We start from the raw sequence: 72089 nt of genomic DNA, 5'->3' as shown, positions 1-72089 counted from the left end.
TTCCAGGAGCTCAGGTCCATGACACTGAATGGCGCGAACTTTTAATGGCACAATGGCACACCTCCAAATCCCCAAAGTGGCGTGAACTCTCAGCCAATAAAGAAGTAAGAGCCCACTCCCCCCTGCTCCTTCTCATCCCCGTTGAGCTCATAAATATCAACACCCTCTCCCTCTCCCTCTCCCCATCACCCTCCCCCTCTCTTCCCCCTTCTCTCTCTCTTCTTCCCCCATCCCCCATCTCTTCTGCAACAGGCCTCTACAGTTCTGCTTGTTGAGTTTATGGAACTTTTCCGCCATTCCTACACAGATGATAAATCAAATCTTTTGAAAATGCTCTCTAGTTCTTGAAGAAAAATGAAACGAAATATGGGAAAATAGTCATTGATAATGTTGAAAGTGGAGTTTTGAGATGAAACAAAATTTCTCACTTTGCCAATTGCATCTGGGTGCTTGTCTCACAAATTTTGAAGAATAAAATCTATTTATTTAAGCAAGTAGAAATAGAACTCCCACCATGTGGGATGGGGAATGATACCAGATAAACTCATTTTTGTGTGCCATCTTAAAAGTTTACAGATGTTTTTCAGCAGACATGGAAAAAATTATTTAAAATAGGTTTTAGAATAGGCATCCTGACTACCATATGGGTTCATTTTCATCTTTTCCGTGACCCATCTTTCCTTTTGCAACTTCACCAAGGGACAAAGGACTTTGTTAAAGGTGTTCCCAAAAGTGGGCATTAAGGTTTTTTACATTTGAAATAGGCCTTAATGGTGCTCATTAACATAACTTCCAGTTAGCCTCCAGCTGTGTTAGAATGAGGTTCATTATCCTGATTACACTGTCATTTTACTATCCCTTCTATTTTATACTAATTAATTTTATATTAATTCACTATAAAAAAAGAACCCTAGATTTGAATATGTGAACAGAGAGCTAGAAAACTAGAGGTTTATTCTCAGACTTAGGAAGAGCTAAGCTGAAGTTCTGGGATTTATATTGTTGTTCTGAATTTGTGATACTGCTTCCCCTATGTTTAAAAAGCTCAGGAGTCACGAGGAGCATTGAGTTAAAATCCAGCATCAGCAACTTAATGAGGCCCTAAGAAACGCAAAGGGACACTGTCTCCATATAAAAATATTTAAAAAGGGCTGGGAATGTGATTCAGTGGCTGAACACCCCTGGGTTGAATTCCTGGTACCAAAAAGAAAACAAAACACACACACACACACACACACACAAAAAAAAAAAAAAAAAAAAAAAAAAAACCCTCCATAACAAGCTCTAAAAGTACAATCTCTCTTGTGCATGGAAACAACAAATGAAGTTGGGGTTCTCTTCAGATAATTATTCCAGTCTTCACCACACAATGTGGGAACATGCTGGACTCATGGCACATGGATGCCCACAAAGGGCTTTAGAGACAAGCTGAAAACACCATACAATTATCCAACAAAATGCCCAGGTTTTTAACTGCTGATCTAAGCTTCAATAAACTAGTAAGGGGGGGGGGATGGAGGTTGATCTGCCACAGAGACCCTCTGAGGAGTCCTGTGAGGATGGTCTTAGGCCTGAGCCTACACAACACTATATTTTAAAAATTCTAGTTTCAAACCTGCAGTCTCACCAGGCACACACACCAAGCACTCCAGTATGGCCTCTAACAAGTTATTTCCCCTCAACCTGATAAATAGAGTGAAGCCCCTGGCAGGGTCTCCCAGCCTGATAAGAGAGAAAGGCAAAAATATCAGGGTGGAGACCACCAGACAAGATGTTTCTGACCCCAGGGTAAATGATAAGGAGAAACCTGGTGGTAGCTGAAGAAGATTGCAAGGGGGGTCAAAAAGCCCAAAATTTTATGTAAATAATAGAGCTAATGAACAGGGATTCAGCCAGCCAAAACAAGGATGCACTTGAGCTGGAAAGCCTGATGAGGACCTGACACCCCATTAGTTGTCTTCATTTTCTGATCCTCTGCATAATACTCACCACTCTCCAACTGTATGCCCTTGTCTGGACCCTGGTGAGAGCTGCAACTTCTTCCTATCATCCTCTCCTCAACCAGTCATCTGCTCCACACCAGGACAGCCCTGCCTTGGTTTTTGTCCTGATCACCCTGGTCTGAGTGAGTGTGCATATGCTGGACATAAAGCCTAAGGCTTGAGACTTTTGAACTTAACATGCAGAGGGAATGTCTTTAATTAGCCTGTCATGATTAAGTGTGCTTTGCAGTGCTTAGAATTAATTTATAATTGTTAGCTGTGAATGGATTATGTCTATTGCAGTACCTAGCATTAAGAATTGTTGTTTTCTTGATTAAGAACCTATAGAGTGAAATTATATTGAGTAATTGAGTGAATAAAGCATTGAAAGGGGCAGAAGTGCATGGAAATTCTTTATTTCTCTCCTGTACTGCATATATCACAATTGTTGTGAAGGACCTCAAGGCCCCAGGCCCAACATTAGGAAATCTAACCCCTGGGCCCTGAAGCTGCAAGATGCTCCCTTATACAACCCCCATGTCAAGACCCCTCCAGCAGCACGTAGCATTTCAAGTCCTGCACAATGCTACCACAAGATGTTCCATATAGATAACCCTAACGGTCAAACTTGAGGATGCAGGTTTAAAAACAGGAACTAAAAGGATAGGATGCAGGTTTAAAATAGGAATTAAAAAGACAGGATGCCATTCTATGGTTTTCCTGAGAACAATAAGTTGAAAAACAAGTTTACCCCCTAGGTGACCCACTGACTGGATTCAGAAGGTCCAACAGGAAGACTGTCGCTGTGCTATGCTAAGAACTAACCCACTTATTCCCTATAAAAGATCTGTGCCCCAAAGCCCGGTGTGCCGGTTCACCCAAGCTCCGGCTGAGGTTTCGCTGAGCACCCGCAGGCGCCTGTGTAGCAATAAATCGCCTCTTGCTTTTGCAGCCAGTGTCTCGTGTGCTTTTCCTTGGACAGGGAGTCGGAGGGTCTTTCAGTTGCCCCCTCACAACAAGTCCCTAGCCACAATTTTCATTTTCCACCATTGCCACTCTTGCCAGCTTCAAACAACCTACTTATCCAGTCTCAAGATAACAAGGCACACTTATCATTTTCTTGCTTTCAGGGTTTTCAGAGTTCTCCCTGTGATTTGTTTTCAGCTTCTTTTTAGCACAGAAATTTGGGCTCTTGATCCATGACAGAAAGCCTAAAAATGATTAAAAGAATGGCACCTAAGAGACTCACTGGAAAAGTCTTCAGGCACTGCCTCCAACCTAAGCCAAGTGGGCCCAGAATCAAGTCCAAAATGCAAGCTGGTCCATTTTCATTGTTAAAAGACTAAGGATCAGGGCTGGGGATATGAATAAAAGAAATTAAAATACTTTATATAAGATATCTGCTGTTTTCCAGATATTCACTGTACCACATATGATTAAAACCTGACATTCTCCCTCCAGTGGGTATATTGTTTTCTATAACTGTATAAGAAGTCACTCTAAAACTTACTAGTTCACATTTGGACTGAACTGCATTCATCTGCAATATTTTTGCTGCATATGTTTAGCTGTTAAGATTACTGAACTTCAGAGGGTGATCTGGCTGCCAAAAGAAAAAGCACCCTGAATCTTCTTCACATGATATCTCAGAATCTAATAAATTAAGGTGAGCTTGTTCTCATTGAGGAGACAGTGTTCTAAAAGAAAAAGCAAAAACATTAAAAAATATTTCCTGACTAGATACCTGACTAGTACTCTTTCATAGCCACAACTTTACAAAAGCCATAAAAAAAGAAGAGCCCTGACCCAAAGTTTGTAGAACGCATTCTGCATTTGGCTAGAGTAGGAGTAAAATCACATTACCAAATTTCTGTACACAGATAAAGCTAAAGGACTATTGATATTATGTCACTAATTCTGCCTTTTGTAATAGATGAGGTTAATACAGCTGTTCAGTGTCAAAAAATATTTTCAAAATCCCATAAGTACTGTGTGTGTGTGTGTGTGTGTGTGTGTGTGTGTGTGTTTATATGAGTGTAGTGATGGTGGTTAAACTGAGAGAATTAGTATTCCTGAGCTATATTCTCAATTTTTTTCTTTTTGTTTTTCTTTATTTTGAAACAGGATCTTACAAAGATGCTTTGTTGTGTGCCCACAATTTTTAAGTACATATCAAGATCAAATATGCCTGACACAAAGGCAAAACTTACCTCCTTTAGAAGCCATGATTCATCATTATTTTTAAGTAGTGACATTTTTAAGTAGTGACATTTATTCAAAAAGGGGAGGGGGGTTACACACATATGTGGCTCATGTCAGCAATCTTAATAATTTGGGAGACTTAAGCAGAAGAATCACAATTTCAAATTCAGCCTAAACGATATGAGAGGGCCCTAAGAAACTAAGCAAGACTTTGTGTGAAAACTAAAAATAAAATAAAATACAATTTAAAAAGCCTGATGATATAGGGGTTTAGGAGAACTACCCTGGGTTAAGTATTCATTCCTCTCCCCTTAAAAAAAGAAAAGAAAGAATAAAAAAAAAGAAAAACAAAATTTTTACATCTGATGAACTTTTTATTCAATGGGGATAATATGTTTGAGAAAAAAACATCTAAAGCTAATAGCAAGGATTTAAAATAAACTTGGGAAATTGCTGAAAATTGAATTGAAAAATCAAGAACAAGCAATATTTTAAAAATTTCTTATCAGGAGAAATTTGAAAACAGCCATATTTCATTTCAGTCATGATGAAAATGCAGGATGCTATGGAAACTGCAACAAAAGGACTGTATCTGTATCACAAAAGTTTTGTAAATGGAGAATATGAAACACTACATTTAAAAAGTGAGGGTGAGACAACATTAAGGCCATATGTGTAATCTAAAATAAATAATATACTAAATCTCCACTATATGAATTTTATCTGAGAGTATGTCTACAAAACAACACAATACTCCATACATAAAGCAAAGGATTTGTGATAGTCTCAAATTAAAAATGATTTCACATCTGTGGCTGTTGTGCAGGGGCTTATATCAAAAAAGCAAGGTTTGGGGCTCAAGCAGTTGAATGAAGATGTGAGGAACTTTTGGGATGGTAGGCATGCTACTTTTGAAGGCAGCAATAGCCCATAACCAAACTCTAGCTTCTATCCCTCAGCCCCCCAAATTATTAAATAGAACGTTTTTTTGTTTTTTTTTTTTTATGCAGGTCAGACAAAGAAGGCATATCAACAACATTTTACTGATGTAAGAGCATGCTCACAAACAAATGTTTTTGACCTTGAGTACATAGATTGAATATGAGTGTTTATGACCTTGGTTACTTGCTAAAAATACAGCCCTCTGGAAGCCTGGCCAGGTACTAACATACTTGGTCTTTTTTTGTCCTTAAATGCCTCATGGCATTGAGCATTTTACAACTTCTACTGTAAGGAGCAATGCTAACCTCTCCATTCTTAAGGTGCAACACAGAACGCTGTTTATCTCTAATTCTTACAGACAAAAAATAATAATCTTGCTCTCTTGCCACCTGGGTAAATTATTTTTAAAAGTCCACCAGTTCTGCTTAACAGGTAAAATGGGGTAAACTTGGATACCTGGGCTGGCCATGCCAGTTGTTCACTGGAGCCATTGGCTGCTGTTGTTTCATTTTATGCATCATCCATTGACTGGACTTGAAGGCCTTTATCCTTCTTCTTCTCCCCAGACTCAATCATCACAATGGAGAAGGTTGATGGGTATTTTCAAAATACAGAGATCCTACTCTACTGGATATACTTTGGATTCCTATACTTCTTGATTATTTTGCAATTTCTCATTCTGGTAGTCTCTCCTACACTTGCATCAGTTTTTGCTTTCAGATCTATAGAAACCATTCATCCCATGACCACAGCAGCTGCACATGACTCATTTGACTACTTCTCCAAATCATCTATGCCATTGCTGCCACTTTTTTCTTTGGCCAGGGGCTGGAGCCTGGGCTTCAGCAATTCATTGATAGTTCAACTTCCAAGGTTCATGTTTCCACACAGTGCAGTCCAAATCCTTATTTCTGTTTACAAGGAACTAATCCCATTATGTCACAGCTCTCCACAGGAGTTCACTGTAATTGGAATGAGGCAACAAAGTGTTGTATGCTTCTTCGTGTCCATAGTTGCCACTACTCCCCTAAAAATCTCCATTAATCTATCAGGACTGAGATATCTCTCACCTGCAAATATCCTAAAGACTATGCGAGTTGCTGTGTGGGAGTTGAGACCCAGGATGTAAAATTTTGGTCTCTAGCAATTGAGAGATGTGAGGAAGAGTTGGCAGTGTAGTCATGCTTATGCAGAGGTAACAATAGCTCCCAGGTAGCCCAGAGCATCCAGCCCTCAGAATCCTGCATCATTCCATAGGCCCTTTCATATATAGGCCAGAAAACAAAGGTGCATGATCAATATTTTATATAGTGAAGACATGCTCAGAAAAAAATGTTTATGACAATTAATGTATACACTTAATCAAGGTATTCATTACTTAAATAAATGATAATAATACTTATAATAATCATCATCATAATAATAACAATAACCTTTTGGAAGCATCAACAACAGAGTAGCTATAGCCATGTTTGGCCTTTCCAATGATCCACTCATATAGATTTCATCATCAAAATATCTACACACCTGAAGTCTTCTGCAATGGTCTATTAGCAAGGAGGTAAGAGCTCTGCATCCACAGGCTTCAAAAAATATGCTGTATTGTGATATGACTAGAACACAATCCCCCTGTCTAGGATTACTAAAAGCCATCTCCAGATGGTATCTAAACAAGCTCATCATTCTTGCAACTTATCATTGATCAACTGCTGTGTGGCTGCATCTAAAGATATCATATGTATTGAAGTCATACTGATATTATTATATGGCAGAAACCCATTCCTGTGCTTCTGATAACAAACCAACTGCTATGTGATTTTGCAACACAACTTTTTGTATTTGATATTTTTCTTGATTAACTAGAGTTAGAGCCTGCTTTAAAAGATTTAAGGTTTGGTTGTGTACTCTGTATCTTATTCACCAAGGTTACATAAAAATAAAGAAAATAACTCATCCTCATGAGTTTAAAATTTTATTTATCATATAGTCTTCTCTTTAGCTATAAGCACACCATAATTTTCCATAGGCTGTATGGTTTGAACCTAGTATCCTAATAATGCCAGAAGAAAAACCAGAAGTTCAAACATATTGAGTAACATTTTCAAATTAAATCAAGTTTAGGCAGTAAATAATTGTCTGGATAAAATGGAGATCAACAGACTGTTGACTAATAATAGATAATGTTACCTTCAGTATACATTGAAATATGGGTTTCAATATTTAAACCTTAGGAATTAAGCCAGAATTAATAAAGGGGTGATTATAACAGCTGCTTCTCTGCTTATCATTTCAATTTTGCCTATTCATAAACCAGGAAACAAGAGCCAATATTGTAATGTATGTCTGCAATTTCAGTGACTTAAGAGGCTGAGGAAGAAGGATTTTAAGTTCAAGGCTAGACTCAGCAACTCAGTGGGGCCTTAAGGATCTTAGTAAGAACTTGGCTTGTCTTTAAAAACAAATGGGCTGGAGATGTGATTTATGATAAAGTGTTCTGAGTCCAGTCCTTGGTACAAAAAAATATTCTGCTTTATAGTGCCACTATCTAACTTCTAAGATAATAATGAAAGATTGATAATTCATGTAGTCTAGAGGATGTGAGTTGTGGCTTTGGGGTCACAGAGAATTGATCCTGAATTCCAGTAAAGTTGCTTAATATTCAGGAGACCTTTCAAATATTCTTTCACACTGAACAGCTATGTAAACCTCATCCATTACAAAAAACAGAATGATACCGAGTGTCAACATATTAGCAATTCTTTAGCCCTATCTGTATACATAAAGTTGACAATGTGTTTTTACTCCTCTTGTAGCCAAAGTGCAGAGTATATTTCCCAAATTTTGGATCTGAGCTCTTATTTTTTGTGAGTGACTTATGTAAATCTGTGACTGTGAAAGTGTATTAGTCAGGAAACACTTTGAATACTTTGTTTTTACTTTCATAACACTGTCACCTCCATGAGAATGAGCCCACCTTAATTTATTTGATTCTGAGAAGAAGGGTGGTTTTTTTGGCAACCATATCTCCCTCTGAAGTTCAGTAACCTTACCAAATATCACCTAATGCAGTAAAAAGATCCCATATGAACCCAGGCTTAATTGATGATAAGCCCACACTTGAGACAATAATTTTTATATGGTTTCTTCTTATTTAGTGATAGATATCTACTTCACTAAACATGGGCTGAATGCCAGGATTCAATCACATGTGGAACAGAAGTTATGTGAAAAACATAATGTGCCTTATAGGTACTGGTTAAATTTTTATTAATTTAAATTTAAACTTTAATCTCTTGACAGGCTTTATTGAATTATATGGAAATATGTATAGACTTCTATTCCTTTAATGTTTGATGATATTCTCAGAGTACCCCATACTAATGAAGAAAATTGAAATAACAACCCTGCATTAGGCTAAAGACAAAACTGCAAAATAATTTTTTTTAAATGTCTAGACTCTAGTTTCTGGGTTACTGATGATCTGATTACCTAGAGTCTTCTCTCCAGGTATATCAACCTCTTTTGGTTAAAGTATGCTATCTAAAATGAAAATGGACCCGTGCCCAGAATCCTGTGAGAAACAGTTTCCACTTTTGTACACTTCTGAGTTGTAGATGGCTTCTCTCTCAAAGTGCAGAGTCTCTCCTATTCTTTGGCCCTGAGAGAATGTTGTTTGGTATGTTTATTCCATAACCTATGACACAGAACTGAGTTGTCCATTTTTTTCACCTTGCTGAGGTCAGGGTATTTATGAATCTCAAACATAGAATATAGCTGTGGTGAACATAGATATCCCTGAGACGTCAAGAGTGAATTTTAGGATGAAGCTTGAAAAATACATTTATTTATTAGTCAATTTATATTTTCAAAAATAATAATATTTTGGATATAGTGGTTTAAATTATTAAATTGATTTAAGCTGTCCTTAATTTTTATTATGAATACTAGAAATTTTTAAATTATACTAATGCATTATATTGTTTTTCCCTCTGGGAAAATATTAATGCCTTAGGACATTGCTTAGAAGTTTAAAATAAAATTTGCTTTCTCATAAGACCAGACAGCACAAAAGTTAAATGAAATTTTAAAGTAATTTTGATAAAATTTTTATTCATAAAAATATATATTTTGGGTGTGTGGGAGATCTTGCCTCTTGGTTTTATCTTCCCCATTGGGTTTCTCCCCACTGAAATTAAGTTTTCATCACATGAGAAGAACATCATATAGTCTTTTACCTTTCCCCCTCTCACTAAGGTGTGTCTGTAGAGTTTAAGAGTGGTGAGGATAATACAAATGATGAGAAGTGATGAGATGTCATTCCAAGTCCTCATCAGCCTCCCCAGCTCAAGTGCATTTTTCATTGAGCTGGCTGAACATCTGTTCATTTGCTCTACTCTTTATACTAAATTTTGCAGCTTTTTTACCCTTTTTTCAATCCTTGTTAGTTACCACCAGATTTTTCCATGACATCATTTACTCTAGGGCCAGAAACATCTGGTCTGGTGGTCTGCACCTTGGTCTTCTCACCCTTCCCTCTTATTAGGTGAGGACAACCTGCCAGAGGCCTCACTCTGTTTATGGTGAGGGGAAGTGATTTGTTTATGTCTGAAGGCAATACTTCAGGGCTTCTTTAGGCATGCCTGGTGGGACTGCATGTTTCAAACTGAAGTTTTTAAAATGGAGTTTTTTTTAGGCCAGGCCTAAGGCCATCCTCACAATAGTGTAGTTAATTTGTCCAAAATTAAGGTGTTTTTTATTTGTTTGTTTGTTTCTTTAATGTATTTGTCCTCAAGTGAATTTTTTTTCATTTTTCTTCTTTTTTTTTTGTACCAGGTATTTAACTCAGGGGCACTGAGATACATCCCCAGTCCTTTTTTTGTATTTATTTAGAGAGAGGGTCTCAGTTATTTGCTTAGTGCCTTGTTTTTGCTGATGGTTGCTTTGAACTCATGATACTCATGTATAATTCTTCTGTGCCACAGGGGTTATGGCCTGTGCCACCAAGTTTGCTTTCAACTGAGTTTTTAAATATGTAAAACCACTTTATTAAAGTGACATTTAGAAGCATTCCTAATATTCAAGCAAACTCCTTAGACCTGGTATGGCAGGAAATAAAAGTGGAACTGGACTTTAATTTAAATAACAAGAAAGTTGAATTGCAAGGGCTTAATTAGAACACAGATAATTAGAAGGTTACAGGCCATAGCACTCTTGTACTTGTTTAAAATAATTTTTTTCTTAGTTGTGGATGAACAAAATATATTATTATTATTATTATTATTATTATTATTATTATTATTATTATTATTGTGGGTCCAGTATCAAACAGACTGCCTCATGCATACTATCCAAGTACTCTACTACTGAGCAACAACCCTAAATCCTTACCCGGTATTTTTTTAAATATTTATTTATATTTAATTTTTTTATATGGGGCACTGAGAATTAAGCTCACGGCCTCATATATGCTAGGCAAGCACTGTACCACTGAGCCACACCTTCAGCTCTTTCCTGGTACTTTTTAAGTACCTGTTTTACATAAATTTTAATTAGTAGCTTTAACCCTTTTCCAATATCTGTTTGGATTAAATCAATAACCTAGAAATCAGTGAAGCAAAGTCTAGTTTTATCTCAAACTCTGATTTTACTTCCTCTTTCTTCCCCAGACCAGACACCTTATCACAGTGTCTGAATTAAGATTCTCCCTTGAATAATTTACTGTATGTTGTCCACATTCCTAACTCCAAAATTTACGTATTCCTTAATTTTGGAAAAGTCTTATAGAATTTTTCCGGAGGTACCAAAATTTCTTGGAGTACTCAGAAAAATCTGTATCTGAGTCTTGCCTTTTAGGGAGCAGTTTGAATTATAAGTATGCAGCCTTTAAGGCAATTAGATGGATGATCTGCAGCTGGAAGAAACCTTTTCATCAATACCTTGCATCTAAAAGGCACTTCATTTGATTCCTTTTATTAGATACTGTGAATAAACCTACAATAAAACATGGAAGTGAAGTAATATCTTTAACAAAAGTGTTCCAATTTCTTTAGATATTTATCCAGAATTATAATTACTGGGTTATAGGGCATTTTTTAAACCAAGAATTGTTATTGTTATTTATTTTTACTTATTTAGGCACTTTACCACTGTGTTATATCCCTATTTTTTTTTTAATAAGACAGGATATCACTGAGTCACTTAAGCCATTGCCAAGTTTCTGAGGCTGGTCTTGCCTTTAAGTTCCTCCTGTTTCATCCTCCCAAGCCACTGAGAGTACAGACATTCACAATGATACCCTGCTTCAAAAAAAATTATTATTAGTGGATTATATGGCATTTTTATTTTGAGCTCTTAAGAACAATTATAGGGGCTGGGAATGTGGCTCAAGCGGTAGTGCACTTGCCTGGCATTCGTGTGGCACTGGGTTTTATCCTCAGCACCACGTACAAATAAAGATGTTGTGTCTGCCGAAAACTAAAATGAATAAATAAATATTAAATTCTCTCTCTCTCTCTCTCTCTCTCTCTCTCTCTCTCTTTAAAAAAAGAACTGTAAGGGTCCCGCGAAACGTCAGAGAAAGAGACCACCAAGTGACCACTCATGCAATTGGCAGAAGGGGGATTTATTGAACCAGCATGCTGGGGCTCCGTGCCCACTCAAGAAGGGAAAGCAGCCCAGAGCCCCGAGCAGGGGCTGAGCACTGCTTAAGTACACTTTTTGGGGAGGGTGGAGGGCCTTGTATACATCAGAACAAATCATCATGAGGCGCGGGAAAATTGAACAACAACTCCTAAACATGATTAGTTCATTCATTGGTGGGAACAGGTCAGGATGGAGTGATAGGTCATTCCTAAGGAGGGGGTTACATTTTACCTGATTGGTCCAGGCCCTGCAATGCCTACGTGCAACCACACAGAGCCCTTATTAAACAACCAAATAGTCAGGGGAAATATTTACTGGGCAGTTCCAAGCATTGTCTTAACAGCTACAGAAATTTCAGGGTTTGCAGGTAGCATAGAAACCTAACAATACCTAATCCTTTACATTTTAACTCAGACCTTGCAGCTTAGAAACTTTACAACACCCGGTCTTTTACCCTTTAACTTTTACACTTTAACTTCAATTTCTTTTACCCTTACAGAACCATGAAATTTTTTTCAAAAGTATCTTTATTAACTTTATATTGTAACCAAAATTTTTATCTATGCATATAGACCTATACTCTGGAGTCCCTACTATCTTTCAGATATTTGTTTTGTTTGGTGTGGTTTGGTGCTAGGAATTGAACTCCATGGGTGCTTACCACTGAGTTATGTCTCCAGTCCTTTTTTTTTTTTTTTTTTTTGAGACAGGTGATATATCACTAATATCTCAATAAGTTGCTTATAGCCTTTCTATGTTGTTAAGGCTGTCCTTCAAATCACAATCCTCCTGACTTGCCTCTCCAGCCTCTAGTATATTTGCCACCACACCTAGCTCTTTTAGATTATTATAATAACCTTTTCAACAACACCACCCAGGCTACAGAAAATCTCTTTGACTGATGCATTTTATCCCTGAGGAAAGTTCATATGAAGTAGCCAATGTAGGACTATTCTGTAAAGATTTGTTGGAATTAACAGGGATCATTGTTTTTTAAGCTCCTTTCTGAACATCTGTTTGGTATCATAGTTCATAAAAGTGGTGGGAAAAGGATGTAAATTCATTTGTTTGAAATCTACAGAGATTTACATTAGCTCAATCACCTTTTGTTCTAGAGTTTGGAACTTCAGGACATAGTAAGGTAAATAAAATATGTTAAAGTTGAGATATTCAGTACACACATTGACACACACATCCACACACACACACACACACACACACACACACACACACACATACACAAACTTTCTAGGAGCAATTGGTAGTTCTGGCATTATTACTAGTGTATCCAGGACATAGTAACATAAACCAAATATGTTAAATGTGAAACATTCAATACACACATACACACACCCACACAAAAAAAAAAAGCCTTTTTCTAGGAGGAATTGGTAGTTCTGGCCTTATTACTAGTGTATCAGTGTTGGGCAGGATTCAGAAAGTGCTAAAATCTCACTCAGGCTTAGAATAGTTTACTGGAGTCCTCCCTATTTCACCTATAATACAAGCTAGAGTGAACTTCATCTGTCAGCAACAGCAATTGGGAAAATATGCTGGCAGATTTTTTTTTTGAGATAAATTGACAGCTTTGATATTTGGGTATTTTTGTGTCTTGGTCACAGCTGATGAAACACTTGTGAAAACTTTTATGGCTCCTAGATATCACCATTTTTTTTGTATCATTTCTTTCATATTTCCTTCTTTTTTTTTTTCTTTTTTGTGGTGCTAGAGATTGAACCCAGGGCCTTGTGCATACAAGGCAAGCACTCTAAAAACTGAGCAACATCCTCAGCCCCTCTCTCACATTTCTGTTCACTAGAGGTGATGATGGTAATTGGGAATTTTGTCCCAAATGTTGTACATTACTTAAGACCGGACTAATATCCAGTGTATCTAAATCTCTCTACTCATTCATGATTTTGCCAAAGAGATACTCACAGTAGTTTTTTTTTTCCTTAAATGTATCTATAGATGGAGGGAGAGTGTCTCATTTAATATTCTGCTTTATTTTCAACATCATTCCCTGTTAATATTTGCTTTTTATAGTGTTGCTAAGTTTGGAACTGACTACCTTGCACATTCTGCACACACACTCTAACAGTGAACTTTGCCTCTATGTCCCAATTCTAACTTTAGGTTGGATAGATTCATTCATTCATATCTAATGTTATTTTTCATATGGTCCATTTTACATATGCCTTTCTATTGCTCTTAACAATACTATTGATCTACATATGGTTTCAGATTTGTTTTATATTATGATATATTGGTCTGTATTATTGCAATATAGTTTCATAATATACATTAAATGTGTCTCATAACAATAACTATATTATTATTTTTTTTTATTAAAGGTTTTGGGGTATTTTACATATATTTTATTTCTAAGATAATTTTTTGGTCCCTTCTTTCCTTTCTTTTATTTGGTACTTGGAATTAAACTCAGGGGAATTGAGCCACAGCCCCAAACATATTTTGTATGACATTTAGACACGGTATCTCACTGAATTGCTTAGGGCCTCACTTTTGATGATGCTGGCTTTGAGCTCACAATACACCTCCCAAGGTACTGGGATTACAATTGTGCACCAACAGGTCCAGCTCTCTCCTTGTATTTAAAGAAAAACACGCTAAAATTTTGATAGGAAAATATTATATATTAAATTGAGTTAAAATAATTGTCTTTGTAATGATTAGTTTTATTTACACACATTCTATTTTATGTGATTTTGTACATTTTTATTTTGTTTGTGATAAGTTCCACATATTTTCCTTGAAATCCATTATACATGTGATGTATTGAACAGACGTAACTTCAGGATAATACTTATGTGGTATTTTGTACTCTAATTAAACCAAAAATCTTTCTGGGCTCCAGAACCATTTTTTCTCAAACTTTATTATTTTTATTTTTCTGAATCACCTCCTGTTTCCTCCTAGGCCGCACATTTCTACTGTATTGACAAGTATAGCTCTAGTCTTATGCTATCACATACTTGTACACTGTCGTTGTACACACATACTATAATTTCTACAGGTCTAAGCAGCTTGGTGAGAAATATATATATATATATAGTTTTCATGATGAAATAACAGCAATTTCTACTCCATTTTTAGTTCATGATAATTTGTTCTGTGTCCTCATCAATACATTGTATTCTTTTTGTTTCTTACTGGAAATTTAAATCAGGGGCACACAGAGACTGGGTCACACATAGTTGCTTAGGGCCTTGCTATGATTCTGAGGCTGGCTTTAAACTCAGGATTATCTTGCCTTAGCCTCACAATCCATTGGGATTAGAGGTGTGTGTCATGGAACCTGGTTCTATTTTATTTTTATATTGAAATATATATTACTTCTGAAAATAATTTATTCTTGATATTAAGAAAGCATAGAATACCATTTTCCCCCACAAATAACTCCCCCTTTTTTTGGAAAAGATGTCAATTTTTTTGGAAAAGATGTCAATAGTGCTAGGTGTATAATTTATTAATGTCTAAATGGCAAGTTTATTATTATTATTAGTATTATTATTATGCTATGTATTAGTTACAAAACTTTATCTCTTCATATTATTATAAGGTATATACTCTTTTCTATAACTTTATAGCATATATCATTGTGTATCAAAATGACCTTTTGGGGGTTGGGAGGTGAGGGGAGGGATCATGGGGTTAAAAATGATGGTGGAATATGATGTATATTGTTATATAAAGTATATGTATGAAGAAGTGAATTCATGTAAATATAATTTGTATAAAACCAGAGAAATGAAAAATTGTGCTGTATATGTGTAATAAGAATTTTAATGCATTCTGTTATCATATATAATTAAAAATATTTAAAAATTAAAGATAAATGATGGCATTATGTTCTTTGTACTTTATGAAGTACAAAATGTATCCTGAACATTTGGTAATACATAAACCTAGATGTAGGTATTTATAGTGTTGTCAGAAAAATTAAATAAATACTGTAGAGTTCATTTTTTGCAATGTATACTCATAATTATATGAGATGCATTTTGTACATATACATGTATACTACCATTATATATAATTAAAAATGATTACTACATCTCACATTAACTACATTTATTTCAAATTAATTTGTCTTTTGAAGGCACTGATATATGACACTCCTTGATATGTACACTTGTTGTGTCCTCAAATTTGTCAATTTTATGTATTATGTTCTTTACTTTATTCTCCTTTTTATAGAATTTATTTTTCCAAATTATTGAGATTAATAAATTTTAAACAATTCAGTATAACAGTGCAGTCTGTAGATTTTCTTTTTTAACCTAAGACAAAATACATCCCAATTTTAATAGGCTTATTGTTATGTAAATGACTTTTAAAAACCTGTATATATAACACCCTTACCTGACCTTACTCTGGACTATTGATATCTGGGTGGAGGGGATCTCAAAATGATCCATGGAAAAGGCAGAACAGGGATGGATCAAGATGTGACCTTGGTGGATACTGAGTATGTAGTAGTGAGTATTCATGAAAAAGTATTGGTGGAATAGGTACGGGTAGAGAAAAAAGTGCTGTGAAGGAAAGAGAGAAAGAATGACCAACTCAAGAGTTCAGATTTAAAAAGTCTAATGGTGGATCAATGGTAGTATGAGGGTAAAGGGTAGTTTCTTTGGAGGCAGAAATAAGGTAGAAGGGAAAGAAAAAGGTAACTCTGGCACAGTCCCCAAGAGAAAGAGTCAAATGAACACTACTCTCTCTCTCTCTCTCTCTCTCTCTCTATATATATATATATATATATATATATATATATATATATATATATATAACTTCTATAACATTAGATTAAAGTCAGCCAGCCTCAGCAATTTAGTGAGGCTCTATGAAAATCAGTGAAACCCTTTTTCTTTATAGAATATTTTATTAAAGGCTGAGAGTGTTTCTTAGTAAAAAAGCATATCTGATTTCAATTTGTCATATGAGAGAGAGAGAGAGAGAGAGAGAGAGAGAGAGAGAGAGAGAGAGATCTTGCAAAAATTAAAAAAAGTAATCAGTGACACTGTTAGTTGCCGCAGTCTGGCTGGGCACAAAATCACGAGCCACTCACAGCTTTGTAGATTCAAACAGCAATTCTTTATTCCTGAACTGTCACCAGCACTCTACACGCAGTTTCTGGGGAAAAAGCACTTCCACTGGGCTCTGCATCCCAAAATACTCTCTGAATCCCGCGAGAACTCAAAGGGAACTCAAGGAGTGGGTGGGGCCTGAGGCAGCAGGATACGCCCTAGTCCCAGCAGGGTCCTCCTTAAACCTGGAACTGCCCTAAACCCAAGGAGCAGGTGCCTGAGGCAGCAGGATACTCCCTATTCCCAGCAGGTTACACCCTAAACCTGGACCCACCCTAATCCAGCAGGATTCTCCCTAAACCCGGATCCATCCTTGTCCTTGAGCAGGGTCACCTTACTCAAACATACATGCAATGTCACTGCAAATGACCTGGGTCCAAGGCAAGCCCATTTCCACAATGGAGAGTCCTCTGTCTAAGCAACATGGGGTAAGCTGACAAGGAAATTGCCATGAGTCATTCTTACTTTGCTATGGGTCTCAGCAGTTAGTGTCAAGGATTAAATAATTTAAACGTAATAGTGAGCTAGTTGGAAAACTCATCTAGGTTATTAACTACTGCTTGGGAAGTTAGTCTACTCTCCAAAATATAAAAGTTAGAGAGAAATTCTTTATTAAAGTGTATATAAGAAAAAAGAGGAGTTTTGACACAGCTTTTAGATGACCCAGACTGGGTCAACTTTAGCAGGTGATTAGGGTTCTGCAAAGATGATAAATCCTTGAGTTATTTGGAATAATGTGATTTTATCTAGTCTTCATAAATGAAGATTGAGGTCTAATATAAATCAGGCTTGGTAAAGGAAAAACATTTCAATGAAAAGTAAATGTATGAATAAACACATAAAACAATATTTAACCAAAAGTCAACCTTCAGAATATTTATGCAATTATGTAATGACCAGTAATGTAAAAACAATGACAACTAAAGAAATAGTGAATTAATAAAAAACAAAAAAATAATGTAATGAATGAATTAATTAATGAATAGCTAACAAGTGCAAAGATGTAATGTGACTGGAATTGTCAAAGTCAGCTTGTAGCCATGAAAAAGTGTAAAGGTACATAGAAATGGTGTTTTACTGCTTACTGAGACATACCCTATGAACTATAAATTCCACTCCTAGGTGGGAAGAGTTGAACACAGAATCCATTCACCTGGCTCTCTCACTTGGGAACTGTGCAAAAAATTACGTTTTTCTTTCCCTCAAATTTTATTGCTGCTTCCAAGAACACTACCCTCTATATTCACGCTATCATTGTAGACTTGTAGCATGTGAACCCCTCTATTGTTCAAGTTTTTCTTCTTTTTTTCATTGCTCTTTTTCTTCCTACCCCCATATCATCCACCAATACTTATTTTGTATAGCAAAATCTACATACTCAACAATCACCAGTCTTATATCTTACTATATCCATTTCCTACCTTGTGCATGACTACTTTGAGATCCCCTCCATGAAAACATCAATAGTCGAAAGTGATCAGAATGGGGGTAAAAATTGCAGAATATTAAATGTCAGTTACACAACAAGAAAGCTATAAAAAGTGGGCTTCATTTAAAGTTGAAAATAAAAAGAAAATCTTTACACTTCACTAGTTAAAATAAAGGATCAAAAATTTATGAGTCTCAATTATTTGAATTATACTTGTGAGTCACGTTTTTGGGGGAAGGGATATAAGAACATTGCTGAAGAGTTTAAAGTTCAAACTGTTTTTTTTTTATGAGACAAAGAATAGAAAAATTAAAAAATATATTAAAGTAATTGTGATATCATTTTCATAAAAATATATATACATATTTATTCACAAATTGCTTTAACCTTATAAACAGTTATAAGTGTCAATACATTTCTCGCTGGGCGAGGTCCTATTATTGGAAGAAAACTTTGCCTTAAAATAACCCCATACAGAGGCATTTAATGCAATTAACAGGCCTTAAATAATAATAATAATAATAATAATAATAATAATAATAATAATAATAATAATAAGTGAGGTGGGGAGGATTTCAGGTTGTGAAGCATACCTGTAATATAAGTTACTTGAAAAGACATCACAGGAGAATTTTATACATTTTCTGAAGACATATATGTATATATTATTTATTTATTTATTTATTTTTTTGAGAGAGAGAGAGAGAATTTTTTTAATATTTATTTTTTATTTATCGGCAGACACAACATCTTTGTTTGTATGTGGTGCTGAGGATCGAACACGGGCCGCATGCATGCCAGGCGAGCGCGCTACTGCTTGAGCCACATCCCCAGCCCCTGTATATATTATTTATAAAAAGTGTTTATGAGTACTGTAGTGAGGGTGCACAAGTCCAACACAAATTTTTTTTTTTCTTGAATTTTTTTTTTTTGTTGTAGATGGACACAGTATCATTAGTAGTTTCTTTGTTGGCTTTTTTAAATATTTAGTTTTAGTTTTTGGTGGACACAACTTCTTTGTTTGTATGTGGTGCTGAGGATCGAACCTGGGCTGCCCGCATGCCAGGGGAGTGTGCTACAGCTTGAGCCACATCCCCCTCTTGGGTGGCTTTTTAATACAGTGCTTCGAGTTCAACCAAGTACCTCATGCATGCTAGGGATGTTCTCTACAACTGATCCATAAACCTAGTCCCCAAAGTCCGTTGCTTAATGTATATTTTTGGTGGGAGTGTATGTGTGTAGTGCAGGGGATTGAATCCATGGCCTTATATAAGCAAAACAAGCACTTTACTGACTAAGCTATATTCTCAGCCCTGATCTGTAGTTGGTTAACAATGACAATGGAGCAGCCTGTCATTGAGACATTGATTCTGTGCCCACTTGGCTCAGATTGGAGGCAGTGCCTGAAGCCTTGACCAATCAGTCACTTAGGTGAGAACTGTCCAATCCTCATGCAGCCAGTGATGAGGGGGAGGGATTCCACAATCTTCTGTTCCCTTGGTGTCTGGAACCTGCCATTTTAAAAATCTTTTTGTAGGCTTCTGTTCTGTATCCGGAGCCCAGGTGTCTGTGCTATGCAGAATCTGAAAACAAACCACAGGGAGAACGCTGAGAACCCTGAGAGCCAGGAAACAGTAAGTGTGCCTTGTTATCTTGAGACTGTGTAGAAAGGGGGCTTAAAGCTGACAGGAGTGGCAATGGTGGAAACTGGCAGTCCTGGATAGCGACTCCTCCTGGTCCTCTCCAGAGTCTTGTGGCCAGAGGGTCTCTCTGTGGTAGCTTAGCCTTCACCTCCCTCTGACTAGTCTAGTGAGGCTTAGATCAGCAGTTGAAAACCTGGGCATTTTATTCCATAATTGTATGGTGTTTTCAGCTTCTTTCTAAAGCCCTTTGTGGGCTTCCATGTGCCATGAGTCCAGCATGTCTCCAGATTTCATAGTGAAGACTGAGATAATTACCAGGAGAGAACTACAAATCCATTTATTGTATTCATGCATGAGAGAGGCTGTTAATTTTAGGGCTTGTTACTCATGAGGGTTTGTTTGCTTGTTTTATTATTATTATTATTATTATTATTATTATTATTATTATTATTATTATTATTATCATGTGTATGTTGTTTTCTTTTTGGTACCATAAATTCAACCCATAGGTGTTCATCAACAGATTCACATTCCCACCCCTTTTTAAATATTTTTATTTAGAGACAGGGTCCCTTTGAATTTCTTAGGGCCTCACAAGTTTGATGATGCTGGCTTTTAACTCATTCTCTTCATGAGTCCTGAGATTTTTAAATGTAGCAGAAGCAGTATCTCAAATCCAAAACCAAAATCTGAAATCCAAAACTTCAGTTTAGCTCTCCATAGGTCTTAGAATAAACCCCTAGTTTTCTAGCTCTCTGTTCACATATCCAAAACTAGGGTTCTCTGTTCACAGAAAATAAGTATAAAATAGAATAGATAGTATAATGACCATGTAATGTAGATAATGGGCCTCACTCAAACACACCTGGTGGCTAACCTAAAGATGTTAATGAGCACAATTAAGGCCTATTTCAAATGTAAAAGACCTTGAAGCCCACTTGTGGGAACACCTTCAACAAAGTCCTTTGTCCCAGGGGTGATTCCTGATTGAATTTGAAGAAAAAAAGATGGGTCATAGAAAGAATGAAAGTGAACCCATATAGTAGTCAGGATGCCTTTTCCAAAGCCTATTCTAAATGCATTATGCTTCCTGTTCTGCCCAAAACCATTAGTAAACTTCTAAGATGGCACACAATAATGAGTTTTTTTTTTTTTTTTTCTGGTATCATTCCTCATACTACCTGGTGGGCGTTCTATTTCTTCTTGCTTAAATAGATTTTTTTTTCTTCAAAATTTATGAGACAAACACCCTTATTCAATTTGCAAACTGAGAAATTTTGGTTAATGTCAAAACTCCACTTTCAGCATTATTAATCATTTTCCCATGTTTTATTTCAAATGTATGCATCATTTATAATGTTTTTCTTCAAGAACTGGAGGGCATTTTTAAAAGATTTTAATTTTTTTAAAGAGAGAGAGAGAGAGAGAGAGAGAGAAGAGAAGAGAAGAGAGAGAATTTTAATATTTATTTTTCAGTTTTTGGTGGACACAACATCATTGTTTGTATGTGGTGCTGAGGATTGAACCTGGGCCACACGCATGCCAGGTGAGTGCACTACCGCTTGAGCCATATCCCCAGCCCTAAAAGATTTTAATTTATCATTCTGAGATTTTCATGTGAGAAGAAAGCAGAATAAAAGTAGGTGACATTAAAAATAATGAATCTCTCCTAAATGAGGTTTATGTGTCCCAATTAAGGATTTTTTTAAAAAAAAATATTTATTTATTTTAGTTTTCGGCGGATACAACGTCTTTGTTTGTATGTGGTGCTGAGGATCGAACCCGGGCCGCACGCATGGCAGGCAAGCGCGCTACCGCTTGAGCCACATCCCCAGCCCCCAATTAAGGATTTTTAAAAACTGTAATGGGTCATCAATTGAGGGTTTATTTGTTTATTAATTTGTTTGTTTATTTATTTATGGTCAGGCAATATGGGGTTGTGGCTCAGTGGTAGAGCACTCACCTAGCACGTGCAAGGTCTTGGGTTCGATTCTCAGCACCACATAAAAATAAGTAAATAAAAAATAAATAAATAAATAACCCACACAAACATTCCAAATATTTCAGGAAACTCTTTTATTCTGGTGTGGCAGGAAAAAATAAAAGTGGGACTAACTTGAATTTAAATTACATGAAATTTCAATCTCTCTCTCTCTCTCTCTCTCTCTCTCTCTCTCTCTCTCTCTACTGCGGATTGACCCCAGGGCCTCATGCTTAGAAGGCAAGCACTCTACAAGCTGAGCTATTTACTCAGCCCCATTTTTTTTGGGGGGGAGACTGGGGATTGAAGTCAGGGGCACTCTACCACTGAGCCACATCCATACCCTTATTTTGTATTTTACTTAGAGACAGGGTTTCACTGAGTTGCTTAGTGCCTCACCATTGATGAGACTGGTTTTGAATTCATGATCCTTATGTCTCAGTCTTGTAAACAGCTGATATTACAGGCATGCACCACCATGCCTGGCCAACTTCAATCTTTTTTTTTAAAGAGAGAGTGTGTGTGTGAGAGAGAGAGAGGGAGAAAGAGTTTTTTTTTAATTTAATATTTATTTTTCAGTTTTGGGCGGACACATCATCTTTGTTTGTATGTGGTGCTGAGGATCGAACCTGGGCTGCACGCATGCCAGGCGAGCCCACAACCGCTTGAGCCACATCCCCAGCCCCAAACAACTTCAATCTTAAGGGCTAAATTACACTCAGTTTAGATCAAAGTCCATATCAATATCTTGGAGATATATATATATATATATATATATATATATATATATATATATATATATATAATGTTGTTGATAGACCTTATATTCCAGTGCCTCACATGTGCCAGAGAAGTGAGCTCCACTGAGCCCCAGCCCCAGCCCCCTGGTACATTTTTCATGGGGGATATTGGAGATTGAACTCACGAACACTTGACTACTAAGACAAATCTCCAGGATTTTTTTTTCTTTACTTTATTTAGAGACAGGATCTCACTGTGTTTCTTAGCACCTCGCTTCTGCTAAGGCTGGCTTTGAAATTTTGATATTTCTTCCTCAGCGTCTTCAGCAACTCGGATTACAGGCTTGCACTAACACACCCAGCACCTGGTACATTTTTAATACCTGTTTTATGTAGATGTTAACCAGTAGCCTTAACTTTTTTTCTAATATATATTTGATTTGAATCCATAACCCAGAAATCAGTGAAACAGAATCTATTTTTTTTATCTGCAACTCTGCTTTTGGTTATGTCAGTGTCTGAGTTAAGATTCCCCATTAAAGAATTTACTATGTGTTGTGTTCTCATTCTGACTTCCCATATGACCTAGTTCTGAGTTTTAGAATATCTGAAACAAGGTTCCCAGAGATTCCAAATTTTTTGGAGTATTTAGAAAACACCACTCTCTGAGTCTTGTCTTCTAGGGACCAGTTTGAATTTTAAGTGTGTAGCTTCTGAAGGGATGGACTAATTGGATGCTTTGCAAGTGGAAGGCATTTTCTGATATACTTTCTATCTAAAAGGTACTTTATTTGTTTCCTTTTATTAGATACTGTGAATAAAAGTACAATAAAAAATAGATGTGTGGCAATATATTTAGCAAAAGGATTCCAATTTTTTTACATATATACCCAAAGTTATTATGACTGGATTGTATGGCATTTTTTTACCGACAATTATTATTATTATTTTTATTTATTTAAATACTGGAGATTAACCCCAGGGCAATTTACCAGTGTGCTACATACCCAGTCTCCAACACTTTTATTTATTTATTTATTTTTGAGAGGGTGTTTTACTGAGTTTCTTAGGACCTTGCCAAGTTCTTCAAACTGGTCTTTAACTTGAGAATAAAGCCATAGTTTTCTACCTCTTTTTCTCCTAAGCCACTGGGAGTACAGGCATGTACGATTTTGCACTGCTACCCCAAATTATTACTAGTGGATTATGTGGCATTTTTATTTGGGGCTTTTAAAGAACCTTAACACTTTTATAAAAAAAATATATTTATTAAATTTATATTGTCACCAAAATTTTACATATTTTTGTACCCTTGAATCCCTATTAATTATGAGATATTTGCTTGGTTTTGTATGGTTTGGATGCTGGGTATTGAACTCAGAGTTGCATACCACTGAGACACATCCACATTCTTTTTTATGTTATATTTTGAGACAGGCTCTCATTAAGTTGATTGTAGCCTTACTATGTTACTGAGGCTGTCTTTGTACTAACAATTCTGTGTCATTTCCCATAGCTTCTAGAATTTCAGGCATATGCCACCACACATGACAATTTTAGATTTTTATACTAGCCATTCCAACAGCACTGCATAGGCTGAATAAAATCTATTTGATTAATGCATTGAATCCCTGAGGCAAGTTTATGTGAAGTCGCCAGTGTAGGAGTGTTGTGTAAAGATTAGCAAGGATTGTGGAATGTGATAGACATTATTATCTAAAGTACATATATGGGGCTGGGGATGTGGCTCAAGTGGTAGTGCACTTGCCTGGCATGCGTGCAGCCGGGGTTCTATCCTCAGCACCACATACAAACAAAAATGTTGTGTCCGCAGAACACTAAAAAAATAAAAATAATAAAATTCTCTCTCTCTCTCTGTCTCTCTCTCTCTCTCTAAAAAAATAAAGTACATATATGAAGACAGGAATTGATGTGAACACACTTTATATACAAACAGAGGTATGAAAAATTGTTCTATATGTGTAATAAGAATTGCGATGCAATCCATTGTCATGTATTTAAAAAATAAAACAATAAAAAAATCTTTATATGTATTGCTGAGAATCCAACTCAGTGCTTTGCACATTCTAGCAAAGTAGTCTACAACTAAGACACAACTCCATCCCATGTACCCAGCTTTTTATACTCTCTCTGTAGTAATCAGAAACAACTTTAAAATTAAAATTGCATTTATATCACTTTTCCTAGTACAGTAATGTATTACTAACTAAAATTATTCTTAGTATTTAAAAAAATAATCTAATGGATGACTGTTATTTTTTCCAGGGATTATTTTATCACTTCTTTAGGGCTTGGTGAAGGGTCTTTTTTTTCAGAATATAGATTCCTTCTATTATCAAATGGGTCCATGCTAACTGTGTTGAAAATAGTGATTCTAAAACTTCACACAATGCACACATTTCCAAGAGTATAGGGGAAAGGGAAGGACAATATTCACAACCAAGAAACCATTTCCCATGGAAGCACAGTATCAGTGTCCAACCTGGAGTGTAATCTAGATCTTTCAGTGGTAAGGTTGTTTAAGAACCACAACCATAGGTTTTTGGGATCCTCTAAAGTACACTGAATGGCTTTAAATCACTTATTCTTCTTCAAAATAAAATTTCTGCTACCTACTTAAAAAATAAAGCACTATGAATGAGAAAGGTGAATGAGACTTAAGTTCTTTGGAGTTACTGAGGTTGACGTTTAATTATAGTTTATAAATAGTCAAATAAGAAGTGCCTTTGAGTTGTCTCAACTTTTCCAACACATGATATAGAATACTTAGATGAACTGACATGAAATAATGAAAATGCATTTCAGGGAAGTGATATCACAGAAATTTTCAGGGTAGAATCTTGGAAATGTGGGAAAAATATATTAATATATATATGCTTTTCTATAGAAAAAAATAAGTGATAAGTACATGAGTATGAGGGTAAATTCAGTGTGCCTCATGCATTGTAGGTTGAAGGTAATGATAAAGTAGTAACTGAGGAGATCCAGAACTCTATAATCCTGGGAGACATTAATAGCAATTTAGAAAAAGAATATATAGTCAAATCCCTTTAGATTTGCCTATGTCCTCTGTTCCTCTTACGAATTTGATTCTGTCAAATGAGATTATGTGGGTATGGTTCTCTCTGAATTTATGTTTTGTTTTGTTTTGTTTTGTTTTGTTTTGTTTTTAGGATTATGTCAGCTATGTCATGTAAAGCCCTGTCTTAAACTCACTTTGGGGGCTCTTTTACTTCCTGTTCTGGACTGCAGAGCAGAGACTCACCTCACTCATTCTGTGCAATGAATTGACTTTTGTCAATCTTTGCAAACAATGGTTGGAAGAACAAGCATATTGGAGGGTCTTTCATATCCTATAATATAGTTGTCATATCCTGTGAGTTAAAGGGTAGTTACTTGCTATTTTAGAAACATCTTCCCTATTAGAAGGGCTTATCTATATATTTTTTTTGTTTTGGAAGCCCCATAAACATAGAAGAGAAGCATTTATGGTTACAAACAAAGGAATGCCTGAAGCCATTAGATATGAGAAAATACAAAAAAATAAAATCTTCTCTTAGAGCTTTTAGAGGTAAAAAGTTTATTTCTGTTTTGTGTAAAATAACTAAAATTTCTCTTTGGTCTGACAATCTTTTGATGTTTTAAACTTGCTTGTAATTTCTACCTGTGTTTTGAATTCACCTATGCCTGGCTATCCCTTACCAGATAACAACCCTCTCTAAAACCTTACTGGTCTGGTGCCTCATAAATTCTGGCTCCTGCTGACCAAATAACAATTCTCTCTAAATCTCAGTGGCAACTTATAAATTCTAATGTCTGGAGCTGAATTTATTTTCCACCTTGAAATGTTAGCCACGTAGATCCTTAACCTGCTATTTGCCTTTGTATTATGATTGTCAAAATCTTGTTAGCTGTAAGTACCTTAGACACCCACCTCCTTTGTAACTTTTTGTGCTGTAGAAACATTTTCCTGATGATCAGGGGGATGATCTCTAGTATGGAATCTTGTAAGAGACAGTCCTGGCCAGCTTTTGTGTACACAATACAATCTTGATTTAATTTGATTTAAAATTTGAGTTGGTGGTCTTTTGTGTTTTGGTTTAACATTAACCTTTTTTTTTAATATTTATTTTTTATTATCGGCAAACACAGCATCTTTGTTTGTATGTGGTGCTGAGGATCGAACCCGGGCCACACGCATGCCAGGCGAGCGCACTACCGCTTGAGCCACATCCCCAGCCCACATTAACCTTTTTTTTAAATGTCATTGTAAATAAAACCAAAGAACACAACAAAACTCCTGTAAATGAGCCAGGTGCATAAAAATAGTCATTCTTTACTGAAAGCACAGTATTCATTATAGAAATGATATAAACTTAAAAATTAATTAAAAGATATCTCAAATATCAAGTGAGTTTAAGAGTTAGAAATTTTTTTTTCTTTCATAATATAGGTAGTAAAATAGGACAAAAGAGAAAATGTGAAGCATAAATATATTAAGTAATATGCAAAAAAATCACCAAAATATTTATTACAAAAAAATCATATCTACAGAAATGGTTCAAAAGAAGCAGTCTTTTTGTCAGGAATAAACATTTGGACAGGAATGGAAGTTTTGATTCTCTTTTTAAGTAGTTTTACTCCTAGTGAATAATCTTTACACTATTTCTTCATGTTTCTGGTTGGAATTAATTATAATTCATATATCTGCAAAAAAGGTACTGAATGCAGAAAAATATTATTGCTCATGTTTAAATCACCTCCATTATTTGATCTTTCCCTTTTTAAACCAAAAATCTGCATAAAACCATCTCTTAATAAATATCTCTATCTCTGTATATTAGCAGCAACTGAGTTATAAAAATTGCTATGATAACTTGTCTCTTAATGTACTTCAAGACTATGAATTTGCTACTTAGCACTTAGGTATAAGTCTCTATGATGTTCTCTAGTTATTTATGTCACTCTGCCAAGTTTTATACCAAGCTCTTAGTATGTGCCTTAATTACTCTGTGTAGCAATGTAGGATTTATGTCTCATTTGTGACACTTTGTTCCCAGAACTGTGTCTAAAGGGATATTGTAAAAATGATTATTTAGGAAAAAAATCTATCTAATATTATATTTTATTTTATATTTATTTATATATTTATGTATACATATTTTTATTATTTAGAAACACCCTTTGGTCTGAAACTACAGTGATACTAGTGTATTTTAGCTTGAATTGGTTGTGAGAATCAAACTAACAAGACTTTTATGTGTGTTGGTTGGTGATTTCTGCAACCTCAGGAACCTAGTGAATAATAGCAGAAATAAATAAGTAACTCTTTAGTTTGATGCAAAACCACCAAACCCGATGAAGTTTTGCTTCTGCTTCCTATTTTGATTATCAGAAACATACCTTTAAATTTACATGGAAGTCTTTTGGAATTCTGTTCTGTTAGTTCTTCTAAAAACATCAATGAAACTGAAAAATAATGCAGGAAAGATAAATAATTAATTTCAAACAATTCATTTCTTAAAATAAATAATTTTTTTCAAATTACCAAAAATTCTGAAAAGTTAGAAAATTTAAAAGCTTTAGAAATATCCTAATGCAATTTCTCTTTTGCTTAGAACAGTAGACTATATCTCCAACTCATTCTTCTCTAGAATTGGACTGTGCGCAAATATGAAAAAAAAATGTGCTAAGAAGCCCCAAATGGCTTATAAGTTTTAAAATCCTGAAAGGAGTTCAAATCTGCCATTTTTCTACTTTACAAAATACAAAATCTTAAATTTGTGTACTTAACAAACATTTGCAGAAGTGTAATTCAAAATGACCTAAAAAAATGAAAAATATCATTGAAGGACTGACCCACTGAACATGAGGGACTTATGATATTGAATCCTTTATATTAAATGTCTTTTTATCATTGTCAAAATTTTCCATGTTTATATTATCAATATATTAATCAAAATTTTTATGCATTTAATAACAAATATCTAATTTCCTATTTTATTCAGTCTTTTAAAAAATTAGTAGTAATTAATATTAATAATTTAATTCTCATACTTGTGAAAGTATGAAACATATACTTTAAAAGCTATGGCTATAGCAAGTGAAAAATCCAGCCTAATTTCCTTTTAAGATTGGGAGCCATCTCATCACAAAGGCATGAAAAGTTAATTTCTGCTTCATTATAAATTACTGTGATTTGCTTGAAATGCCTACCGGTGCCTTGAACTCACCCATGTCTGGTTTTCCCTGATGAGATAACAATCCTCCCTGAAACTTTAGTGATGACTCATAAATTCTGGCTTTCACTGAACAAATAAAAAAAACTCTCTGAAACTTTAGTGGTGGATCATAAATTCTGATGTTTTGATCTAAATTTACTCCCTAAGTGCTAAACCATTTAGACCATTAACCTACTACGTGTCTTTGTATTATGCTTGTGAAAATCCTCTTATTCGTGTAAGTTCTCAAGTCACCCCCCTTTTGTAACTTTTTGTGCTATAAAACTACAGTCCTAGAGACTGTTATGCTCAAATGCGGGACCACCAAAAGACCACTAGAGACCAATATCAATGTAAGCACCAAAGAGGTGTTTATTCCAAGCTAGCTCAGTCCTCCAGGCACACAGAAATTGGTGGCTTAGAGGCCCTGAGCCTGGGGTTTGCAGCAGTTTTATAACTCTTTGGGGAAGGCAGGAACCCCATATACATCATAGCATCTCTTAGCAAATCACCACACACCTTGGGAAAATCATAAACAACTCTAAAACATGATTAGCACATTCACTGGTGGGAACAAGTTGGGTAACCATGATTGGTTAGTACAAGATGGGGATTCATTTGAACAGATTGGTTTAGGCCATGAGGGGATTATATGCTGAACTATATGGTTTCCCAAAATTTTATCAATCACCATAAACTACTGGAAGTTACATTTGGAATCCCAGGAATTTTCCCAGTCTCATGCTGATTGGTGGCTGCTAGGGGGTTGCTATGGATCCCCACTTAGCCTGACTGAGTCTGGGACACCAGGCACAGCAGATCTCTCCTGTTATTTGTAGATAAACAACTCAGCAGGTTGGGTATGAGCCTAGGAGTGCTCTGTGTGTCTTTCCAAGGACAAGAGTCATGCCCCCTTCCTTGGACAGTTTTGCTCTGAGGTAGAGGCTGGTTTCTCACCTTGTACCTTATGTTTTTTTTTTTTTAATGTATTTTTTTAGATGTAGCTGGACACAATACCTTTATTTCACTTATTTATTTTTATGTGGTACTGAGGATTGAACCCAGGGTCTTGCACATGCGAGGTGAGCACTCTACTGCTGAGCCACAAGCCCAGCCCCTTATGTGTTGTTTTTGTGGGGCATTTTTACTTTAGGGGTTTTCTTCCCAGTTCAAAGTTCAATCTGTAACCTAAAAAGAACAGAGATCAAAAAATAAATAAATAAAATTCGATAATTATTGTCAGTATTTTATATTAATTACTTAATAATATACAAGCATATATAATCCATAAACTGAAATGACTTTGTATGTAAGTTTAAATGAAAATGTTCTGTTGGTTGGGTTAGTTCCCACTAATGGGAAAACAACCTTGCCTCAAAATAATAGCAGCCTTAGACTCTGGGGTACTTTTCTCAGTTTAAAACAAAACAAACAAACAAACAAAAAAAAAAACAGCACTCAACGACCTGAGATTCTAGCCCTTATTCATGCCTGGATTGGATAATATTCCCTGTCACTCAAAAAAGGGCTCACTTCTCTCAAATTCAATGTTCATGATCTGAAGCCCCTTCCAATCAAAAGCATTTTGTGGGAACTGTCCAATCATGTGTCATCAGGGAGGAGGAGGGTGGACTTTCACTTCTTATCTCCTGAGTCCTCCATTTTTGCCATCTGTAGTCTCATACTTCAGAGTCACATGTTGTTCTGCTGTGCAGGTACTGAGGATCCCAAGTAGCCCTACTCCTGAGAACCAGGAAATGGTGAGTGTGCATTGGCCTAGCAAGAGAGGCTGGGGGAGGAAGATTATTGGAACCTCAATACTGGCTGTGTTGAAAACAGGAGCTAGCACATTGGGACTCTGGGCAGTCTCTGGAGTCTGTAGGCTTTACTCCTCCACTTGGCCACTATGTCCTCAGTCCTACTGGCCAACCAGGTGGGGAACATGTCAGTGGCAGAGACTCTTTGCTGCCTTCCTTATGCTCAAAGGGCATCCTCAGAATCTGCATAAAATACTATGAGGTAGGAGTGTTCCTGCAGCCCAGTGTCTTACCAGATGCTGGAGATTGACAGGTGGAATAATTATCAAAATCAAATCTCCAAGGTCCATTTTCCTGCAGGAAAGGAGCTGTCATTTTTGGGTACCTAAATTCCTTTTTAGCTAGCTAATTTTCATTTTGACATTCTTTTATTTTTACTTTCTTCATTATTATTATTTTGTTAAAGTTAGGTGAACTCAGGGATACTGTACTACTTAGCCATATCCTTGGTAGTGGAGCCAGATTTACAGATAGGTAGTTAGTGTAGTTAGGTAAATTAGGTCTAATATCCAGTAAAATCAAGAATAAACACCATATTGAGGATGGAGTCCAGGATAGGGGGAACTGAAAATGTCCCCAAGGCCCTGAGCCCATCCCAAGAAAATTTTAATGAAGCAGCTCACCACAAACTTGGAGATGCTAATCCAAAAGCCTTTCCTGCCCAGATTACTCCTTCAGCCCACCTGTCCTCCACACTTTGGGCCTTCCCACCTACATTCCAACACTGCAAGAAAACAGAACAAAGGACAGCAATGTGACAGGAATGCAGGATAGCTGAAGGAAGACCTTAGGTATAAGAAAGCTAAAAAGAACTTAGTTTAAAAAAAATCCCTTTCATGGATTCTACATCTTGGGTCCCCTTTTTCTTCTGGGGAGAAGTCCTTTCTACTGTCCTTTAAAAAATGTTCTACTTTCCACTCTAAACTTGCCTTGGCACACTTCTCTGATGTTATACTTCAGCATTGGGGAAGCAAGGACTCTTCACCAGTAAACAGCCCTAACAAACAGGTTTAAATTTATTTTGAGGAAGGTCCTAGTAAGTTTCTGAGATTATTTTTGTTATGTTTTGATTTATCTACAATTTGCTATTGCAATAAACCATAGTGTTTTTACATACATATGTATTCATATGGGAATCTTATTTATATTATGATTCTTTATTATTGTAATATTATATTTTCACAATATATATGAATAGTAGGCCATGATAAGTTCTTTTTTTGCTCTTATAATTGAAAAGATTTTTGGCTAAAGTTACATATAACTTTGTAGATGAATTTTAAAAATTTATGCTTTGGTTTCTTACTTCATTTAAAGTAAAGCTTGATGATTTTTTATTACATTTTTTTAAATTTTTTATTGTTGGTTGTACTTTATTACATTATTGTTGTATTTAATAGTCAGGTTTATTTTGACATAACCATAAAACATGAAATATAATTTGCTCCCCTTCAATATCCAGTAGTTCCCCTTTCCCTATTCTCCAAGTTTCTTCTATCGTATATTTATTTATAGTTTTTTAAATTATTGCTTTATAGAATACACATAAAAGTAGACTTCACTGTGATATATTCATATTTGTGCATAGCAGTTTTGGTGAGATATATTGTCGGTAAATTTGGGGGAAATGATAACCTTTGTAATGATGAGTTTTATTATTTACATGGGATGTATAATTCAGTCTTTTATGTGCTTTTTGTGACTTTTATTTTCTCATAAGTTCTACATATTTTGTTTCTAAAAATGTACATATGTGAAATACCACTTGCATAAGGCACCTATGTAAAATTTATACATAGTGTTTTATGCTCTTTTTAACTGGATATATTATGAAATGTGACTGGCCCCAGTGACCATTTTTCCTACAGATTATTATTTATCTCTTCCAAGATGTATATTGTATTGAGCCATGCCCTTGGGCTTCAAGTGTTTGGATGAGTACCATTGCATACTTACATGTTATCATGATCACATATGCTCTAATTTCAGTAAGTCTCTGTGATGCGGAGTATCATGTATATTCAATAGCAACATAGTTTCCACAGATAGATACTAATTTAAACTCATTTTGAGTTAATGATTATTAATTTGTTTTAAATGTTCATCAATATTACTTAATTTTTCCCATGATGGGTTTTTATTTTATGTTTCTTAAATTTCTAAATATTTTGAATTTTTATAGTTAATAAACATATCTCATGTATAAATTTGAAGTTCAGACTTTTGACTTTTATATATTTTTGGCTTAAAAGATGAGAAAAGGATCCAAAAATGCAGCTAGAGATTGATTTAAAAAAAAAAAAAAAGGTTTAAATTATTTTTTAAAATTGACTTTTTTCTTTACTCATCATTTATTTTACGTTTCTTGTATGATTGCAAGGGTAGGTTATTTAAAGTGGATTCTAGGGCTTATGTTTGTTAATTACTACAGGAAAAATAAATAAGAAATTTCTCTACACTATGGCTGCAGGAAAATGAATAAATTTCTTTAAAATCATATGTTAATAAAATTGTTAAACGACATACTTACTAAACATCCACTCCTTAAAAAAATTTTTTTCTGTAATATTTTTGGCAGTGAATCATGAATTCTGTTATCTGGATTTTGGGATTTAATATAAAATCATATGGAATAAAATTTGTCCAATCCTAGAAATATTCATACATAATTTGTTGTTTACTTAATGACATGTTGTGGAGATAGCAACTAATGAACATATTTATTTTTAGAAATAGTTACTTTTTTTTTGCTTTTCAGTTCCTAATAAGCCTTTTAGATTTATTTCCTTCCTGAGTCACTCAGGGCCACTGATGTGTTTTTTTTTGTTTGTTTGTTTGTTTGTTTTGTTTTTTTATTTTGTAATCTCCAGGCATTTACGCTTCTAAGAAATCTGTCTTGTGAGCTCTGTTTCTGAAGAGTTTCTTAACATGAAAGAAAAAAAAGTCTTTATGTTGCCCCTGAAATGTATTCTCAATGCACTCTCTTCAAAATGGAGAGGAAATAATATTTCCCCAGACTGCCATCCCTGTGTCAGGAGGTAACAATACATTGATGGTCTTTGAAGAAATTTCATACAGTTCTGTCTCTGGGTAGTTTTCTGTGGGCTTCTGAATTGCCATTTAATATCCAGATACCCATGTTTTTTCATATGTACTATGGGAATAATTTTAGAGGGAACAGATGAATAATGCTCTTCATGAGGCTATGAATACCTGTATGTTCTGTAGTGCACAGCTGACAAAGCCCCTGGAATACACTGTGCAGATTCTATTTGGTTAACCATTATCTGCCACTCACATGAATTTTCTTTCAAAAGCTTGTAATAATCTTTTCACTTTAGGCATCCATGTCATCCACATTCCCAATTATAAAAGTTTGAATCTTTCTTTTCTGAATTCCACGTTCCATTTCTCTTGTGGTTCAATGTGGTACAAATAACTATATTTTTTTCTTTCTTTTGCACTGTGTTTCTAATAAAAATGTTTTCTGCTCCAAACCTATATTTCCCATGTCCAGCTATGTTTAGAAAATGACATAGATAATTTATTTGATAATTTATAAAGGAGAGTTGAATAATTCTTGCTCATGTTTCCCCTCCTTAGAAACTGAACCAGAACTGTTCTTGGTCCTGAAAAGGGAGGACCATAACCAATCATATATATTAAAAAAATGTTACTTGATTGTATATTCTCTTCTAAGAACTCTCTGTTCAGATCTTTGGCCCATTTCTTGATTGGGTTATTATTATTATTATTATTATCATCATCATCATCATCATCATCATAAACATCACTATTATTATTATTATTATTTGTTTAGTTTTTTTTTTTTTTTTTTTTTTGAGTTCTTTATGTACCCTAGAGATTGGTGGTCTATCTGATGTGTGCGGGGTAAAATATTCCTCCTAAAATGTAGGCTCTGTCTTCACCTCACAGATTGTTTCTTTTGCTGAGAATAAACTTTTTAGTTTGATTCTATCCCATTTATTGATTATTTGTTTTAATTCTTGTGCTTTCAGTGTCTTATTAAAGAAATTGGGGCCTAATCCCACATGATGAAGATTAGAGCCTGTATTTTATTCCATTGGACACAGAGTATCTGGTTTAATTCCAAGATCTTGATACACTTGGAGTTGAGTTTTGTGCATGGTGAGAGACAGTGGTTTGTTGAAGAGGCTATCTTTTGTCCAGTGCATGTTTTGACACCTTTGTCTAATATATAATAATTATAATTTTGTAAGTTAGTCTCTGTGACCTCCATTCTGTACCATTCGTCTGCAGTCTGTTTTTTTTTTTTTTTTTTCAAATGCAATGCTGTTTTTGTTACCATTGTTCTGTAGTATGGTTTAAGGTCTGGTATAGTGATGCCACCTGCTTCACTCTTTCTGCTAAGGATTACTTTAGCTATTCTTGATCTCTTATTATTCCACATAAATTTCATGGTTGTTTTTTCTATTTCTATGAGGAATGCCATTAGGATTTTGATCAGAATTGCAGTAAATCTTTATAGTGTTTTGGGAGCATTTTTATTTTGATAATATTAATTGTGCCTATTGATGAGCACAGTAGATCTTTTCATCTTCTAAGGTGTTTTTTTGATTCTGTTCTTTAGGTTTCTGTAGTTTTCCTTGTATAGACCCTTCATGTCTTTCATTAAGTTGATTCCCAAATATCTTTTATTTGATGTTATTGTAAATGTGGTAGTTTTCTTCATTTCTTTCTCAGAAGAGTTTTCACTGATATACAGAAATGCCTTTGATTTATGGGTGTTGATTTTATATCTTGCTACTTTGCTAAATTTATTTACTAGTTCTATAAGTTTTCTGGTGGAGTTTTTTGAGTCTTCTAGGTATATAATCATATCTGCCATTTGAAGGTAAATGGATAACATTGGAGAAGATAATGCTAAGTGATGTTATCCAATTCCAAAAAAAAAAAAAAAAAAAAAGCCAAATATAAGGAGGCTGACTCATAATGGGGTAGGGAGGGGGATCATGAGAGAAATAGATGGATTCTCAACAAAGAAGAGGGGTGGGAGGAAAACAAAGGGGGCAGGGGATTAGCAAGAATGGTGGAATGTGATAGAGACCATCATCAAAAGTACATGCACAAATACACAAATCTGTATCACCATACTTTATATACAATGAGAGATATGAAAAATTGTGTTCTATACATGAAATAAGAATTGTAATGCTTCTGTTGTCATTTCTTTAAAAAACTCGATAGAAATATGAAAAAAATTGTTCATAAATTATATACATTAAATATGATATATATATATATATATATATATATATATATATATATATATGCATATATGTTTATATATAAATCTAGGGAAAGGCAAGTCTCTTTCCTGAATTTTTAAAAATTAATTTATTAATTTGTTCTAACTTGCTAATAGAGCAGAATGCATTTCACTTTGTAGCACACAAATGGAACACAAGATTTTATTTCTCTTGTTGTTCAGAAAGTATAGTTACAAAACCCATGTAACTCTACTTTGGGTACAACAAGATTTTCATCTCATTCCACCATCTTACCTACCTCTATAACATCTCCCATCACCTCCCTCCCCTTTGTCTTATTCAAAGTTTCTTCATTTCTTCCATGCTACCTTCCACTTCCCTCATTGTGGATCACCATCCACTTAGCAGAGAAAACATTATTGTCTTTGGTTTAGGAGGATTGAATTACTTGCCTTAACATGATATTCTCTAACTCCATGCATTTACTTCCCAATTCCATAATTTTCTTTTCTTTTAATGCTCAGTAATATTCCACTGTGTAAATAGACCATATTTTTTTATCCATTCATCTAGGGAAGAACATATAGATTGGTTCTATAGTTTACCTATTGTGAATTGTTTTGCTCTGAACATTGATGTGGATATGCCTCTGTATTATGCTGTTTTTAGCTCTTGTTTTTAGCTTGTTGTTGGTCTGAGGAGTGGGATAGCTGGTTAAATTTTGGTTTCTTTCCAAGTTTTCTAAGTAATCTCCTTATTCTTTTCCAGATTGGTGTCACCAATTTAGAGTCCTACCAACAGTGTAACAGTGGGCCTTTTTCCTCATATCCTCACCAACATATATTTTTGCTTGTATTTTTAATAATTGCAATTCTGATTGGAATAAGATTACATTTTGGAGTAGTTTTGATTTGCAATTCTTTAATTACTAGAGATGTTGAACACTTTTTTATTTATTGATTGATTGTTTATATTCTAATAAGTGTGTCTCTTCAGTTCCTTAGCCCATTTCATTTAAGGATTTGGAAATTTGTTTTCTGTTATTAAGTTTTTTAACTTCTTTATATATCCTGGAAATTAGGTTTGTATTTGATGTGCATGAGGTAAAAATTTGCTCCTATTCTCTGGTATCACTTTTTGCCTCACTGAGTGTTTCCTTTGCTGAGAAGAATCTTTTCAGTTTGAATTTATCTCATCTAGTGATTCTTTTTTCTATTTCTTGTGCTTTAGTACTATTCTTAAAGAAGCAAAATTTCAAATCCCCTACTTGGGATTACAGGTGTATGACCTTATGATAGCAACACAATTCATCTTCATTTCAAGCCCACTTTCTTAAGGGGCTTTCATCCTAGGAAGAAAAAGAAAATGTTATAGACAGGCCACTAGGTCAAAGGCCATGACATAAAATAAGGAATATACCATTAATCAATTTAAATAATATACTCAAAACTTTGGATCTGTGGAATATATATATATATATATATATATATATATATATATATATATATATATATATATATATATTATTGTGTGTAATAATAATAATAATATATATATATTATTATTATTATTATTATTATTATTAATACACACATACACACACACACACACACACACACACACACACCATACACTTTCTGGTTAAATCTCCTTGCCCTCACTCAGGGCAGTTTCTCTCTAGTTTTTTATATGTCAAAAGAAATATTGGTATAAAAAAAAATGTATCTTTCACCTGTAGCATAAAAGAAGTGATCATGTCCTTCATCTTCCTGAACTTAGGACAAGCATAACTCTCAAATATGGTTCTGTGAACTGAGATTTTCTGGAATCTTGACATAGTTTTGAGGGTGCTGTTCCAAAAATACATATACTTTATTAGTAATATTTTAAATTCACAATGGTAATTTTCACATAGTGGAAATTATGGGTTATACTATAAAATTCAATTTTTACTATTTTTATATGAATTCTCAAAAATAATTATCTTTCCACCTCATATAATTTTAATGTTCACTCTGTTTCCATACAAGAGAAGTTAACTGAAATTTTACAAGATTTTCACTGTATTATTTCCATCAATAAATAATATATTTACATATATAATCTTCAAATTCAAAAGGCCTCATATGCAAGTTTAAATGCAAATGCTTGTCTGGGTTGGCTGGATTTTAATTCTCCAAGGATACCTTGCCTTAATTTCACTGCAGCCTGAGGATCTGGATTTCAATTCCCAGAGCCTCAAAAGAAAAATAAATAAACAAATAAATGTACAGACAAGACCCTACAATTGGACATCATTTATTTCTGGATTTGAGGTTATCTCCTGACTCTCAAAAAAACTCACTAGGCTCAGATTGAGCACATGAAGACATAAGTTGTGTCTAATCGGGACCCCTTATATAAGCATTGTCAAATGTACACATATTCAGTAAAGAGAAGCAAGTTGTGACCATCTGGTGTGAAGTCTGCCAGAGTGGGTATCCATTTCTAGGCTTCCTCACTTATGTTCAGTGAACCTTATTTTTTCTCCTGTATATGTACTTTGTGATTTATAGAGAGGACATGTGGTTCCTAAAAATACAGTAAATGATGAGTGTGCAGTGAAATCCTGAGACTGGATGGTGAGTCTGGTTGAAACTGGCTGCACTCACTATGGTGGGAACTGGCTATGGTTGGCTAGAATCCCTGGTGTAATCTTTAGTTTCTGCAATCCTGTGTCTTCTCCTGAGAAAGGTCAGCCATGAATTTCCACTGGCCAGTCAACTGGACCATATATTAACAGTAGACACTGGAAGTTCTATAGTATCCTATAGAATATCTTCAGCCCCTACCTTAAATTCTATGTGAGAACATTTGTGGCAATATTTCCGAATCTTCTCAGATTGTGTTGTGGATTCTGGAGTGAGGAGATCATCCCAATCACAACTCCATGTATTTTTTCTTCTAGGAGTGGGGTGAGATACTCTATAGATATCTCAGTTTTTCTTTCTTCCTGAATTCATTCTCCTTTTTTTTGGAGATTGTGGTATTGTGGATTGAGCCAGAGGTACTGTACCACTTAGCTACATACCTGGTAATTTTAATTTTTTTTTATCTTCAAACAGTTGCTGAGTGTGATTTTAAATTTATGCTCCAGTATTTTGAGTTGTATTTATACATAAAATTTTAGCTTCCTGTTCAATGACAACTTCTCACTTTCCCAGTATTATCAGTTACTTTTTTGCAGTATTATCAGTTACTTTACCCATATTACATTTCAAATGAACATGGTATTTTCAATTGTTATACCAAAAACTGGATGAGATTTTAAAGTATTTTTTTCTCTCTGGATGCAATGATTCATGCATATTAATTCCAGAGACTCAAGTGGCTAAGTCAGTAAGATTGCAATTTCCAGGTAAACATCAGGAACTTAGGTATACTAATTAGACAATTAGAAAAACCTGTCTCAAAATTTGAAAACATGGCTGGGTATGTAGCCCAGAATTAACATGCTGCTGTTTCAAATCCCCAGTACCATAGAAAAATATCAAAAGCAAAATTTTTTGTTGTTGTTTATGAGCATTTTACATGATTGAAAAGTAAAGAAGAATCACTTTATCTTGGAAAAATCATGTGTTTCTATTCTTCCTTTGTGTCTCCAAAGGCAGACAACCTGTCAGAGTGTCTTTATGCTCAGATTTCCTTTTGTGGAATGTATATGAGAGCATTCTCATTCCCTACTCTGGTATTCTCCTGGAACTGTGTTTCAGAACTATGTAATATGAGGATCCCTCAGCTGGCACATCTAATGCCTCTCATAAGTCCAGACCAGTACTTGGGGCTTTTCTTGTTCAAGAGCAATATAAATGTAGAGAGCTTAGTTTCTCAAATAAATAACTGAGAGAACTCTCAACTTCCATTTTTAAAAAATGTCTTCACTAATTTTATAGTCTAGCACAGTGTGTCTTTCTTCCATATTCATATAATTGAAGTACTACTTACTATTCCACATTTTGAGAGTAGCCATTCTAACAGCTGTGCTCATACAGAAGATCATATAGTTGGATGGTGCACTAAAATTCTGATGCAAGCTTTTAAGATTCCAGGGTGCCTTATGCTCACTGGAAAAAAAAAATGATGTGCACCTATTTTAGAAATAAAGAGGGATCTGTGATTGTAACCATTTTTTCTTCACTAATATTCGAGATTTTATACCATTACAATGCTTTCACACCAATGTGAGAACACTCCTTTTTGATCTAGGTACATTTGCACCTGCACAGTTACTTACCAGTGCTTTCAATGTTTGAGGTTTCAGATGTAGTCCATTGAATGGAAAAAGTTATTATCGGGACAAATTACTTACAGAAAGAATTGGTTAGGTCTGGTGTTATTGTAAAGTGAGCTGGGTGAGAGAGATCAGGAAGTGCTAAACTGCCACTTTGGCTTTCAGTGGTGGTCTGTATTTCCCTGTTAATTTTTTGGTGCTGTCTAGATAAAAGTTCAACTGTCAGCAACAGCTATTTGCATTTTTAGAGAATGTTGGCAAATCCCCTCTAAGGAATTAAGGGATTACCTTAAGATTTAGCATCTCTTCCACTCTGGCCTAATGGAATAAAGCCCATAGATCTTGCATGGCCATAGAAAACCACTTATTTTTCCCCCCTGGAGTAAATACTCATGTATATCTTATTCCTTCCTTTGTGTGTACAGATAAATTAGCATTTAAACTACAGGCAATTTAGAGTTAAATAATATATTTCAAACACAAATCAATCTTCGTTTATTTATATTAACACTGGATTTGGGCATTTTGTTCCAGTAATTTTGCATATTGCTCAAATCAGAAAAATCTTCAAGTGCATTCTACTTATCTCCTCTTGGTCGATATTTTTTTTTTTCAGTTTTCCAATTTGTGTGCCTCTAATTCCTTTACAGTTTTTAGAAGGACTCAAAACAGGAGTATATATTTATTTGGTGTAATCCATAAATGGAGGTAGGCTTATATTCTGCTTTTATTTATTTTTATTTTATTTTTTAAAATTATCTCTCTTTATATCTGCTCTTTGGTGGATGCTTGTGTATAATTCCAGTGTCACACACAAGCTGCACACAAGTCGCTTTTGTAATCTATGCCTTTTTTTCTAACATATACCTTGAGGTTGGATTGTAGCATTCATTAACATTAAATATTTTATTGATATGTTTTGATTTATATACTTATAATAATTAACAATAAAAAGATATTTGCATACATATGAACTGCTCTATGTAGTTTTCTGTATTGTGATTTTTTTATCTTAAAATTACTACACTGTTGTAATATTATAACATGCATTAGTGTCAGGTAATGATCACTAGTACATTTGTTCTTACATGTTAGAGAGTACTTGTCTAATTTTATATACATTCATCTTTCCAGGAAAATTTTAGAAGTTTTTGCTTTGATTTCTTCTTTCACAAAAAGCAAAGAATGGTAAAATTATGACCAGTTATTATTAAAGGGTACCTTGGGAAAAATGATCATTTTTATTATAGTTCTATCCTTTGTAAATATGTTGAATATTTGAGTCTTTTATGTTCTTTTCTGTATTTTTATTTTCTCATACTGCATACTCCTTTCATAAACATACTTGCATATGAAATGTAACATTCATTTGACATCAGCATAAAGCATACATGGTATTTTATAGTATTTGTCAAACTGGATATAATACATCAACAAAAATTCTAGCTCATAGAATTTACATTTTAAAAAATTTAATAATTATTTCTTCCTCTTTAGCCATGCCCCTTGGTTTCAACTCTGGAAGAATGTGGATATATTCTCATGAACAGTTGCTGTAATTTTAGTCTCTGTTTCCTCTGTGGGTGTATCATACACATATGATTACAAAACAGTTTCTACAAATGGATAATAAAAGCTTAAATTATTATTTTCTTTTTTGTGAATGCATTTATTCCACATATTCATCAATACTATTTAATTCATTTATATGATGTGATTTTATTCAATGTTACCTAACTTCTAAAGGTTTTGAGTTTTTATGATTATTGAAAAGTTAGATATATCCTTTTTAAAGTGACTCTTCAAGAATTTTATTTTATGCATTCTGTTGTATTTCTTCTTCTTATAAGTGTTTGATTATATGTGAGGAAATTAGGGTTTATTTTTAACTTGTCAGTTTTGCAGCTTTTAATGTAATCATTTGATGAATAGATTTTTTTGTATTAATATTTTGTAATTCATAAGTTTAAGTCTATTATATTGTATAATTTTGAAAAAAAAAAAACTATTTTTTTTTCTTTTGTGAAATTAGGGATTCAACCAAAGGGTCTTAATGCTGAGCATATTCTCAGCTCTGTTTTAAATTTTATTTCCAGATGGGGTTTGCTCAATTTCTTCAGTTGGCCTTAAATTTTGAACTTCATGCCTTAGACTCCAGAATAGTAGATATATCAGGTGTGCACCACCATATGAACCCTACATTTTGTATGTAAACTTTTGAGCTTTGTACTTTCTTGTATATTTCAGTATTATTTATTAATAACTTATATTCAGCATTTAATGTGTCAAAATATGTTGTTATGTTTTATGAGTGAAGGGATAAAATAGCATTTTATTATTGCACTCTTTTCCCAATATCCTGGCATGTTTTAAGAGTTTTGTTGTTGATGTTTTCTGTAGTTCCACCATTTATTTTATTATGAGGTTTACCCTGATTGATTTTACTTCATAACATCAATCATGTGGCATCATGGTATTTTGGTCAGCAGTAGACTTTATGTACAACCATGGATCTAGCAAATATCTTAGCCATGTACTAGTCTGTACCATCTAGATTCTGTCATTACACTCAGAGTATGGGAAAATTGCAGAAGATTCTTAGGATAAATTTTCCAGAGTGTATTTCCATAAAGTGAGAAATCATTATATATGCCTATATTTGCAATTATATACTGTATTATTGATATAATTTTTATTCATTGAATTTTCAAATTTGCTAGTGCTTTTTTAATTGTATCTGCTTTAAAAAAAATTGTACTGAAGATTGAACCCAGGGGTGCTTAACAATAAAGCCACATCCTCAGTCCTTTTTTTTATATTTTATTTAGAGACAGAGTATTACTGAGTTGCTAAGTGCCTCACTAAGTTGCTCAATACAATATATATAAGACAATATTATATATAATATTGTCTTAGAATTTATGATCTTTTTTTCTTATCCTCCTCAGTCACTGGAACTACAGTTGTCCATCACTAGACTGGGCTCATTTGCTTTTTAAAAGCACCAACATTGATACTGGTATCTCTGTGTTATGTTTATCTTTAATAGCTTCTAATTTTGCTCTTTTGCTTAAGACTTTCTTTACTTTTAGTTTTTGAATTTTACTTTTTATTGGGATGTATGATTTGATAATAAATTCTAGTCATTTTATGGCTTAATAATTTTTTGTGTATGTTTTATTTTCACCTCAGGTACAGATGAATTCCAATTTTTCCAGCTGTATGGAGGTCTAAGTGAAACATAATAAACTGTATGGACATTGTTAAAGAAATGGAACCACAATTTTACCCAGTTTTTTACGGCACTGTATATGCCCAAAGGACATAAAATCAGCATACTACATTGACACAGCCACATTAATATTTATAGCAGCACAATTCACAATAGCTAAGCTATAAAACCAACCATTCAATGATGAATGTGTCCATTCAATGATGACAGGATAAAAAATGTTGCTTATGTACACAATAAACTATGAATCAGCCATAAAGAAGAATGACTTTATGACATTTGCCAGGAAATGGATGAATCTGGAGATTTTATGCTAAGTAAAACAAACCATTCCTTTAAAACCAAATATTAAAAGTTATTGCTGATATGTGAAATCTAAATCTTATAAAGTGGGGAAGGGTAAGAAAATAAGATCAGTAGATTGCACAATGGTAAACAAAAATAAATAAGTAAATAAGTAAGTAAATAAATAAATAAATAAAAGGGACAAGGATAGAAATATAAAATATATATATCTGTAAGTGAATCCTACCATTGTAGCCACCAACAAGAACAGGATTTTAATTAGGATAAGATATATCCCATGCTTGCATAATACCATAAAAATCAATTTACTGTCAGGTAGAACTAGAAAGAACCAATAAAATAAAATAAAAAAAAAACAAATTATATTTGTTTGAAGAGCTATATGTATATTCTATTATAAATATCATACAATATACACATCGATCAAAGTTTGTATATATATATATATATATATATATATATATATATATATATATATATATATAATTTTGTATGTTAAAAATGTTAAATTTATAAAAAGAAAATTCAAACAGGATTGTCGTTGCTATTTTTTATATTAATAACATACATAAAAACCATAAAATGTTTGAACTTAAATAAACTATTAAATATTTCCATTAAGTGCTCTGCCTACCTTGTTGCATTACAAAATTTCTCTTACTAGAGATCTCACTACACATTCAGAATAGCCAGCACTATCAGAGAAATAACATATAAGATTCTACACATTAGTAAATTTCTGATTAGTGGTTGTACAATTAAAATTTGAAAATTCCCTTTCTTAATTACCATGATTTTCTCATCTGAAAAATATGTATAATTTAGATCAAGAAATAAAAAATTACAAAATATATATTTTTGTGATAATGCCTGAGTTTTATATTGTGTTTCATAAATGTGGAGTATGTACACTTTTTTGAACTTAAATCACTTTTTCTGCAGAAGTAGATAATAGTATAATTGTGTTCCAAAACACTACCTACATGATAGTCTACTAACTCTAATTTCAACTGCATTTACATTACAGACTGTGCAAATATTCCTGTAGTCAATGTGTTATTTATTTACCTATTCTTATTTTAGGAACTGTTAACATTTATGGATATAGCCATTGATTTTACTGAAGAGGAGTGGGAATGTCTTCAGCCTGCTCAGAAAAATTTATATAGAGATGTGATGCTAGAAAACTATAGAAACTTGGCTTTCCTGGGTAAGTTTAACTTCCCTTTAAAATTATTAATTACTAATTATTATTTAATTTACTTCTCTTGCAGAGTATCTTCTGGGAACTTCTCTATAAAAATGAGTTTCAGATTTGTGTTTAAAAAAAGGGCAATTTTAGTACAGATATTTTACTCTCTCTCTCTCTCTCTCTCTCTCTCTCTCTCTCTCTCTCTCTCTATATATATATATATATATATATATATATATATATATATATATATATATATATATATATCTTTATATAATTTTACTCTTTAATCTGTCTCTTTATTTGTGTGTTACACATCCTTCACTTTAGATAAGTAGTACCTAGTATAATAACTATTGTAGACTACACATAGCAGCGGACACAGTTGAGTCATTCAAATGTCAAGAAGAAAACCAAACTAATAAATGTTGAAAGAGTAGTTACCCAGCAGAAGAAATTTTCAGAAGCTTAGGTTTATTTATTTTGATTGTAATCATTGAACACATACTGCCCTATATTTATCACATTTTCAAATTCCTTGTTGTTCTCTGTTTTCTTCTTTAGTGATGTCCCAGTTTATTCAGATTAACCATCAAAACTTACCTTTTGTTGTGAGGGCCAGCATGATCTGTTTCAAATCTTCTTGTGAGGAAACCTTTAAAGGAGCAAACAGAAGAGAGAAACACACACACACAGTGAAAAGGAAAAAAAGAAAAAAAAAATCTGGCCACCCCTCTTAACAGCTGCACATATAATCCCCCAGAATTACATAGCTTCTGATACCATGACTACATTCTAACCCAGTGTTTCTTTAACCCCATGTGCTAGCTAACCAAGATTAGGTACAATTAATACAAATATAGAACCCCTTCTCCCTAAGGACATTACCACAGAAACTAGATAGTGCACCTGTAGAGTTGTCTTAATATCTTCAGGGAGAAACTGCTGGGCATTACAATTGTGGGACTCAGGGTGCCAGTTACAATTTCCCCCACACTTTCCTGTCTATTCCAAGATCAGAATACCTAATACTTCCCCTATTTTTAAGGCCTTTTGAATAAATAATATTACTTATCTCCTTAATGCTGGTGGGGGCAAAAAAATAGGACATGCATAGACAACAGCAAGTTCCAACATCAGTAAACATCCACCTATGAATATTTTTGACCCAGATGAAATTGAGTAAACATGAAGTTAACCATTTCAACAAGTCCAAAATCCATCATCTTGTTGAACCCTATTAATGATATCTTTAAGGTAATCTAAGTTTTTTGAAATAAAATTACTATTATAACTTAAATTGAAGGAACACGTGGTATTAAACTTCTGATATCCTTTATGATGTAACAATAACAGACAATCAATTGCAGCATAATTTTCAAGTATGGCTTGACAATGTTGTTTTTGTTCTTCATTAAGCCTATTTACATCCATGGAGGCATGACTGGTACTGTTTATGATAGCATAGGCGAGTTTCATAGTAGTTTTATAAGCCCATAGAGCTAGTCCAGGTAAACTCAGAAAGGAGAATGTCAAAACGTTAAATTCTGCCTTAGAGAGAAGCTTCACTGAATCATCACAGTTTTTATAAAGAGGAATAGATCTTTTATGAATAAATTGCACAGGATTTTGACCTATTAAATACTATGTGGATGGTAAAGACACATTATTCTGCTAAGACAACAATGAATACCATAAGATATTTTTCCAGGTGTATAACAATTTTATGCAAGTGAGTCAAGATATTGTAATGGGTTCTTGAAGTCCAGGATCTGGCAGTACTGAATTTCCCAGAGCTGGGGTACAAGACCAAAGCATTTACAGAGTTTTCTGTGAGTTTCGCAATCAAAGCAGTAACAAAGTTATCTAGAGTACATTCTACCCCATTTTAGCCAACACCTGTTGAGCTGAGGCTGTTAATGGTTTTATATCTCAACAAGTAACTAGAATTTAAGTAACTTGGGGTCCTCTTTTAATGTTTCTCTTCTTTTGAGGATGAACTCTTATCTTCCAGGGTTAAATGAAACTTAGAAATCAGCTTGTGAAGTCACCGATGTACATTTGTAATTGCTATTTTTCAAGCATGAAGCTAGATTCCAAACAGGACATGTTAGCATTAGTATAGCAGTCTATGCTTTTCCCCCACGTGAGCAAAGCCATAGGAGCTTCTCATGCTGGTCAGGTGGAACCTCATATATTACATAATTTTATTGGTAATGGCTGTTTGAGAATAAAATATCTATTCAATGCAGATGACCAATTTTGAGTATTAACTTTATGTTGTATATTGAGTACATTAACTGTAAATAAAACAATATTTAATGCATATTAATATAATAGAGGCTAGATCTTTGTTTCTGTTTTAAAAGGCAAGTATTAAGATACAATTTGTGCACTCAACAAAAGCTCATCCAAACAATTATGAGAAATTTCATGATTTAAAACTATATCTCACTGATTAAAAATTGTGCAAAAGGATGAGATGTAAAGGCTGGAGCATTATCCATATTTAAACAAATAGGGACTCTAGGAGCAGATCATGCTTGGTTTCTTTCCATGCTCTCTGATGGAACTTACTTCACGTTTTCTATTGTAGATTCAATTCTGTTATTAAATTTTTTCTTTTGTTTTGTGTTTTGCAATAATGCATTAGTAATCATAAATATTTTGAAGTGAATAAATCATTATACTTCTACTTTGTAATTTTTAAATATTTTTTTTTTTTAATTTTGATTAGTGATTTAATTTCTGGATCATTGTTTTTTATTGTGGCATGCTTGGATTCTTTTCACACTTCATTATATATATATATATCCCACTTCTCTTTATATATCCTATAGATTTTTAATTTTTACAGAATTTTACAAGTTGTTTAGACTTGTCTTAAACTTGGTACTGCTTGATAAGCCTCTACCATATTTGTTGAATTTTGGATTTGCACACTAGGAATGCTCCTCTAATTTTTTCTTAAAAAAATATTCACTTAAACATTGTGCCCATTGATGTTAATATTTTTCAATTTCATTATCTAAACTTTTTTAAATAGTTATTTAGTGTTCTTTGAGTAATTCAAAACTGTCAGTATCCTAATGTTAAATTCTTAATGTTTTATTTTTGTTTTTTTGTCACTTGGATTTAGCCATGCTTCTCTTTGTTTATATTTGCTGTGCTATTTTTTATTTGTTCATTAAAAGAGCCATCAGTAGATTATATACTCCATTGTTGGGAAAAAAGTATAAAAACTTTTAAATAAATAAAAATAGGCAACAACAGTGCTGCAACCTTGTAATATTTGCTAATTAGGAGGGCATGCAAAAGTACGTCTTGTTTGAGAGAAGTCACAGATATTTAGAAACAGCATGGCTCAAACAATTTTAAAAAGACTTGTGTTGTAGTTCGTGATATAGAATTTTTGGGGTAATCTCAAGCATTACACATGAAACATTAAAAGTTGGATGACGTAAAGATCCAGAATTGCCAGTACTAAATATGTATCCATGAACAATTAAATCAGAAAATTGAAGAGATACCTCTGCTTTTGTGTTTAGTGCCAAAATTTTTCTCAGTACTAAAGCTAGGGACTCAATGTGTGTGCCCATCAATGTCAAATGTTTAAAAATATGTACTTATATACTATTATTATTTAGTTATAAAATATTTTGTCTCTTAAAGTGTTATAAGAAATATATGCAGGACTTTGAATTAAGTGAAAGTTGGCATGCAGATATTAAGTTGTAGGAACATTTGATTCACATGTGGAAGTCAGAAATTTAGTGAGCAAAATTTTGTCACCAGGCACTGTGTTTTGTGTAGGGTTGATATTATAGTAAAAGTCTCCATATTTTTATCTTATTGAGCATAATAGGGTCAAGGGTTTTATTTTACCACATAGTGAGTGTATTATGTTCTTCATAAATACTAGTAGAAGGAATACAATACGTTGTAAGAACAAAATTGATAATTATATGAAATAATGATTGTTAATTCATTCTATTTAGTCATTTTACCTTGTATATATAGTATAAATTGCCATGATATATTTATAAATAAACAAAGTTGTATTTGTCAATAAAGGAAATTCTCATATCACACGAATGTAAAAATATAAAAATCAATTTATTATACTTGATTGTCATGTGTTGAATTCATCCAAATATTATGGCTACAGGCTATGCAAGGTTTTTATAGTCTTTTAAAATGTTTTTACAAAAAATTTTATAGACATATGTGTATATTTCTTAGTAATTTTTTTGCTCATATTTCTTTTTAAGAGTCCATTGCCTCTTTACACTTGTTGCATATTTATGGTATTATCACTCAAAATCTACTAGTTATTTTCATGTCTCTATGTCATGGTAGACAAAAATCATTTTTTGGACACACTTTGAAAAACCCAGAAATGTTTGTATATGTTTAACATTTCTCTTATTCTACTGACAGTGAAGGTAGCTGGTAGGTATATCCTAAAAACCCAATACTATCTTGTGAAGGACAAAAGGGTGTTAAAGATACTTTTCTACACTTTATTATATTACTCTTCTTAATGATGTACTCCTCTTGGGTACTGTGGTCTCTACAAGAATTTGAATAATATTCTCAAGGTAATTTTTTCTGTACATTTTTATTGAACTAATATATTTTTTGGATTTATGGTGACTTTGGACTTACTAATCTGCTATACCCCTGATGTACTTATTTTACCTTAATTTCATGTCATGTATGCAAAATATATTTATCCCAGTCTAATAGGTATTATTATTTATTAATTTTTGTTTATTTCAGCCATGACTCCTAATCATATCCAAGAATATTCACCAGAAAAGGGCCTAAAACATATATTACATGAAGCGATAAGTGCAAAATATGAAAGTTGTGATCTTGACTATTTACCACACAAGAAAATATGGAAAACTACAAGTGAGAGTGAACAACAGAAATCATATAAAAAATCAGGCCTTTTTCATCACCAGAGAATTTATACTGGAGAGAAGCCCTATGAATATAAAGAATGTTGCAAAGATTTTAGTAAAAAAAATGGTCTTATTTGCCACAGAAGAACTCACACTGGAGAGAAGCCCTACAAATGCAAAGAATGTGGCAAAGCTTTTGGTAAAAAATCAAACCTTATTCGCCACATCAGAACTCACACTGGAGAGAAACCCTACAAATGTAAAGACTGTGGCAAAGCTTTTGGTCAAAAATCACACCTTATTTGCCACATCAGAACTCACACTGGAGAGAAGCCCTACAAATGTAAAGATTGTGGCAAAGCTTATGGTCGAAAATCAAACCTTATTTACCACATCAGAACTCACACTGGAGAGAAGCCCTACAAATGTAAAGATTGTGGCAAAACTTTTGTTCAAAAATCACACCTTATATACCACAGCAGAACTCACACTGGAGAGAAGCCCTACAAATGTAAAGATTGTGGCAAAGCTTTTGTTCAAAAATCAGACCTTATTTACCACAGCAGAACTCACACTGGAGAGAAGCCCTACAAATGTAAAGATTGTGGCAAAGCTTTTGGTAAAAAATCAGACCTTATTTACCACAGCAGAACTCACACTGGAGAGAAGCCCTACAAATGTAAAGATTGTGGCAAAGCTTTTGGTAAAAAATCATACCTTATTCGCCACAGGAGAACTCACACTGGAGAGAAGCCCTACAAATGTAAAGATTGTGGCAAAGCTTTTGTTCAAAAATCAGACCTTATTTACCACAGCAGAACTCACACTGGAGAGAAGCCCTACAAATGTAAAGAATGTGGAAAAGCTTTTGGTAAAAAATCACACCTTATTCGCCACAGCACAACTCACACTGGAGAGAAGCCCTACAAATGTAAAGATTGTGGCAAAGCTTTTGGTCAAAAATCAGACCTTATTCGCCACAGCACAACTCACACTGGAGAGAAACCCTACAAATGTAAAGACTGTGGCAAAGCTTTTGGTCAAAAATCACACCTTATTTGCCACAGAAGAACTCACACTGGAGAGAAGCCCTACAAATGTAAAGATTGTGGCAAAGCTTATGGTCGAAAATCAAACCTTATTTACCACATCAGAACTCACACTGGAGAGAAGCCCTACAAATGTAAAGATTGTGGCAAAACTTTTGTTCAAAAATCACACCTTATATACCACAGCAGAACTCACACTGGAGAGAAGCCCTACAAATGTAAAGATTGTGGCAAAGCTTTTGGTAAAAAATCAGACCTTATTTACCACAGCAGAACTCACACTGGAGAGAAGCCCTACAAATGTAAAGATTGTGGCAAAGCTTTTGTTCAAAAATCAGACCTTATTTACCACAGAAGAACTCACACTGGAGAGAAGCCCTACAAATGTAAAGATTGTGGCAAAGCTTTTGGTAAAAAATCAGACCTTATTTACCACAGCAGAACTCACACTGGAGAGAAGCCCTACAAATGTAAAGATTGTGGCAAAGCTTTTGTTCAAAAATCAGACCTTATTTACCACAGCAGAACTCACACTGGAGAGAAGCCCTACAAATGTAAAGAATGTGGAAAAGCTTTTGGTAAAAAATCACACCTTATTCGCCACAGCACAACTCACACTGGAGAGAAGCCCTACAAATGTAAAGATTGTGGCAAAGCTTTTGGTCAAAAATCAGACCTTATTTGCCACAGAGGAACTCACACTTGGGAGAAGCCCTACAAATGTACACAATATGACAAAGCTTTTTGTCAAAAATCATACCTTACTTGCCACATCAGAACTCACACTGGAGAGAAGCCCTACAAATGTAAAGATTGTGGCAAAGCTTTTGGAAAAAAAATCACACCTTATTTGCCACAGCACAACTCACACTGGATAGAAGCCCTACAAATGTAAAGAATGTGGCAAAGCTTTTGGTGAAAAATCAAAACTTATTTGCCACAGAAAAACTCACACTGGAGAGAAGCTCTACAAATGTACAGAATGTTGCAAAGATTTTGGTCACAAATCACACCTTATTTGCCCCAGCAGAACTCACACTGGAGATAAGCTCTACAAATGTAAAGAATGTGGCAAAGCTTTTGGTCAAAAATCACAGGTTATTTACCACAGAAGTACTCACATTGGAGAGAAGCCCTACAAATGTACAGAATGTGGCAAGGCTTTTGGTGACACATCAAACCTTATTCGCCACAGAAGAAATCACAGTAGCGAGATGCCCTACAAATGTAAACAATGTTGCAAAGCTTTTGGTCAAAAAAATAGACCTTCACCACAGCAGAACTCACTGGAGAGAAGCCCTACAAATGTAAAGAATGTGGCAACGCTTTTACTCAAAAACCAGGCTTTATTTGCCACAGTAGAACTCACACTAGAGAGAAGCCTTACAAATGTAAAGAATGTGGGAAAGCGTTCAGTCAAAAATCACACGTTATTTTCCACAACAGAACTCACACTTGGGAGAAGCCTCACAAATGCAAAGTATGTGACAAAGTTTTTACTCAAATATTACACCTTATGTGCCACAGAAGAATTTACACTGGAGAGAATCCTTACAAATATAAGGAATGTGGCAAAGCTTTTATCAATAAAACAGGCCTTATTCACCACAACAGAACTCACACTGGAGAATAGCCATACAAAAGTGAATAATGTGGAAAAGCATTTAATAAAAAATAAAACTTTATTCACCACAGCAGAAGACATCCTGGTGAATATGAAATGTGAATAAAGAAATAATACTTTTAAAGAAAGACTATACCTTGGGGCTGGGTTTGTGGTTCCATGGTAGAGTGCTAGCCTTAAATGTTTGAGATCCTGGGTTCGATCCTCAGCACCACATAAAAATAAATAAGTGAAATAAAGGTATTGTGTCCAACTACAACTTAAAAATAAACACTTAAAAAAAAGAAAGACTAAACCTTATTAACAACAGAATTTATACAGAAAAGAACCCCTGCAAATTGAAACAATGCAGCAAAGCTTTTAAAAGAAATCAATTATTTTCACCATTAGGCTACTTATTCTGGAAAGAATACATCTAAATGTAGACAATGTAGAAACATTTTAAATTATATATCATATATTACTAGACATCAGAGAAAACACACTGGAGAGAAGCTCTACAAATGAGACCGTTGTACCATTACTCTAAGAAAGGGACAACATTTAATCCTCACCACAATAACCATAGCGTAGAGAAAAGTTTGTAATGTGAAAATTGACAATGTGACAATGCCTATAAAATTTATTCAGCAATACTCAGCACCTTTGGATATATACTGGTTAGAGAAAATACAAATGGAAAAAAAAATGTAGCTACATGTTTCTTAAACACTGCTTACTTTTGGAGAATTCATTGTGCCCAGAAACTCTTAAAAAGATAAATAATATTTCCAAAATGTATTTAAATTTTAAATTCATTGAACATCTGAAAACTCATACTAGTAGTGAACACTGAACAGATTTTATACAAAATGTATGCCTTATATAACAATGAAACATAATAACTTTACTATACTCTCACATTTATTATCTATATATTACACCTTGATGTATATGAGGATCAGTAAAATACAGAACTCATTTAAGTTTAGAAAACAAGTAGTTGTCTTTAAATTTTGCTTAAATTTATTAAGCATTATCAAGTTATTTTGTAGAAATATCAGTCATAAATGTCATATGCATAGTGAAGAAACCTCATCTTTGAAAGAATATAATTGTTTTTCTAAATCAAAATTACTATTTTCACTTTTGAATAGTGAGAAAAGAATTATATGAAATCTATTTTTTGATGTTTAACACTCAAGTGTAATATTTTAAACTTTATTTTTTTTTTGTATTTCAGTTTAAGTTTAGGTATTTTTATACACTGAGCCACATTCCTAAGCCCTCTCTCCACTTTTTCAAATTTTGAGACTGTCTTGCTAAGTTTCTTGAAACCACACTAAGTTGTTGAGGCTGAATTTAAATTTCTGAAAATACTCAGCTTCCCAATTTGCTTGGATTACAAGCATGGACCATCATGCCAGGTTTACAGTGCATTTTTTAACCTATATTTAACTTATGTATGCAATATGTCTTTAAATCTGAATATTTGTTTATGTGTTAACTCTCATGTATTGCATCCTGTTGTTAAATGACAGACATCATAGTGTTCCACTTGACTAAATGTTCTATGTAACAGTAAAACATACTGTTGAGTGAACAATACTCTAGCATCTGTTAATACTTTTACACATTTTAATCAAACAATGTGGAATACAATTTGCATAAGTTAGATCATTATCTTTTTTCTGTTTGTATTTATGGTGAAATTAAGAGTTATAAGAAGGATGTAGATATAGGAAAGTAAGCCCCAGATTTTCATATCTTGATTTATAAATTTTAAAATTTTAACTTTTTAACATTTCCTAGTGATTTTAATAGACTGAATTTCCACAAACTTAAAGGTAGCTCTTACATGAAAGAAGAGCTTTGTCTTTCTTGTGTGCATAATGGCCTTCTAGACTTCATCCTCATTGGAGACATTTCATTTTTCATGGAATGAGGTCAATGATCAGTGTTTTCATGTACATTAGTAAATTCTGACATCCTTGTTATTCTATAGGTAGTGTTATTTCAAGGCAGGAATTAGAGAAATGGATGTGGAGTCAAGGTTGAGTGAGGCCTTATACTTATGACAAAATAATCAATGAGCTATGTTTTATAGTCTCATTTTCTGAGGACCAAGTAGTAAGAGGTAAACTGAGAAGGTTGTATGTAAAGATTAAGTTTCTTATCATAAAATGTTGGCTTTTCAAGTACAATAGTGTAAAAACTTATTATACACAGAATCCATACAAAAATCATATTGAATATCATTCACAATTTTATTAACATTACATATAATTCATGAAGAACTGAGTTTACAGCAACATATGCCTAAGAACAAGATCTGGGGACATTGTGCACTCTCCAATATAGACATATTTATACTAATTTAATTATACATTAAACTTCATTAAATGAGAAGTAAAATCAATTGGATCAACACACAACAATATATAAATAAAAACTTGTAAAGACTTAAGCAAGAGACCAATAGTGGATGAAGTGTGGTTTCCAAATGCGAGGGCAAAAATGGACATATAATCAGTTAAAGGTAATTGAAGAATGATAAGTTACCCACTTTGAGCTACAACAGCATTTGAATGAAAAAGAGTCACAAAGTAAGCAAAGATAATTCACTTCCATTTGTATGCTTTGTAATATTTTCTAAAAGTATTCTGCATATTTTATTGCAGTAAAATTGGGAAACAATCCAGAAAGTTAAAAAAGACAAGTATTCCTCCTCTGATTTTAAAAGCAAGAAAAGGAATAGAGAGAAATTTATTGAGTTAGAAAAATTTACTAGTTAGAGTTAAAAAAAAAAAAGAACTGAGATTACCAGAGTCTAAGTATAATGTATTTCAGCCATCCCTGGCTGCACAGGGCATTTTTGCTTAACAAAGAATCTGTTCACGTATGTACGCTTAAAGAACATTGCTGTTTTCAGTCAGTCTTTTTCATTAATAACAATGATGTACCTTTCAACAGTTTCCATCCACAAAAATACACAATTTCAGAAATTTTCTCTTTCATCCTCTGTATATTCTGCCACAGTATTCACCAGGAGAAGATAATATAAACCTTTTGGCAGTCCCATCAAGGCATTTACTTCTATTAATTTTAAGGCCAAACATATACTGCATAGAAAAGTATGATACATGGAACAACATAATTTTACTTAGTAAAAATAATTTTTTTCATGAAAAATATATCCCAACTCCTTTGTCTTGGGATTACATTAGAAAAATATGAGGTAATTATACTGGGTATTATGACCTTAGGCTATGAGCCTTATTAAAATTACCTTAAAATACAAAATAATATTAATGTTTACTTTTGAATATAGTTTTTATATTTCAAATATTCAAAATCCACAGCAATCAATGACACAAAAACATGAGAAAAACAACTGCAGTTTGATGTCTCATCATGAAATTTCAATACCTGCTGTAGATTGCCTGTGGCTTCCACTTTTAATTTAAACAAATAATAATCTTTCCATACAACTTGGGTGAAGTGGAGGACAAAATTTCCTGCATTGTTTTCCTGGGCAAGCCATCATACTTGAAACAACTGAACCCCAAATCAAAATATGTTTACTCTATATTCTAATTATATCAGTTCTTAACTCATCTAGCATAAAACAAATCCACTTTCTTCTGGTTGAATATCTTGAGCTCAAATATATGGAACCTGGGAGGTAAAAGAAGTATGGCATAAATAATGAGGTCTTTTTTTTGCATAAGGCAAATTGCACTTTTTGTATTTGATTTTTCTGCCTGTGAAGATCTACATTTCTCTTCCTACAATGGTATTATAATTGATGGTGACTTGTGTGATTACAGGAGGCGTAAAATGCAGCTACATGTGTTTGAGTCCTTTCACTGGTAAGAAAAAAAATACTATAATTTGTACTCTAGTAGGAGACTCAAAATGGTGCTGGACAAACCTATTTTTTAATCTGCCTCTTTATTCATGGTTTTCTAATGGTTTTGATCTAGTCAGTTCAGACTATTTCTGAATAATGGGTGTCATCAAGATGTAAATTCCCTCTATAATCATTAGCAATGAGACAATTCTTCCCATTAAAAATAAAAACATTCTCAAATAGTCTTTGCTATATTCTAAGTTACCACTCTTGCTTTTGCTTTACTAAACAAAACAAATTCCACATTTTTAAGTCCAAAAGTAAATGGCAATACATTAACCTAAGCACCAAGAGGCATATAAGAAATACAAGATATCACCTTTGAAATATAAAAACAAATAAGAATCAGAAATGCTAAGCCATTACCATCTAAACTACACCAGAGCTTTTAAAATGTAATCTTAGATGTTCTACTCACTCTCATAGTAAGATGCCTTAGACACAAAGATATTGAATCACTCACTAAAGGTCACTCAGTGGATGAATAATAGTTTTTATTCTAAAGCTTTTACCGAATTTTTTGATAATACATTGCAAAGTCTCACCTGTCTTCTTTAGAAATAAGACACAGAGGTTGTTTTAGTCTGTTTTATAATGTTATAGAAAAATACCAGAAGCAGGTCAATGTATAAAAAGAGATATAAATGCATAAAAATATTTTCTGAGAGGCTGGAGTTGTGGCTCAGTGGTAGAGTGCTCACCTGTCACATGAAAGAAGCTGGGTTCAATTCTCAGCACCACATAAAAATGAATAAATAAATAAAATAAAGGTATTGTGTCCAACTACAACTTATAAATAAATAAAAATATAGTTTTGAGTACATAGTTCTGAAGATTTAAGTGCACTGTATTAGAATCTTCTCAGCTCCTCTGACAGCTCCTTCACCTGCATTACACATGAGGTGGCACTATGGTGAGGGCTCATTTGAGAGGTAGAGAGAACATAATGAGACAGGAAGTCAGAGAAATTCAGAAAAAAGACTTGCTCTTTTATAACAACTGGCTTTAATAAGAACTATGTTATGCCCCATGAAAGTTACATTAACCCTCTCCAAGAACATCTCCCCCAATGATCTAACCACAATTTACTAGATCTCACTTCTTAAACATTCCACTGTTTTCCAACTCTCTCCCTTTGAAACTAAGTTCCAAACACATGAGCTTTTGGGGGACATACTCAAATTACAATGAAAGTAATATGAGAGAGACAATGGTAAAAATGAGACATAGAATCCCATTTCTTAGTAGTTATAAAGATTCTAGATACAACAATAAAATGCTTTACAGTATAGAAATTATTTTAGGTTGATTTTTTATTTTAAAGACAATAGGAAATTTAATTAAATTACTTTTTGAAGAATGAATGAATTTGAATGTGACAAGACTAATGGGCTAGTTATATTAAAATAAGGGAAAAGTCTGTGCAAATACTCAATGAATGTTTAGTAAACCATGCTTTGGTATAAAAACAGAATGCTGGGCTTTCTGATTATGCTATATCAAGCCAAAAGTTTACTGGCTAAAATCTGGTGGCCCTCAAAACCAGATAAAAGATGCAGTGAACATCAATCTCAAGAGCTTCCTACTTAAAATATCTGCTTCCAAATACTACATGATTCATAGTAATTCTCAGGAATATTATATTTCTTTCAATTTCAATTTTTAGCTTTCTATATAGTTACCGCACCATCTCATGGCCATATCAATATTTTCTTGAACTTCTTCATAGATTAATCTATACACTATCTCAGATATGTTTGTTTCTAGATTGTCAGGGATCCCTTCTAGTGAATTCTGAGATGTGTGAGAGGTTGAACAAGCATAGAAATATGCTTATGAAAAATAAGCCATGTTGTAGGTGGGAAGTAAAAGGAGAAAAGAAGCAAAAGTCCTCATCTAAACTTGTATGTGATGATAGTACACAAGGTTATTCCAATGATGTCTGGTTTGAGGTAGGGAAGCAACTTTTCTTATACATTATGACACAAAGTTCATCAAATATGATTGTTTCAGACTTTTAGAGAACACCTAAATTTTTCTTAGTAATTTCTACATTGAAAAACTACTGTTACCTTTAAACAAAATTATCCATTGCAATAAATCTGAAATAGTTCTTTAATATTGCGAAACAGAAAATTGATGGCATTATTCACTGAATGCTAATATTTTCCAATAACACCTCACACCACAATTTATGTACCTTATATAGATTAACACCTATAGGGGTTCTTAACACAATGGATAGATAATTAATGTAAAGAGTGAAATGAGACTCGGAAACAACTAATTATAGTAAAAATTATTATTACCTTATTTCAAATACTAGTGCACCCTTTTGCTTTTGTTTTCCCAAAAGTTAATTTTTTTAACCTTTGATATGATATTTCACTTTATTTAAATAACATAATAAATAGTACTGTTTTTTATATGTACTCTCTGATGCATCTCAAATATATTTGCATACCCCAAGACCTTAGCAGATTTCTATACACATTATTCACTAGAGAAGCAGTAGTTACTTCTGAAATCTATATTGCTTTTTTCAAATGAGGTCTTGCAGTTTTTTAAAAAAATATATCTGAAATAATTATAATGAACTTATTTCTAATTAGCGTATAGTAAGTGCCTGATAAATATTTGTGAAAAAGAATGAAGAAATAATAAGAGCATTTATATAATCTGTACAATATGGTATGTGGTATTTCATGATTTTAGCTACAACTTATTGAATATTATAACAATCTTACTATGTAAGTAAGATGTGGGTATAATGAACCAATAATAAATAAAAATTTCATGCTGCATTGTTAGTAATTCACCAAAATTTTTTTTCAAAAACAGACACTCTGATGTGTGTTTTTTGTCAACTATTATATTATGAATGAATGAAGCTCAATAAATGAATAATTCGAACTACATACTTGCTTAGGGTGCCTGTCATTCATTGTTAAAAAAAAAAAAAAAACCTTTAGCTATATAAAATTTTAATACTGTATATACCATTGTGATATAATGGAATTTTGATAAAATGTACATTAATAATGCTGAAGTCTTTCATTGAGTCTTATATCAGTTTATGAAATAAACTTACTATGTGTGATTTCCTCAATTCTAAGTGTCTTATGTTTTAAGAAACTGTATGGACAATGCAAATTAAAGTTAACATACTAATATCAAGAGCAGAAGCACCACAGGAAAGATGAAAACAAAGAATTGGGAGATTTCACCATTATAGATGTAATTTTCTCAACATCTTTTCAATGTACCTAACCCACTATTGATACCAAAATTAATGAGCAAACTCTTCTCATGATGATTGTGCATGATGCTATTATATAAAATGAAAACAAGCAAGTGTGTCAGAGATGCATTTTACAACATTAGTTGAAAATACAATTGATTGATCAGTATCTCACTGTGTTTTACCCCAGAAGAAACCTTCTCAGTGTTCAAGATAAATGGGTAAAAATAAAAAAAATCAAGTAAAATTTATGTTAAAGAATAACAACTATTTTTTTTCATGAGGAAAATGTTAATGTCTTTTTGAAACAACATGTCAAGAAACTGTGCCCTATCACTTAAAGGAAAGCAACAATTCTGGTAAATTTCTTCATTTTATTCTTTGAATATGCCAAGTAATCTTTAGCAAACTTCCACATATATTGTTTAATTTCACAGGTGTAAATTATATCTGGTTTTCTTGAAATTGCTACTTATTTAATATAAATTTGTTGAGAAATTATCTCTGCATGTGCTGATAGTGAAATATAGTGAGGAATGGAAGTCATTTAAAGCTCTATAAATTGAAATCCCAGAATGGTGGGAGGAAACTGTATATAATCATGAGAAACATATTGAGTACTATGAATTTCTTTCAGATATTTATTTCCCTTAGTATCCACTTTTCACATAAACAAGTGCTTTTAAATGAAGCTGACTATTAAATATCATAGAAAAGGCCATCAGAGAAATCAGAAGAAGAAATTTAAAAGAGAAACAATCAAATCATAAACATCTGGTTGAAACAAGAACTGGCCAAATGTTGGATCTTAGCTTTTGACTTTACTAAATTTTCTCCTATCTTTTTTTTTGATGATGACTAAGAGGAAGGTACTTCTATTAAAACATTTACCAGAACAATTTATAGCAATTTGTTTTTTCTAAAACACGGATAAAATTGACTTGCTAACTCAGGATAGAATCTAATGAGTAAATCTTGTTATGGTAAAAAAAAAAAAGTATAACTACTCAACATGAATATTTGCCTTTTCAAAAAAATATTAGGGTCAAAACCAATTTAGTAAGATAGTATTGAATATTTTATATCAAAGAAAAGGCAAAAATATTTAAAATAATTTTGATTATTAGATGCATGTAAAAAAAAAAAAGTAGTGTACAGGCCTGATGTGGTGGTACACACCTGTAATCCCAAATATCATAGAGGCTGAGGCAGAAGGATCACAACTTCAAGACCAGCCTTGGTAACTAAGTGAGACCAGGTCTCAAAATAAAATATCAAATAATTTTGTATATATATGAGTGATAAAGCACCCCAAGTTCAATCCCCAGTGCCATATAAAACAGTAGTTTCCAAAATTTACACCCAAATCAGCAGCCTACACTCTATCTGCAACTATGTAAAGTTTTAAAAGGAAACTAAATTTAGCCATACCTACTACTAGTTGTCTGATTATATTGATCATAATATTGAAACATAAATAGAAGACCCTACACAATGTTTTAGGTGTTCCCATTATTTTTTCTAATTGCAATGAGAGAGGGAGGAAAACCAATTTAACTTATGGGGCCACTTCTTTTTCTTCATGCCTAATTAATCAAATATTAAAAGGATTTAGCGTTTAACTGATTATCATTTATGGTATGTATTCTGGGATTTCTTGCTTAATTTACATTGGACACTTTATTATTTCTGAGTATCAGCATCTGTACAGGCCACCACACCCCACTCTATTTTTTAATACTTTCAAGTCCCTGTGTTCATGCTTCCTCATTTAGTTATTCTCTTTAAAAAATAATTATGTGTTGCATTCTTTGTTTACAGAAAATTTATGAAGGTTAAAAACCCATAAGCATTTTCACAAGATACTTTTCATCACAAAACACACACCAAAAGTAAGAATGATTTCTTTCTCGAATTTATTAGTCTTTCTGACATCCAATATCAGGGCATGAATGCTGCTCATGGAGGGATGTCCTTACCATCAAGAACAATCAGTACTACTTTCTTCTTTCCCATTAAATTTTACAAAAAGTGCACATTTTACTGTGTTTCATATACAGAACTTGGCTTTCCATTATTTGTGTTTAGTGCGTTTTTACTTTCTTTTTTCATCACTTTGTTTTTCCTGTATTTTCTAATATTCATTTTTTTATGGTGAGAAAAATAGACCACTAGAATCTTCTAACTTTTGCTACATTCAATCACTTGACTACTTACTAGCTAATATTTCTATTAAAGCATCATTTTAAAGGTAGGACTGAGGTATGCTAAAAAACTATTTTCAAGGTCTACTGCAGAATAAGCATAACTTTCTTGAGCTCTGCAGTTGGAGCCACTGTTTCTGTCCACATACTCTGCTCTCATTTTTAAAATTTTTTCTTCTATATTGAGTAACTTTCTTTGAAATGAGGCATGGAAAATAGCTTTTTGGATTTTTATTATTTATGAAAATCTATTTTTATTTATCATTGATGGACAATCTGCTTCATTTTAGAATACCAGATTGAATACTATTTTTCCTTTAACTCTTGTGCTTATTCTGTATTTATCATCTATAATCCATCATTAAGGATAAATTCTTGGGTTTTATTCTTGCTTTCTTGAAGCTGACCATGGTTTTTCATTTCAGGATATTTTATTTGTTTTAAGCATAGCTACTTGAGAAAATCTGGAGATATATTTAGCATATTTAAAATTTATTTACTTGATTATTGTATTCAATCAAAACGGAATATTTCCAGACCTAATTTTCTTTTCAGTATGTACATGTAGGAAAATGGATAAAATACGGAAAATAATATATCTGTTTTTCAGACCAAAAACAGGCATAGCAGGTGAGTGAAACCATAAGCAATAAGTGCAGACTGGTTAGGCGAACTATAACTTTATTTTAAAAATGAATCTTAATAAGCGCAGTTTGATAAAATGCTGTTAAAACTTATGGGTAAAGGGAAGTAAAAATAATCAATGTATACCACTGTAAGAAATAATTGAGGTCTGGCACCTAAGAACAGACTGTGGGGGAAACTTCATGTTATAATAGGAAAGAATCCCCCACTTTCCCTTCACCCTCTCACCCACGTAACCTCACCAGAAACCACCAAGATGTCCAGAACAAAATGTTTCAAGTTCAATAGTCACAATCTTTCCAAATACAAAAAGCAGTTACAATTCAACTGAACAAAGAAGCTAATGTGCAAAGTTAAGGGGATCTGAGACATCATATAAAAAGTTAGGTTAAAGATAATTCTGTTTCTGTTTTTTTTTTTTTTTTTTTGTTTTTTGTTTTTTGTTTTTTTTTGGTGTGTGTGTGTTTTGTTTTGTTCCAAGGGTGTGACTATTCCTTAGTCACCTGAACTCAGAAAAGAAACTGTTATTTTGATGAAGTGTTAGTGGGTGACCCACATTAAAATCAGACAAATATTAAAAAAAATTTTAAAACCCTATTAATCTGCTTGAATCAAATGTATGAAATATGATATGTCAAGAGCTTTGTAATGTTTTGAACAACTAATAATAAAAAAATAAAAATAAATAAATAAATAAAAAAGCCTAATTACCTAAAAAAAAATGTTGCTACTTTCTCCCTCTACATTTTACTTTTTAAAGTATCTTTTTTAAAAAAAATTCATTTTAGTTTTAGGTGGACACAATATCTTTATTTATTTTTACATGGTGCTGAGAATCAAACCCTGTGTGTCATGCATACTAGGCAAGCATGCTACTACTTGAGCCATATCCCCAGCCCTAAAGTATCTTTTTTTTAAGTTTTGATTTTTATTTTTTGTCCTGAAAAATAGACAGTAAAATAGCTTCTGGAAAAATTTACAACCAACTGTATGAGGGTCTGGGAAGCTGAGAGGCTGAAGCAGGGCTGGGAAGAGCAGACTTGAAGTCTGACTAAGGAGCAGACTTCCCTTAGTCACTGGAGGCCAATTATAACAAAAAAGAGACAAAAATCAATAAGTGTTTGTAAACCAGGAAATGACACAGATTATCAAGTTAGTGTCAGTTATAAAAATTTATATAATCATGAAAATAGAGAAATCATGAACAAGATTAGAAAAATAATAGATGTAAATTTTATTTTTAGAATTTTATTGGTGATACATAAAAATAAAGATTTTAAATGGAAGGCAGAGAGGTACGCAAGTCATGTAGTACTTCACAAATCTTACTTCAGTTACAAAAGCATAATCAATTGATAACTTCTACTTATTTTACTCTCTATCTTCCTTGGCATTTCACCTGAGGTCACACTTGTAGAGTGTGACCAATAACTAAGCAAATAACTAACCAAGAAGATAGTCCCTGAAGTTACACTCTTTCTCAGAACACCCCAATCAATTTCAGAGCAAAGGTGTGATACAACACCTATTCATTTCCTTCTTTGGGAAAAGGTCCCTTTTGTGAATCAGATAGAAGAGGAAATTGGCCAACCTCTATCAAAATATTACTAGAAATAAATATGAGTTATCTTCATTTAGAAGTAAAGTGAAATAAAATAACACCATTGTACAGTATCTTTCAGGATTACCCTTGAAAAATTAAAAAAAAATGAAAAAAAAAACTCTTTTTAAAGAGCATAATACTTGGCAGCACACTTCATCCTTAATTTCACGTGGAAAAAGAAGTTACCTCAGGTAAGAAGGTACATAAAATAATAAGAAGAAATAAAGACTTGGTCAAGGGTTTAGAAGGAACTTTGAAAACTATAAAATTTGGGGGGTACAGTAATAAGGATGGATCTCTGAGAGAGACAATGCAGTGTAAATATCATGGGATTTCATGCTATCACATACCAAAGCACATACATCATGGACATTGTACAAGACAACCAAGTTGACAACTGGACTTGGCTAGTTGTTTTTATCCAGTCTCTGATGCTGCACAAGATGAATGAGGACTGAGTAAAATAGTGGTTTCCAGTCACTGTATTTTATCTATCAAATGCTTCTTCCAAATATCTAGCCATCTAGGAGGAGAGATCTATCTCTAGATTCCTGTTAAAGCATCACTCTTTTCATCATTTTCTCATAATAAATTAACAAGTGGACGTCTTTTAACCCAGAAATAATTTTAACCAGGAAAACCCAAACATTTTTTTTTTAATTTTGCTTTTTCAGACAATAAATGCTAAGCAAGTACCACTAATAAAGTGTCAATACATCATGCCTAAAATCGAATCAGATCACACTTAACAAAAATAAAGATATTACTATTGGTCTATGACCATGGTATCCATTGTATTATCATCTAAAAATAGAAACAGAAAGCTGCTGGCCTGGTAGAATTCTGGAACAGGTGATGATGTTGCTAACACTTCTTAAATTTCACATCATTATATCAGGTTGTGCTACCAAGAGACACAATATATAGATCCAGGAACCAGAGTGTCAAAGTTTAAGAGTCTTAACTCACCATCACTCCTATTAATGCACTTGGCAATCATATTTTATTACATCATGCCTCTGCATCCTCCACTTTTAGAAATCCTAATTATTAAGAGGACCCTTTACCAACAGGATGTTTAACAATATTCCAACTAAAATTTAAACTGCACCTGAGGACTCTAAATTCTATGTACTAAGAAAACAGAAAGCAAGAGGAGAAATTACAATCCTAGCTAGGTCAATTCACTCTCCTCACCAGAAGGACATTGATTCCATGTTGCAATGCTAAGCAAGTACCACTAATAAAGTGCCAATACATCATGCCTAAAATTGAATCAGACCACACTTAACAAAAATAAAAATATTACTATTGGTCTATGACCATGGTATCCACTCTATCCAAATATAAAAATCTATTGTATATTTGAAGATAAAAATCAGATGATTCAATTTGAAAACAGATGATCCAATTCTCTACTTTTTAGTATTAACTTTCCATACATGAATTGTAAAAGGATCAGTGAAGTAGTTGTGTCTTGAGAAAATTATAGTGAGGAGCCTCAAATGATTTGGGGATGAGTATAGAGACCAAAAGAAGTATGTTTAGTGGATCTAAATTGAACAGAGGAAGAGACATAAGATGACTATTAATTTGACATTCAGTCTACACAGCTGTCAAATCTGTAATTAATTGCACTGTTTTCCATTCTTATAAGTTTTCTTCAGGAATAGAGTCTCACCAGTACCATAAACTAAGTACAGAACTTAGACTGAAAATTGAGTTTTTGTGGTGTCACTACAGGGAACTATGCTTTATGGCACCATTAGGACTGAGGGATTCATTTCCCAGACAATTGCTGAAAGTGGTCTTTTCAAAATATTTTCATTAGTAGAAGATAGTTTTTCTGCCTATTACCATTTAAGGTTTCCTAAACTCAAGACCGTTTGAGACTCATGTAAATCACACTCCATGTCTCAAGTATGAAAATATGAGCATGCAAGACAGATCCATAATTTCACTTTGAGTAAGCAGAAGCCTCCTTTGAGATTAGACTGCAACCCCAGATTCTGTGTGCCCAAATGTGCTCCCTTCCCTTTATTTCCATTGTGCTGATCTGAAGCACACTAACTTATGGACTTCCAAGGTGCCTAGTCATGGTCTAAATCCACCTCCTGGGAAGCCCTAATTAGAACTCAAATGCATCCTTCATCTACTTCCAGACTTTCTGTTTTCCAGAAGGTCTTTAAAGTCTTTTTGTCACTGAAGATTACCTCCTCTTTTCATTGTGGATGTTTATCTCATTTTATGCTTCTCTTTTACTGTTACTTTAATTCATTGTCAGTAAAATAGACTTGTACATTTGAAGATCCAGATCTCTAAGTAAAATAGTTAGTTTATGGGCTTATAAAACACAATCAAAAATGTTCAATACATTTTAATATGAATTTAGATCCATGATTAAAATTGGAGGAAATAAAATAAGCTTTATTAGGATGTAATTCTGCACTACAAAATTATCTTTTTTTCACAAAGGATAAGAATTTTGGAAGATAACATGACACCAAAAAAAAAAAAAAAGAATCACTATTTTTTATATATAGTTGTGCTTGAAAAAGAATAAAAACATCACCATAAATTGATGATATAATATAAAACAAAAAGCTTTATAACCAAGTTCTGTTTATTTTTGACAAAACATATTTGAAGCAAAAATACCAAATCCATGAATCTCCTCAAAATACTATACAGTGAATAGCATTTCTACACAAAACATATAATTTTTATGATATTATGTAAATTTTCTAGACATAGATGTAGAGGTTAAATACACTAATATTATTTCTAAAGGCACATTTATTTTGAAGCACAGTTCCATAAATCTGCAAATAAAATTAAATTTTACTTATTAAACACAGATCAGTACCGCAAAAATGACCAAATACCTGGATATATTTCCTTTGACAGATTTCTCTTTCCTAAACAATAAGGTCAGATTTAATATAATATATCTCCTATATTTTCAGTGACACAGAATTTTTAAATTTTAAGCAAACTTCTCCAATAGGCTCAAAATTTACCATATAACTATGGTACTAATACAATTAGTGATGGATGATGTTACAAGAAAAATTCTTAGTTCTTTTAAGAGAGTTTTTTGAAATGAAACACTATATCCACACATGATCCTTCAAACAAATTATGATAATGCAAGCACAGCAATAAATTTGGAATAAAAAAAGTATAGACATTTATTTGCTACAGGACTTTGAAAACACATGATTTGGACCTAAAAGACAGTTATTTTGCTTTGTAATTGCAGCACTATTTATAGCTTTGTGAGGAGTTTTAGTTCTATGTTTTTGTTTTGTGATGTCACGTGCTTCATTTATTCAGATGTATTAATGTAATATATGCTTATATGAGTTATATGCCTCTTTCTAATTATAGAATTTTTTAAAAAGTTCTTGGTAATCATACAGTTTCTAAATTAGAGAGCAATTACCATGCAAGCTAGAAAATGCACAGTGGCGTAAAGAACTCCTCATTCCAGAGTCTAGCCTTAGAGTTTTCTCATAGTTGAAGATCAATAAATTTATATGGATCATAAAGTTAAGATCTGTTTAAACTTAAAGTAAACAAATAGGAAGCCAGATAGGTGCTTCTTCACAGATGTCAAGCTGTCATTATTGGGAAACCCAAGGAGTCCTAGAGTGCAGTCTGTCTCTCTGATTGATGTAGTTATGTAAAATTCAAGTCCTGCTTTTCTTCCCCACAACTTTGGCTTTCCTTTGTCATCTTGTTCTTTGTGTTTCAGTGACCAGAGAAAGAGATAGGTTTACACTTATTTGTTCATGCTAAAGACAAAAAACAAGCAAACAAACAAGCAAAAAAAGAACTTACAAACAACCGAGTTTGTGAAAAAATCAGAAATTTAATTACAGTGATCAGGGTAGACTGGGATTCCACTGACCTAAATGTTCCTTTAAGAGAAATTAGATTCAGACATTTCCATTGTGACAGAAATGGGAAAGGGCATATATGTATGTATATAGTCACATATGTATACACACATGAAACTAATACATAAAGAACGAATGAACACAAATATTCCTCCTCTAACCTTGGAAATTATATTCCTGTTTATTTTTAATTGGGAATCGGAAATTACTAGTACATTCATTTGATTTTCAAAAATATTTAGTGTGCTTCCAAACCCTTTTATCATGATTCTCTCATTTGTCATTTCCTAACTGAAAGAGTACAGGATCAGGAAATTTTTAATCTTTTGAGTTAAATTGGATCCAAAGACTTTATGAGAAATATAAGTAGTTTATGGCATTGTGATATTGCCCTCTATGAAATGAAGTTTTGAACATAGAATATCATTTCATTCTTAAAATTTAAAAAATTATAATTACTCAAATTATAGAATTCACATCAATAGTAGTTCTATTTTATTTTTTTAATATTACAGAAGCAAGTTTATAAATAAAAAAATGCTAAATTACAGATGGAGATATGGCTCAGTGGTGGAGCATATGTGAGGTCCTGGGTTTTATCCTCAGCACCAGATGAAAATAAAATAAAATAAAAATTTATAAAATATCAAGTTAAAACTCATGTCTTCTTTTATAATATGTATACAAATAAGTAATTTTTAAAATCTGTAGATGACATTCCATATGTAAGTTGTATCACTAGAACTCATTAAACTTAGAACAAATGGAAAACTAAAATTAATCATTACCTATTAAAAAATGACTCATTTTAGGAGGATATAAAATTAAAGAAGCAAACATTGTTAGAAGAAAATATCCTCAATGTACCATACAGAACACAGTCCTCTGGATTGAGTAAAATTATTGGAGCTGAAGTCTCTCTCCTGCATCTACAAGAAACCTCACTAGTATGCTAAAATTTCCTCCTTCCACAGCCTTTCCATGACCCAACTGCACACTACTTCTGAATCTAAGAATGCAGAGGCACTTATCCAGATGGATGAGGCAAAGGATGATGTTTTGCACATAATAGCCTAAAAGTTGCACGTTTTAAGGAAAGACATCTTTAAGTTCTGTCTCTGCAGGCCTATAATATTATTCTCTAGAGAAATATGACAAAAATCTCCCTGGAAAACACAGAACTGTGGCTTTCCCAGTGTAACACGTAAGCTGTCTCTTAATTTTACTTCTTCTTTGGTGGATAACAGCAATCCTGGGAGAGCTGGTCTCCAAATTTTTTTCTGGACATATTTGGAAAGGCATCTCAACTGGAATCATGTCCAAACAAAATTGTTATTACTCTGATCATAAGATCAAATTAGTCCAGTCAAATTAAACAATTTACAATGCCTCCAATTTGGGGTGAGGGATTTCTGGCACCTCCCATGGTTACACCATGGCTCTGAGGGTCCTCTCTCTATCATGTGTTATTGGCTCCTCTTCCCGAGCTTTTTCTCACATGAAGCACCTGGTTTCTGGGTAGTGTTGTTTCTGCATGCCACCATTTCTAAAATGGATTTTTTGTGATTCAGGCTCTGTGTAAAATATTAAAATTAATAATTAATGATTAATAATTAATTAATTAAAATTAATAATTAATTAATGAAATTAATCTGAAATTTCAAAAGAAGAAGATGAAGAAGAAGAAGAAGAACAACAACAACAACAACTGAAAGCTACACGCTGAGGAGATCACAGGAAGATTGAACATGGAGCTGTGTCAGAGCCCATGCTGAAAGGCAACCCTAAGGAACCTGTGATGCGCCATCATATTCACTAATGGAGGTAGAGGGGAGGCCTGCCCTTTCTCTGAGACAAACCATGTAAAATTAGCTTAGTCTTTTCTGTACTATATATAAAGTTATATAAAGCATAAAAAATAAAATGGAGACTTGTGATGTAGAATCAAAAGAAAGTACAATCATTTCAAGCAGGTCACTGAAATTCCAGTGTTGGAGTCAGAAGATACTGCTTTATCACAACCATTGTCAATGTGTGAAGAGTTAATACAAGTATCATAAAAATGAAAAAAAAAAAAGGTATTTTGAGAGAGATTTGGAAACTTGAATTAAATGATAATAAAATCAATTAAAACCTGTAAGGCCTACAGGTAATTTTCCACATGGTTTAATTTGGAGTAGTTTGAAAGCTTCAGAAAAAAATTTATAAGAAATGTCAAATCATGAGACCTTCAAAGCCATGTGCAAAAGAAATATAAAATAGGAGAAGGGCATAAATAGTTGAACAAGCATATATGTGATAAGGCAAGGCTCATTTGTGGAGGAGGAAGTCCTGGGCTTCATGTGCCTTGGAAAAGTTTATCCTCTAGGCCAGCCCCCATCCTGGCCCAGCCACTCCTCTGCCTTTGCTGGATTGGGTTATTCCCTATTTCTTGTGTGGCATTGTCCATTGATCACCAAGTTACCACCTGGAATTCTCTCCTCTATGTACACTTATTCCCTGGGAGTATTGTGGGGTGTGTTGTGGCAGAGGGCTTGGCTTGTGTCCCCTCAGCTTTGTGGAGTCTTCTTTTGTTTGGAGCCACAGAGAGCTCTTTGGAGAGCTACAGAAGTACAGACACACACCCTGGTTTTCCTGTGGACTTGATGCACAACATTGAGCAGGTGAATCCAATCATTTTGTCTAAGTTTCCCTGATTTTTAATATAAAAGTGATTGCATCTCTAATTGTGAGCAGTAGAGTCAATTACCCTGATACCTGGACTTTAGCTCCAGTCAGTGAAACAAAAATATATGGGGAGTACTCTCAAGCATTGGATTTATTAAGCTTGCAGGGAGGTTCCTAGATGTTATGACTAGTATAAGATAAATGTAAATGGACCAAGGTCCTGAGTACATATCATACATTTGTATTCTGGCTTTTATATATTTATAGAGGCTTGAATAGTTTCTTTTTCCTTTGGTAATTGGGATTGAACTCAGGGGCACATAACCATTGAGTCATATCCCCAGTCCTACTTTGTATTTTTATTTATAGACAGTGTCTCACTGAGTTTCTTAGCACCTCAATTTTGCTGAGGTTGGCTTTGAACTCACAATCTTTCTGCCTTAGGCTCCTAATCTGCTGGGATGGCAGACATGTGCCACCTCACTTAGCTTGAATAGATCTTTAATTTCTCTCCTATTTATTTATCTTTAAGATGGGGATAATGCCACTTGCTTCCAAAGACTATAGTGAGAATTAAATGAAGTCATAGATAGTTAGCACTTAGTGCCTAGTGAGTGCTCCATAAGCCAGGGGGATTATAGTCCTTTGTATTTTTGCTTTGTGGGTACCCAGCTTTAGGTCTTTGGGCAAAGCCTTGAAAAACTTAGCAAAACCCTGTTTAAAAAATACAAAAATCGGACTGGTGATGGGGATATTGCTCAATGGTGAAGCTTGCTGAATTTCAGTCACTGGTACCAAAAATGTCATTTAATTTAGGACATTGTAATTATTTTATTAGTATGTTCAATTGTGACCTATACATATATGGGCATAACATCATTGACCAGTCTCGTTTCTCAGTGCCTGAATCATCTCTCTTATCCTCTCTTCCATCAGTCTAAACTCAACTATTCTTTCTCCAATTTTTTGAGATCCACTTCTTTTTTCAACTCCATTTTTCTTTTACCTTTCACATATGAGAGAAGAGACTTGACAATTGAATTTCTGCATCTGATTTATTTCATTTAATTTTATATTCTCCAGATTCATTCATTTCCCACAAATGATATAATTCCATTCTTGTTTATGGCTGAGTAGAATAAGTAAACTTGTGAAAATATATGTAGATGCTATTTTCTGGGAATATCACCTGCCAGCACACAGGACCTTCAGGGTCCAAGCTCAGCCTGCCATTGTGTGAACCAGGGAACGAAGACGGAGGAAGCAAAAGGTCTCATGTGAACCATTTGAGGTCTTCCGATCTGTGGCTCTTACTGCTTGTACATGCACCAAACAGCCTGGTAACTTCCAGAGTGTCCTTTATTGTCTGCAT

Source organism: Marmota flaviventris, unplaced genomic scaffold, assembly GCF_047511675.1.
Source record: "Marmota flaviventris isolate mMarFla1 unplaced genomic scaffold, mMarFla1.hap1 Scaffold_55, whole genome shotgun sequence".
Classification (NCBI taxonomy): Eukaryota; Metazoa; Chordata; class Mammalia; order Rodentia; family Sciuridae; genus Marmota; species Marmota flaviventris.
The sequence above is the reverse complement of the archived record's forward strand: the minus strand, read 5'-3'. Positions refer to the sequence as shown.